The 72,089-nt window shown below is 40.8% G+C and overlaps 1 protein-coding gene and 1 pseudogene across 1 annotated transcript; both read left to right on the top strand.

Annotated features, from left to right (window-relative positions):
• The first annotated feature begins 16,294 nt into the window (after window positions 1–16,294).
• Window positions 16,295–38,020, top strand: LOC120524131 (annotated as a pseudogene).
• Window positions 38,021–47,436: 9,416 nt separating this feature from the next.
• Window positions 47,437–70,104, top strand: LOC120521665 (tripartite motif-containing protein 16-like). Its single transcript, XM_039743126.1, has 3 exons — window positions 47,437–47,625; window positions 52,973–53,038; window positions 68,247–70,104. Exons 1-3 carry the CDS (start codon window positions 47,607–47,609, stop codon window positions 68,786–68,788), a joined length of 627 nt encoding a protein of 208 aa, XP_039599060.1. The 5' UTR covers window positions 47,437–47,606; the 3' UTR covers window positions 68,789–70,104.
• Window positions 70,105–72,089: the final 1,985 nt, after the last annotated feature.

Below are 72,089 nucleotides of genomic sequence, written 5' to 3'. Positions count from 1 at the left end.
ACATAAACTCTTGTAAATACAAATATATAATGTACTTTGTAATGAAAATCTTTGCTTCATTGCAAAACCATAAACACATTAAAAACTGGGTGTTATAGAAAACCCACACAAAGTTAGTGTCCACACCCACTCAGATAAAAAAATGAAAATTCAATAAATACTCAGTTGTGACTATTTACAACATATATACTCTGAAATCTGCAGGATTAAAACAATGCAAAAACAAGTAAAAGGTTTCTCCTTAATACACCGCAAGAAGATCTTCTTCCATAAGTCTAAAAAATACTATTTACAAATTTCCTCATAGAACTTGCCAGCACAAACTCTAAGGTATCACCCTATCTTGTTTCATGTAGCACACTAGCTGCATCTATGTATCACTGACCTTCCCAAAAACTACTATAAAATTAGTTTTATTAATTACGAACTCACATCACTTGGAGATACTGACCACTGACCTCAGAGCCTGTTTGACTTTCAGAATAACCTTCTGACAATGGAGACAAGCCAACTAATGGTTGCTTTCAAAGCAAGGGGAAGAAGTGCTAAGACTAAGCCACAGTACACCATGGTCAGGTCATCTAGGACAGGGTAAGACATCTGATAGGCTTGCTAGATATTTCTCTTGGTCAAGACAGTCCAAAGACATGGCAAAATGTTAAGGGATGTCAGTATACAGAAGTAGGACCAGAAAAGGTGGAGATACATTCATTCCATTACCAGTAATGATGAGCCTCTCAGAAATTCAGTCAAAGTTATAAACAAAGTCAAAAATAGGCAGAGGTCAAAAACCTCTGACAAATGACACTCTAAAACCCAAAATGTTAACCAAAAAACAAAGTCAGAAAGGTTTCTGTGAGTTCCTTTTATCTCGTACCAGGGAGGACTTCCGGAACCAGGGGATAACTCAATGGAAGTACTTCTGGGTGAGGCAGAAGTCTCTAGAAGGCAGTTATAATTCCTACCTGCAGTTCCCGGTGAAAGGTATAGTGTACTACCGGACTGTAGCACAGGACTACATTTCCCATCATGCCTGTGGGTTAAAAGGCGGAGGAAACAAGACAAGAATGCTGCCCTCCAGTGTATTGAAACATGGTTTTGATAAGGCCAACTCCTCCAATCTCTGCATACATCTGGCCTCCATTCCTGACAAGAGTATGGTCAGTATGTGACCTGGTTGGGATGCCAGATGATCCCCGACGACACAACAGTTTGAGCTACGCTCGCCAACCACCAGGCCAGCGCTGTGCCTCTTTGCGGTTCTGCTGCTCGCATATGTGGATGTGGATGTACAATTTAAACAGATTTTAATTTTCATGTGAATTGTGACATTTGCATCAATGTAACGATAACTGCCCATGATTGAAATTTTGTTTCTTTCTCTATTAAATCAAAGACTTTTCGAAAGTTTTGGCCCTGAGATTTGTTAATGCTTTGCAAAAGCTATTCTGGGAACTGTTAATGTTTTAATACAAATGGCATATCAAGATCTCCTTTGGTGTCTGATGTTATCTGTGGAAGATGTACATATTACATTACCTTTCTTGGATACATCCTTCTTTCTACAGTAATTCATGTGGAGGAAGACCAGACAGTGTTAACAGTTGTAGATATTCTTCGTGATATTGTAAGTTGTAGTTTTCATCTTCTGCACCATCACCACCAACTATTTCAGCAGAGTCTATCGATACGCATTTAACCATTTTGCCGTGTTACCGTTTGACTTTATAATTTTTCTGTGCTAGGATTGCCCGTGTACTCATTGTTTCTGTTGATAACCCTTCGGGATGAAATTCTTCAATAAGATTTGGACATCTCTTTAATTGGGAACTTAAAGTGAGGAAAATGTTAAAATTTATAAGAGCTGAGAGAGCAGGAAGTGTTTCCGACAAAAAGCATTCACAAGACTGAGAGTAACGTGGTTTGAAAATGGTTGAGATGAGAGCATGACTTGAAAAAATCTCATGGAAATATTCTCATCTTGTGGGACTTTAAAAAATATTTTTCAAAAAGAGAGATTATTATTATTGTTTTGGACAACTTGGCATTAATGAAGCTATACATGCAACTGTAAAGTGTGTTAGTTAGGGGCGTAGATGAGTGTGCCATTTGTTTACTCCTTCCACACTTTCATGTTGCACTTCAAGTCCAATGTTGACCTGATGAGTTCCATGCACATTGGAGGTCTGTGGTGGGTCAGTTTTGGTAGGTCAGAATTGCTTTTGCAGATCTCTTCTTTACTTTCATTAGGTTTTGGTCCCCATGAGGTTGTTAGAAAGTAAAATATCTAGCTTGGTTTTTAAGGCCATTAACATCCCTGCTTTTCATGATTTAGTATCTTGACCTATTAGGAACATCTTTAGCTAGAGCTATAAAGATTTCATTCTCATTTAAAAGAAAAAAAACAAAGATGTTAAATCAGAATGGAGCTAAAAATATGCATTGTAGTGTAATATACCAAACATATAGAAGGTTTAACATTCTCAATTCATGTATTCAGAGACACATTGAAGCAAATGGCAAAATGAAAATTAAATTTGGTCGCTATCCTGTTGAAGAAGACTGCAGAGACAGGTGAAGAGAAATAATAATAATAATAATAATAATAATAATAATAATAATAATAATAATAATAATAATACATTTTATTTATATAGCGCCTTTCCCATACTCAAGGCACTTTACAGAATATAAGAAAGAACGGCAAGGTATACAGTATATAGCATTGTACAAAGCAAATAAATAATAAAGAAGATTAAGACAGTAAATTCAGAGAAAGTCTACCATACAACAGAATTGATGGTCTAGCACACACACAGGTTACATGAACATCTTGACATGGAGGTAAACTGAGAGAAGGGTAATAAAGTCAAGTAGAGTTAAAAGCCTTCCTGAACAGATGAGTTTTAATTTGTTTTTTAAAAGAATTCATGGAGTCAGCTGACCTGATTATTTTCGGTAGGTCATTCCAGAGTCTGGGCACTCGCTATACAGCTGAAGGCCCTGCTGTCACCCATGGAGTGTAGATTAGTGTGGGGCACAACAAGATTACCAGAATCAGAGGACCTTAGTGGGCAGACAGGCACATAGTGATGGAGAAGGTCACTGATGTAGTTTGGCTTGAGGTTATTTAAGGCTTTGTAGGTTATTAGTAGGATTTTATATTTGATTCTGTAAGACAAAGGGAGCCAGTGAAGATGGAGCAGGATGGGTGTGATGTGCTCGCTGCTGCTGGTTTGAGTAAGGACTCTTGCAGCTGAGTTTTGAATAAGCTGGAGCTGTGATATAAGATTAGAAGGGGCACCGCAGCCGAGTTACAATAATCTATGCGGGATGTGATAAAAGCAGGGCCAAGTTTCTCAGCATTAGAAAAGGAGAGGAAGGAGCGAACACGGGGTATGTTATGGAGGTGAAAGTAAGAAAGTTTCTTAATATGATTTATTTGGGCGGAATAAGAAAGGGAGGAATTAGAAATGACACCAAGAATCTTTGCAGTAGAGGCAGGTCTGATGAGATCACCACCAAGATTGACTGGGAAGGAGCTCATTTTATTAAGTTGCATTTTAGTCCCAATTTGCAGGATTTCAGTTTTGTTGCAATTTAATTTTATCCAGATTTTAATTTCACTGAGGCAAGTTGTGAGCTGAGAAAGCTCTGATGAAGTTGAACTTTTAACATTGAAGTAGAGTTGAGTATCATCTGCATAATGATAACCCAGTCCATAGCTACGAATATGGCCAAAGGGAAGCATATAAATAAAGAAGAGAAGAACGATGAAGAAGAGACCAAGGTGGAGGAAGAGGAAAAGTCAGAAGGCAGAGCAGAGGTTACTGAAGAGGCAAAAGGTGAGTAACTTTAAAACATTGACAAGTCCCCTCAACCTCTTTCTTAAGCCTTACTAAGAAGTTTTCCGCAGGTGTTTTAAACTTATGAAGATGGCATTTTCTTTTTTCTGTTAGAACTGTAGCTTGTGTTGTGTTATTTTTCAGTTCTAGCTATAAAGACTTATTTACAGTATACAATGAGTGATAAAAGTCAGTGTTTTGGTTTTTTTGATCTTCCCCTTCATCTTCTCTATTGGCAGCTTTTCTCACCTCCTCTCACTTTTTATCCTTTCATAAACCTTCCAAAGATGCACAACAGAGCAATGGAAAAAAATACAACAAAAGGCTTTAGCAGGTGTCCTAATTTGTAACAACAGCAGAAGTGGGTGAGACAAAGCAAGAAAGGTGGCAACCACCTCATGTCTACTTGAAAAAGAGCAGAACTATGTGTTGATCAGTTCACAAATGGGAGTATCAAGAACAGCAGGAAAAAGAGAAAGACAGCAGCTGCCATCAAGCCATTCAGCTCGAATTAACACTAGAATTCCAGAGCTTCAGAAAACTTGTAATCCCACCTTAAATCCATTGACTCTCATCAGCGTTTTTTCCCAAATGTCGATTAAGACAGCAGCAGAGCCTGCTATTCCATCCGACAAATTGAGAACGTGACAGTTCTCCCAGCTCATGCCTGATTATATGGGAGGTAGTGCTGGAGTTTTAGAGTGGAAATAATAGATGTTATTTGAACACATGATTTCATGTGTTCGTTTCTACATAATCTGTGTAAACACATTGTTAAAACAGAAACTTTTTCATATTTTAGTAGTAAATTGGACTTCAGACTTCACACATTCTATGGTTTATGCTTACATTTTGTAACATGCATTACTAGAATATGAAAAAGTTTCTGTTTTAACAATGTGTTTCCACATATATTGTAGAAACGGAACACACATGAAATGAATGTGTTCCAAATAATGATCTATTATTTCCACTCTGAAACCCCAGCAGTTCACTCCCAGATAATCAAACAATGCATGAGCAGGAGAACAGTGAACGCCTGTGATGAGTGGGGATGGAATAGAGCTGCTTACTGTCTTATCGGTACATTTAGGACAAAAGACGGATGGAGAGGTGCGAATGGATTCAAGGTGGGCCAGATTTACCAGTTTTCTTGTATGCTCTGGTAATTCTAGTGTTAAACTGTCATGAATGCAAGTCAAAGTCCATCAGTGCTGAAAGGCAGTTCAAAGAGTGAGCGACACTCACGCCTCTCACTCCACAAACCAAACAGACACAAATGGAAAAGAGCAGAGGAACAGGGGTTGAAAGATATCATCAGTCATCTACATGTCATCTACCTGTTGAATTGTTCTTTAGATAGATAGATAGATAGATAGATAGATAGATAGATAGATAGATAGATAGATAGATAGATAGATAGATAGTATAGATAGATAGATAGATAGATAGATAGATGATACTTAAATCCTAAGGGGAAATTCACATACTCCCGCAGAAGCATACTGATAAAAAACAATATTAATTTAAATAGTGATAAAAATGCAGGTACAACAGACAATAACTTTGTATAATGTTAACGTTTACCCCCCCGGTTAGAATTGAAGAGTCGCATAATGTGGGGTCTCCTTAGTCTGTCAGTGGAGCAGGACAGTGACAGTATTCTGTCGCATGAAGCTGCCCCTCTGTCTGGAGATGATCCTGTTCAGTGGATGCAGTGGATTCTCCATGATTGACAGGAGTCTGCCTCAGCGCCCAGCTCTGCCACGGATGTCAAACTGTGCAGCTCCGTGCCTACAATAGAGTCTGCCTTCCTCACCAGTTTGTCCAGGCGTGAGGTGTCCCTCATCTTTATGCTGCCTCCCCAGCTCACCACTGCGTAGAAGAGGGCACTCGCCACAACCATCTCATACATCATCTGCAGCATCTTATTGCAGATGTTGAAGGACGCCAGCCTTCTAAGGAAGTATAGTCATCTCTGTCCTCTTGCACGAGCATCAGTATTGGCAGTCAGTCCAATTTATCATCCAGCTGCACTCCCAGGTATTTATAGATCTGTACCCTCTGCACAGTCACCTCTGATGATCTCTGGGTTCATGAGGGGCCTGGGCCTCCTAAAATTCACAACCAGCTCCTTGGTTTTGCTAGTGTTCAGTTGTAAGTGGTTTGAGTGGCACCTGATGGAAGTCCGATGTATGTTGGCTGAACAGGACCAGAGAAAGTACAGTCCCCTGCGGCGCTCCTGTGTTACTGACCACAATGTCAGACCTGCAGTTCCCGATATGCACATACTGAGGTCTGTCTGTAAGATAGTCCACGATCCATGCTACCAGGTATGAATTTACTCCAATCTCTGTCAGCTTGTCCCTAAGGAGCAGCGGTTGGATGGTGTTGAAGGCACTAGAGAAGTGCAGAAACATAATTCTTACAGCACCACTCGCCTCTGTCCAAGTGGAGAGGATCGTGTAGCATGCAGATGATGGTATCCTCTGCTGCCACCTTCTCCTGGTATGCAAACTGTAGAGGTCAGGCATGGACCTGTGGCCTCAGGTGGTGAAGCAGCAGCGCCCATGATCTTCATCAGATGTGACATCAGAGCAACAGGCCGGAAGTCATTCAGCTCACTAGGACATGATACCTTTGGGACTGGGGTGATGCAAGATGTTTTCAAGCCCGGACTCCCCTGTTCCAGGCTCAGGTTGAAGATGCGCTGTAGAGGACTCCTCAGCTCCAATGCACAGGCTTTCAACAGTCGGGCGATACTCCATCTGACCTGCTGCTTTGCTGAGCCAAGTCTTCTCAGTTCTCTGCTCACCTGCGCTGCTGTAATTGTGGGTGGGGTGTCTCTCCATGCTATTATCAGCAGAAGGATGGGTAGAGGGTGCAGTACTCAGAGTACCCTGAGGTGAGGGGAGGGTGGTCAAACCTATTAAAGAAGTTGTTCATCTGGTTTGCTCTCCACGTCTCTCCTCGAGCTGCCACCAGTGATGATCTTCATTCTATCCCACACTTCCTTCATGCTGTTATTCTGCAACTTCTGCCCCAGCTTTCTCCTTTTGCCTTTCGCCACCCTGAGCGGGACTGGTTCCTTCAGCGGGTTTGAACTCATCTGATCACCCCCTTTTAAAACCCCTTTTTCTGGTTAAAGGCCATTGATGTCCTTTTAATCCGGGTTTTGTTGTTAGCAAAAAGTAATTTTCTTACGGGAAACTAAATGCCCTCAGAAGTTGATGTGTGGTGATTCAACCTCCTAAATTTCCACTAGGGACCCCTCAGGATTCCATCGGTTCCAGTCTCTCAGAGCCTCTCTCCTGGGAAAACTTCCGAATGGCGGGGTTGTAGGTAGCTCCTTCCCCTTTTGGTTTGTGGCGAGGCTGAAGGAAAACCGGGATGATCGTTTTCCCCAAACCCAAGGCAGCGGGTGGGCTGTTCGTTTCGTTCATACAGTATTTCAATAGTCCTATTCTCGGGTGTTACAACCCATACTGGGAAAAGTCAGGTAATGTTTTGTCCAAGCTCACATGGTAAAGTCTCCAGTTTTAGCAAAAAGGCCCAGGGACTTGGTTTCATCCCACCAGCGGAATGGAGGGTCCCCGCTATCTCCCGCCCATGAGGGGATGTAACAATTCAACAATTATGTGTCTAAACTCTTTGGGCAAATAATAGGGATGTAGACTTATAATCAACAGTTCGATGTACCTGCAGCAAGTGGAGATTTTGATGTTTACATGTCCAGAGTTACACCATCTTGTATTGACATAGAGGGCACACCCTTCCTTTCCCAGGTATTGCATTTCTGTATTAATTTGGAAGTAATAGGAAACTAAAAAACTCGATGGATTAATAAAGATTTAAAAAGAAGTTGCAAATCAAAACTGCTGTATAAGGCATATAAGACTAATGACTCCCAAAAAGAACCGTAGCGTAGAGAAAATGAGGAACCATTAAAAAAGGATATCAAAAGGCTAAAAAGACAGTTGAGAGGAATAGAGCAGATAAGGCAAAGAAGACCCAAGGATTCTTTCAGTATTTTTGGTTAAAAAGAACAGTTAGGAGAGGTCAAGTTCATCAGGAATAGTAAAGGGGAAATTTAAAAAGATACAGACAATGAAATAGCAGATGCCCTAAACGTACATTTTTCTGAGGTGTTTACAAGTGAGCAAGTGGATAACCTCCCAGAGGTAAGCGCATACTAAGGAGGTACTGAGGTTTGGAAATTAAAGAGGAGAAGTGCTGCTCAGATTAAATAAGATGAAATCAAACAAATCCCCAGGCCCAGATAATATTTATCCTCGTGTTCTTAAGGAGCTAGTGAGTACAAATATAAACCCTTGACACATATTTTGGGAAGTCACTGTGCACTGAGAGATTCCAAAGGACTGAAAATGGCAAATATCATCCCATTATATAAAAAGGGTGACAGGGCAGATCCAAGCAACTATAGGCCAGTAAACTTAACAAGCATCACAGGAAAAATTAATGGAAGAATTATTAAGGATAAGATTGAGCAACACATGACAAGGACAGGAGTTATTCTGAACAGTCAGCATGGGTTCAGAAGAGGAGGTCAGTGTTTACTAACATTTGGAATTCTATGAGGAGGCAACAAAAGCTACGATCAAAGTGGAGCTTATGATATTATTTATCGGGACTTTAAAAAGCATTTGATAAGGTGCCACATGATAGGTTGGGCATCAAGTTAAAAGAAGTGGGAGTTCAGGGTGATGTTTTAGATGGGCGAGAATTGGCTCAGACACGGGGAAGCAGAGGGTGATGGTGTGAGGAACCTCATCAGAACTGGCTCGATGTTAAGAGTGGTGACCAGCAGGAGGCAGTGCTAGGGCCGCTGCTATTTTAATATATATAAATGATTTAGATAGGAATATAAGTAACAAGCTGGTTAAGTTTGCAGATGATACCAAGATAGGTGGATTAGAGATAATTTGGAATCCGTTATATCATTACAGAAGGACTTGGATAGCAGACAGGCTTGGGCAGATTTGTGGCAGATGAAATTTAATGTCAGTAAATGAAAAGTATTACACATAGGAAGTAAAAATATTAGGTTTGAATACACAATGGGTGGTGGGAAAATCGAGAGTACACCTTATGAGAAGGATTTAGGAGTCATAGTGGACTGCAAGCTATCAACTTCCCAACAGTGTTCAGAACCCATTAAGAAGGCTAACAGAATGTCAGGTTATATAAGCGCCTTGATGTGTGCAGTACAAGTCACAGGAGGTTCTCTCAACCCTTTTATAATGCACTGGTGAGGCCTCATCTGAGTACTGTGTGCAGTTTGGTCTCCAGGCTACAAAAGGACATTAGCAGCACAGAAAAGGCCCAGAGAAGGCGACTAGGCTGATTCCCAGGTCTACAGGGGTTGAATTATGAGGAAAGATTAAAAGAGCTGAGCCTTTACAGTTTAAGCAAAAGAAGATTAAGAGGTGACCTGAGTGAAGTGTTTAATATTATGAAGGGAATTAGTACAGTGGATCGAGACTTGTATTTTCAAATAAATTCATCAAGAACACGGGGACACAGTTGGAAACTTGTTAAGGGTAAATTTCACAAACATTAGGAAGTTTTTCTTTACACAAGACGATAGACACTTGGAATAAGCTACCAAGTAGTGTGAGACGTAAGACGTTAGGGACTTTCAAAACTCGACTTGATGTTTTCTTGAGGAAATAAGTGGATAGGACTGGAGAGTTTTGTTGGGCTGAATGGCCTGTTCATTCTAGATTGTTCTAATTCTAATTCTAATTCTAACCACCTTGCGACTGTTTGTACTGTCTGCTCTAACTTTGCTAAACCCGGGTAGCTCCATGTTAGCATCTGGAATGTTAGTTGTTAGCCACGTTTCATAAAAACACAACAAACTGCATTCTCTGTAGGTCCTGACATTTTCCACCAGTGCAACCAGTTCGTAGATCTTATTTGGTAGTGGGTTCACATTTCCCAGGATCCAGAAGGCACCAAGGTTTGAAACACCACTTTCTTGCTAGCCGCTGGCTTTGTCTTAAGCGCGGCTGTGCCCGATCAGCTTTTTACCTCGTCAGGTAAATAGGGAACCACACTGGCGCGGGCATTTGTTCTGAGCGCTTGAAGTTGACTACCTGATTAGATGAGATGTCCAAGTAGTAAAAGTAGTAAAAGTGTCCAGGAAACGAGTCCCCATAAAAAGTGGTACAAGTGATCAGAGAAACATTGAAAAATGTAGAAATATAAAGTTTTACACGGAGTTGCTGGAAAGGCTGCCACTCACAGCGGCCAAACTGTAGACTAATGACTAATGACTAATTTGCTTGGCTGGTCCACAAACATGTTAATACGTCCTAATCTTACCTTTGTAATTGTGGCTGTAACTTGAAACCAAAGTTTTGAATCCTTTCTCCTTGTTAGCTCCTGATATTTGGCACAATGTTTGAATAATGCAACTTACTGTATGTCATTTATGGTAAGTCTCAGCATCTTGAGCATCCTGAATGTGAAAAAGCTAGTCTGTTTGATATCGGTGCTGGAAGTGAAGCTGCTGACTGACGCAGAATCTGAAAGAGAGTCATATTGCCTGTTGAAGCAATTCTTGAAAATGGCCTGTGGTTTGATAATTTACAAATACATGCATTACAAACAAGACTTTTATTTTACATTACTTTTTGTGCTGTGGATTGAATTTTATTTTAACACAGATCTGGTTGGGCTTTGGTGAGTCAAGGCCACTGTTAGAAAGTTCTCCTGCTGAATGTAACTTTGTTAGAATACCTTCAGGGTAGTGGGGTGGTCATTTTTTAAAATGTACACACTTCCCATTGAAATCTATCAACTCTGAGATACAATTATTTAAAATTGAATTAATAAGTCCACAAGCTTGTCTCTTTTCTATATGGAACTGCTAAATTATGTAAGATTGCATATGGCAATTTTCAGATTTTTTGTTGCTGACTATGACTATTCACCTCAATGAAAGATTAAACATCTGTGTGTCTGTCTTTGTGTCCTTCCAGTTGCTATGTCATTCAAAAATATGGCGCATCACAAACATTTTTAGTAATAAAATTCTTTGCATTTGTTATTCCAACAGGTGGCACATCTCAAACATTAACACTCTTTTTACAAATCACATTCCAAATGCCAAACAGCAGAGACATATGCATTACATGGTGCACTTTAATAGATGACTTTTTAGAATCTGATGGGAGTTCTCATGAATTAATAGAAAGTGAGGAGAGTGAAGGCTTTGAGCAAAGTCTAATCAAACAGCTAGTGGAGGATTCAAATACAGTTTTCAAGTGTTCAAGTTGATGCTAACAGGTAGAAGTCATTAAAATGCCTCAGAGACACCAAGTTGAGCATGAACAAGTGTGACCTCACATCAGGGAAGATGAGTTATCAAATGCTGATGACCGTTGGTGTCTTCTTGGTTGTGTCTCAGCTGAATGCCAGGTGTGAATGGTGAAAGTCAGAGTGAGCTCTGAGATCTTACAGAAAGATAACAGAAGATAATATTTTCAGGAAGTTTTATTGGATTTATAATGATTGGAAACAAAAAATATGGACAACCTTTCATGAATGAGACATTGTCTCCACTAAACCACTGAACTTGATGTAGTTGTAGGATCCACAGACATTTTTATGATCATCCCTTGAGGGCCAAAGCGTTTATGTCTGATATCTTTGCATCTTTGTGATATTGCAGAGTCCCAAGCTCAAGACACATCTACACAGCCAACTGTTCCAGATTTGAATAAAGTATGCACTTTTCACATGCCCATTTCACATTCCACAATCAGAATTCTCTTCTTTTCTTTTTTTTCTTTTCTTTTACCCCTATACTAATCCCCAGTTGAGAGTTGTCCTTCCTTCTTTTCTCCTGACTCCAACGCCCAGAAGCTAACCAGAGACATTTTAAAAAACAGAGAAAGAGAGACTGGAAGTGTACTCAACAAGGGTAAGCATGGAACTCTTTCACCAAAGTATCCTAACAATATTCAGAATAATTGGGAGAGCAGTGACGTGGTGCTATGCCAGTATAGAGAGGGGCAGGAAGTCAGATCACAGAACTGATACATTTCTGGCCAGGTAAACATTAATTTCATTAGTGTAATAAAGCATGGGATATGAAAACAAAGACCAGGGACCATAAGCACTAAGCGTGTGTAGAATTACACTAAAACATGATGCAGACAAAGCGCAAATGTTAACACACAAAAAATCCAGATGCATAAATCTGTGCAAGCCAACTTCCACGTTCTTCAGCCATAAATCCCGGTCCAGCGTGAAAATTTACTGATAGGCAGCTCTGCTGTCCCGCCCCAACTCCTCCCAGAATTACACCTCTTTGAATATGCAAATCAATATAAATAGCCCTTAAGCTCAGTGTTCTATAAAAAGGCAATGGCAAAAGCATGGGGGAAATAGAAGATTTCTGTAGAATACCAAGTGGAGGCAAGGAAAAACCTACTATTTGTTGGTTTAAACAGTGGTATAAATAACAAAAGAAAGTTGATCGAGTGACATAGCATGTTGGAGAAACTTGAAAGCTCAAGTTAACAAAGTCACACAAGTGCCAGGAATAAAAAGAAGTTGTCAGATATTAAAGTAGAAAAGGCGAGTTGTAACCGTCTGAGTGTCATATAAAGCTTATTAGGTACAGAGAAAAGAAAAAAAATAGGCACACAGTGGGAAAAAGCTTGAAATTTCCACTTTAATCACGTAGTTTATTTTGTCATTAAAGTAGAACATCATAAACTTCATCTTAAAATTGTTTAACACTAGAATTACCAGAGTCTACGAAAAACTCATAGATCCGGCCCACCTTAAAACCGTTCTCACTTCTCTGCCACCGTCTTTTGTTTTCTAAATGTGCCAATTAAGACGAGCAGCAGCAGCTGGCTATTCCATCCCTCACCATCCCAGAACGTTCATTAAGTTTTCCCAGTTCATGCCTTGTTTGATTATCTGGGAGTGAACTGCTGGAGTTTTAGAGTGGAAATAATAGATCGTTATTTGGAACACATGCATTTCATGTGTGTTCCATTTCTACAGTAATCTTTGTAAAAACACATTGTTAAAACAGAAACATTTTCATATTTTAATAATAAATGTTACAAAATGTAGGCATAAACTATAGAATATGTAAAGCCTGATTTCCAAAAACCAAATAAACACTATCACAAAATGTTCAAGAATGCTACAATAGCTGCCTTGGCGTAGCGCTAAGATTTGTTTCTTGTATCAGAGACCTTAGTTCGATTCCCCACTGGGGAGGAAGTGTTATTTTTTTTTTCTTTTTAACCTTCGCCACTCTGCCTGCCTGCAAGTGTCTGCTTTCTGCGTGCTGGGGCGTTTTTCTTTTCTCTTAAGTAAATCGTTAAGTTTAAAATGTCGATCGCGGTTATTTCTGTTGATTAATTCATGCTTTCATTCATTATAGCTAATACTGTTATCAAGTGGCCGCTGTTTTTGCCTGTTGTATACAATCTATCTAGCGTCTTTATCTCCACTCTCACTGCCCGCTTGCCTGCAATATGAAAAAGTTTCTGTTTTAAAAATGTGTTTACACGGATTACTGTAGAAACGGAACACACATGAAATGCGTGTGTTCCAAACAACGATCTATTATTTCCTCTAAAACTCCACTTCACTCCCAGATAATCAAACAAGGCATGAGCTGGGAAAACCTAATGAACGTTCTGCAACAGTGGGGAATGAAATAGCCGGCTGTTTGCTGCTCTTTTTAATCGGCACATTTAGATGACAAAAGACGGTGGCGGAGAAGTGAGAATGGTTTTAAGGTGGGCCGGATCTACGCGTTTTTTTGTAGACTGGTAATTCTAGTGTTAATTTGCTAGTTTCTCAAATCCCATCGTAACTAAAGTAGCACATTAAATGCTTTATTTTATATTTGATCTTCTATTTGCTCTATGTGTGTGAATCACTATGTGCTTCTTAAACGGGCTTTCTCTTCCTCCGACAGGACACAGAATCCATTACATTCATGATATTATAGCTCTCTGAATAATTAAAATACTGAGATGTATACTTGGTATCACTTTTCATGATAATGGGAGTTAAAGCATGCTATTAAACAAGGGAACATGGTGGCGCAGTGATAGTGCGAGCTGGCGCCCAGTCCAGTGATTGTTCCTGCCTCATGCAAGATGCTTGCTGCGCCATGCGCGACCTTCGATGAAATAGTTTATTGTCTCTTAGAAAACATACTAACCTCCAATTCCTGTCCTTAGTTTTCTTTCTCCCAAAAACCCAATGCAACACAATCAGCTCTGTAATGACGTTAAGTCATCTGTAAGCTTAGAACGCCGATTCTTCAAAACTTTTAAGGAACATTGAAATATCTTCGTAGTACATGTTTAATTATTCTATCCATCCAGTGTTGCACCAGACCCAGCATGAATACAGCACGAGGCAGGAACAATCTGTGAGTGGGGCGCCAGATCCTTGCTAACGCTGTGACACCGTGTCCTCACATGTTTAATTATTAACAATATAGATTATTTAAATATATCCACCCATTATCCAACCTGCTATATCCTAACTACAGGGTCACAGGGGTCTGCTGGAGCCAATTCCAGCCAACACAGGGTGCAAGGCAGGAAACAAACCCTGGGCAGGGCGCCAGTCCACCGCAGGGCACACACACACACACACCAAGCACAATTTAGGATGGCCAATGCACCTAACCTGCATGTCTTTGGAAGGAAACCGGAGTACCCAGAGAAAACCCACGCAGACATGGGGAGAACATACAATTTCCACGCAAGGAGGACCCAGGAAGCGAACCCGGGTCTCCTAACTACAAGGCAGCAGCACCACCATGCCGCCCCTATTTAAATATACATATAAAACATATTTTGCTGCATTTTATCTTAAAAATGATATCGTCATCATATGTAAATATGCACTTTATAAAGTGGCTCAGGTTGTACAATATTATAACTGTATCGCAAGTTTACAGTGAGGTAATTGTACTTATAAGTACAGACAGTTCTACAAGGAGCACTTGATGGACTGATTGAGTACATTTAGAGGTCTTGGGATGAAACTGTTTCTGAACCGCGAGGTCCGTACAGGAAAGGCTCTGAAGCGTTTGTCATATAAGAGCAGTTCAACAGACAGTATGGCTGAGGCAGTGTGTGCTTGATGCTCTATACTGATAATTCTCTTTCTGCTGTACAGCTGTGATTCCACACTCAGATACAGTGATATAAATACTCCGAGTGGAGCAGTGAGAGTAATATGGAAAAAGATGATCCTCTGTGGCAACCCCTAATGGGAGCAGCTAAAAGAAGAAGAAGAAGGTGCAGTGAGAGTAACAACGCTAAAGCAGCTATGGTATTTGGAATAGTTTGGCCATTCTGTGGACCATTATATTGTTACTGGTTCATTACAATCAGATGCATTAAACTAATAAACAGTATGTGGTTAATTTCAGTGTATTTATAAAGCTGCATCAGGGATGTGGATCTAAACAAGAAAGGGTAACCACACAGGAACAGTAGCACTGCTTTGACGCTGGGTGGAAAACCGAGCGAAGAACTTGTGTACATCAGGGTTTCAGCTACCATGAAAATGTGTGTGGATTTACGCCAAGTTTAGGTTTTATACATCACAATTTGAATGTGGAAATGTTCTTACGCAACATTTTTGTGCATATGCACCGTTTATACATGAGGCCCCAGGAGTATAGAAAAGTTTTAGAGAAAATTAGAGAATTAGAGAAAACATCAAGGAAACAAATCCTTCACCAGTTATTTAAAGTGGACACACGCAGAGACAAAGAGTGCACTACACTGTAGGCAGACCTCCTGTTTGAACCCTGAGCAAGAACACAACACTTGACACGGCATTGGACATCCTCATTAAAGGCCTGGTACTGTAAAACTGTTTATCTGTGCTAAGACAAATCAGAACTCTAAGTAGCAAGTAAACGGCTAGCTGTAGTCTACCATTGTCATGTTTGATTAATCGTATAACAAGCTTATGATGGGGTCAGGGAAAATTGACATTTTACAAGCTCATGGAAGCAACAGTCTGGAACTGCATCACAATATATATTTTAGCCCTTTGTCACCAACAGCTGTGGACTGAGGGGTGAGCTGACAGTGATATCAGGCTAATATTCAAAAGTGATCTGCCAAACGGAAAAGCATGGAAAACCAAGAAGAGCTGGGACGAAGCAGAGAACATCCAGTGCCTCTCCTGTGTTTAACAGACACCCTGGCTCAGTTCATCTCTTCTGTTTATGTACCTCATATTGTCACTCGTGATCTTCACTCTTTGAGTTCATGTCTCACATTAACTGTTCACCCTCAGTATCTCTTCTGATGTTCTCTCTGTTGCTCTCAGGTTTCTCTTTAAATCTCCTCCTCCTCACTGAGCACATACTTTCACTTTTTCACAATTCAGTTTCTAGTTTGTCTGACTGATTCTCTCTGCCTGTCCTTCCTCAAAGTGACAATGGCTGAAGCCCAGCTATGTGGATTACAGGACGAGTTCACCTGCTCGGTATGTGTGGACACCCTGACTGACCCCGTGTCACTGCATTGTGGTCACAGTTTCTGTCTGAAATGCTTAACCAACTACTGGGATCAGTGCGAAGTTTGCAGCTGTCCACAGTGCAGACACACCTTCATCCCGAGGCCTGAACTGCACAGAAACACTCTGCTGAATGAAGTCATTAAAATTCAAGAAGACAGAACTCAGTCCTCCTCCATCTCAGAATTATGCCGGTACTGGAGATGTGGAGTGTGATGCCTGTACTGGGAAGAAGTTCAGAGCAGTAAAGTCCTGTCTGACCTGCTTGGCCTCCTTCTGTCAGACTCACCTGCAGCCTCACTTTCTAGTAGCTTCATGGAAAGACCACAAGCTGACTGATCCAGATAGGAATCTAAAGGAGAAACTCTGTGCAAAACATCTGAAAAGTCTGGAAATATTTTGCAAAACTGATCAGACGTGCATCTGTATGATGTGTGTGGTGACTGGACATGAAGGCCATGAAAAGGTTGAGCTGGAGACAGAAAGAAAAGAAAAACAGGTGAGTGGAGTTTACTGTTTAATGTTTAATAGAAGCAAACTAAAAAATGAGTTAAGAGATTTGTAAATAAAGTGCACAGAGATATCAATTCATTCATCTTAGTGACCTGATTTTTGAAGTCTAGACAATATGGAGTTGGAGCCTGTCGTGTTGACACGTCTGCAAAATATGAAGCATCTCAGGATGAGATACTCAGTTTTAACGATGGACAACCAAGTGAGCTGAGTGCTCTTATTAAACTGAGTTTCTTTGTGCTCTCATCACTTGTGTATTGAGTGTTGTGAATTATAAGAAGAGACAGAGACAACTGTTAAGAGTTGGGGAACCATCCCTGTATGGTGTGTAGTACTAAGGCAAAGAAGTCAGCATTGCAGTACTGGTTACAAGCATAACAGAGTCACACTGGAGAAAGAGAACAGTTGCCAGGGGGAGAATTTATGTGATTGAACCAGAAGGGGAACATCTGTAGGGGAAATGAGACTGATGGACTGGGAGTCGGATAGCGGTGACATCATCAGATGGAGACGGAAGTGAGAACATTAGCGGGGAGTCGGAAATGCAGTCATTGTGAATGGACGGTAGGTTGATGCAGAAGTGTGAGGTTGTTGTTGTCTTCAGCGAGTCGTGTTGTTGTGCCTTGGGTCTTCTTGTTTCCTGGCGAGGACAAGAGAAAGGCATGAATACGCTATCCCATAAGCCCATCTTGTGTTTTTTCGTGCTCCGTCGATCTCGTAGGCTGCCCAATACTCACTCGTGTGTGGCAGTGTCTGAAGGCAGTGGTGGGCAAACTACAACCAGCAGACTGGAAATGGCTGCTGGTATCAGTACTCATAGAAAAATCTAACACGCCAGCCCACCAGAGGTCTTATGAAGATGAAACTGCAAGTGGCTGGTGTAAGAGTGGTAAGATACCATGCTGTATCATACGAAAATAATTCAGAAAAAGCCCTCAGTAATAATTGCACCCCCAGATGCCAAATACTTTTTTTTCTGCAATTTTTAAGGAAATTTCACAATTTTAACGGAACACACACTTTTTTCATGCAAAGAGCATCACAATTACTGCAACACTGATCATTTTATACACTGCCAATGAACTGTAAAAACAATAAAAAACTACTGCAACAATATTTAATTATATGTAAGTTCAATATTCCGGTCATTCAATTTACTAGTCTTCTTACTAGAAAAGGTTGTACATGAACTGAAATTTTTTAAAACAAAATAAAACAAAGCACAAAAGCATGAAAAAAGTACAAAAATATAGCAATTATTTCACCATAATGCAAGTGAGTTTGTAATTTGCTGGATAACTACAGTTCAGTTCATTGATCTTCAGTTCAGAAGTCTCAGAGAGTGTGGTACTGTCCAAAATATGATGCTGTACACAAAGCTGGACCACCAGCGCCTATGTATCTTGTTTCCATCCACTTTGGTGACTCTCCTTTTATCCATCGCTTGCCTGGTTCTTTGTGATATTTACAGACAACCATTCACGCTTTTGGGTGCCTCTGCGCCAATTGCGGTATAGGGGTGGCCAGTGCTTTGAGGTACTTGAACCCAGGTTAAGCAGGTTAAGCTATCAGAACTGAAATGTCCTGGTTGAATTGGTCTTGTGATGTCACCTTCCTCAATGTTGCTGGAGACCAGGGCCTCATGTATAACGCCGTGCGTAGAACTCGCACTATAACATGGCGAAGCACAAAGCAAATGTGCTTACGCACAGAAAAATCCAGATGCAGGAACCAGGCGTATCCAACTTCCACGCTCTTCCGCTATATAAATCCGATCAGCGTGAAAACTAACGCCGGCACGCCAGCATTATGTAACGCTTCAACTCCTCCCAGAATTACGTCTCTTTGAATATGCAAATCAATATAAATCACCCTTAAGCTCAGCCTTCTGTGAACAGACAATGGGAAAGCACGGGGAAAATATAAGAATTTCAGGGAATACTCAAGTGAGGCAAAGGAAAACATACTATTTGTTCAAATAAACCGGGTATAATCAACAAAAGGAAGTTGATCGAGTGACATAGCGTGTTGGAGAAACTTGAAAGCTCACGTTCACAAAATCGCACAGTGCCGGAAATAAAAGAAGTCACATATCAAAGTCACCGAAAAGGCGAGTTGTAGCCCACGTCTGAGTGTCATATGAAAATTTATTAGGTACAGAGAAAAAGGCACGGTGGGGAAAAAACGACATGTCAACTTCAATCTCGACATTTCCACTTTAATCACGTAGTTTATTTTGTCATTTAGTAGAATATCATAAACTTCATCTTAAAATCGCTTAATTAACCAGTTTCTCAAATTACATTGTAATTTAAAGTAACACGTTAAATGCTTTGTTTTGTATTTGATCTTCTATGTGCCTATGTGTGTGAATCACTACTTGCTTCTTAAACTGGCTCTCTCCTCCAACTGACACAGACCATTACATTCTGTGATATTACAGCCTCTGAATAACTAAAATACTGAGATGTATAGGATATCATTTTCATGATGATAGGAGTTAAAGCACGTTATTAAACATGAGTTTCACTTCATGAAATAATTTATTGCAGCAGTACTCAGGGCGGCTCTAGGCTTGTGGTGGCACTGGGCAGAGGAAGAATCAGTGGCTCCTTTGCCCCGCCAGTAAGGTAGCTTATGCATCTGCGGATGACCAGCCGTGCAGACACTGCATAGCCGCCTGTCTCATGACACAAGATTTAACTTTGCTCGAAATTTGCCACTGCATTTTTAGTTGTGTCATTATTTTATCTTTCTGTTTTATATTCATATGTATTACAGTGGCCCCATGCAGTTCTTGCTTTTCTTTCCCAAGTAACCGATCGCCATACAATCAGGTCTGTAAAGTTAAGCCATCTGTAAGCTTAGCTACCGATTCTTCAAAACGCTTAAAGAACATTGAAATATCTTCATAGTACATGTTTAATTATTCTATCCTTCACCCAGTCCAGGAAGAATATAGATTATTTAAATGAAGTTTTACCTAAATATAATAAATATATTTTGCTGCATTTCACTAAATGATATTTATATATGTAATACACACTTTATAAAGTGGCTCAGGTTGTGTGATATTATAACTGTAGACAAGTTTACAGGAGTGATTGACTTATAAGTACAAACAGTTCTAAAGGAGCAATTGATTGAGTGATTTATAGTTTTGGGGTGAAACTTTTTGAACCCAAACCGGGACAGGAAAGGCTTTAAAAAGTTTTTCCGGGGTGAGAAGGCCTTAAGCGTACTGATAATTTTTTCTGATCAGCTGTGCTGGTTTACACTAGTCGTGATATAAATTTCCAGTGGCAGGAGAGAAAATGGAAAAAAATGATCCCCGGGAACTTTAAAAGAGGGTGAAAGAAGAAGAAGAAGAAGAAGAAGAAGAAGAAGAAGTAAAACCCAAAACAGTTATGGATTTAATACTATGGCTATTCTCTGACCATTATATTGTTAAAAAAAAATAAACCGAACTTAAACAATATGTGGTTAGTTTCAGTGTATTTATAAACCGCGAAAAAAAGAACCAAAGGAACAGTAATGCTTTTACGCTTTGGGGGCCGCCATTGCAAAACGCCGAGAACTTGTGAAAAAGGCATAGGGACGGGGAAAAAGGGGTGGTTTTTTCCATGTGGGGTTTTTACATCCATTTGAACGGGGGAAAATTCTTTCGAACGTTTTTTGGGACGCACCATTTAAATGAGGGGCCCAGGGTTTGATAAGTTGTTCCAACCCATATGTTTTTTTTTTTCACCTTCGGACAGTTAATATGAATTTGTTGGCAGATCCATAAGTGAAATAATAATTTTTTTGTCCATTTGAGAGTTTTTGGAGGGAACTGTTGACAAGGACCATCTAATCTGACTTGTACGCAGAGCCCATGTGCTTATTGTAGTCCAGAATTGCTGTTGGTTTTCTGATTGGCTGCCCAGTTTTGCAGTTTGCTTTGCCTGGCACCACTTCTTTTGATGCATCGTGGAACATTGTTATACCGTTTACATCACGTTTGTCGTGCCTGACAAATATTGTTATGGGGAGCACGTATGGTACTTTACTTCACCAGGTTTCAATATGAGTTTGGTCAAGTCCATAGGAACACCAACACAATTCATTCTCAGTGTACCAAGAAGGTGAGTTTTCTGCCCATACACATTTGTCAGTTTGGACTGTTGTAGTAGTTGTCCATACAGAATAGCCTTCATTGAGCAAAGCCATCCATCAGGTCTAGGACAACAACTCCAACGAGATTATGCTCGTCTGATGTTGTGTGTGACTTTCTGGTGTATAACTGGAATTGATGTGTATAACCGGAGTCTTCACATAGCTTGTACACTTTCATGCTATACTTTGCATGTTTACTGGGATGTCATCAAGTCATAGACGTCTCGAATTTTAACAGACGATTGGAATCTGCACTATCTTTGTCTGGCATAGTATCATTGTTATTGAAATGAAGAAGATCAGACAATACCTGTTTCTTGGCAGTAGAGCAGCAAATGCTGGAGTAGCTAACAGCATTGACTTTGACCAATAAATCTTAATAGGCGGTTTGAGTACGATACCCATCAGCATTGACATTCCAAGGGAAAGACTAATTTCTGAAGCAGTTGTTGCTTTCCTCTAATGTACATGTGATTCTGGACCAAGTGTGGCACGTGCAATACATTGCTCTGCATAACGGTTTATTTCACGCACAAGTGTTTGGATAAGTTAATCATGCACAAAAAATGAAAAGAAAACAGGTGGTTTCAGTTGTTCTGGCAGTGCTTTAAGCAAATCAGGTTTACCTCAGATGGTCCAGTAAATGGTCAACAATTGAATTCAATCACATCCCCAAGAAAACTCTGGTCTCTGCCTTTCCTTTTTTTTGCCTTAACCTAACCCCTGTTCAATGCACCTCTGTTTTGTCATCTTGATTTTTAATTCTCAGCTCACTAACATCACTCCCAAAAAAATCACTGTCACTTTGCAGCCACTGTCAGGATCATGAAAATTTCTTTCAAGCCCTTTCCTGTAAGGCATCTCCAGCCTGCTGGTTGCTGTGGTATAGCGGTCCACAGCCCTCCCAAGGGCTAATTTTATTTAAATAAATAATCACGCTCGCTGCAGCTTAGCGAGGGACTTGATGGCTGTACAAGCGCAGGGCGATCATGGGTGGGGGTTTTTCACCTAGTGCACAGATGAAGGACTGCCCACATCCGTAATTGTTTCTGTGGCTAATGTCTGCACTGCGTTTCTGCATATATAGAAGCGCAGTCAGTTAGGGAGAATAAGATCAGAGAAAAAAAAGGAAAAGAGAAAGAAAAGGGGGTGGCTGGAGAAACATGACAGTGGGAGAGGGTGAGGGGCAAGCGGGCGAACAAAGCTAGAGTGTGTGGAAGCCTGGGTGTTAGGCCCACACCGGGGTCGAAATAGAATCGCTCCCGCTGAGGATCAAGAAGGGAGCAACCAATGGGAAAACTGTCCGCATAAGGCCCGGATGGCAGCAAGAGTTGGGAGGGTTGAGTGAAGTCCGAGTGGGCGTCCTGGATGCCAGGTTTCCCAAGTCTCGGGCCTGGGATGAGGTCAGACGAGCCAGGATGGGGGGGACTCCCGACCGTGTGTGTGTGTGTGAGAGAAAGGGCATCTTGGAGGCGCCTGCCTGCTGTAAAACCCAATGGGGGAAAACAGGTGAGCGCTAGTCCCGAAAGAGGCACCGGGCTGTTTATTTTGAAGACTGATTCAGCGACATTTTAACCTCAGGTTTTAAAGGATTGTTATTCTATTTATTCCTTGATTTTTAACCTCCATGTTTTTCTTTTATGGATTATTTTTATTAAAACTCTTTTGCCCCACTTTGTGGACACTTTGTTATTTTTAAAAAAAAGCACTTTTGATTTTTTTCATCATCCCTTGCTATGTTGTTGCCTCACTGTCTAGTTTCCCCTGGGTTATATCTAGGGGGTGTTGGGTTAAAGGGCCCCCTAACGTGGAGGGGAGCATGGAGCAGAACCGCATCATCACAGATGCCTTACTACTACAAGGTGCAACTGATGCCATTGATGAAATTTATAAATCACCAAGCCAACTGTGCTTGAACTGGAAAACACAAGAGGTCAATGCTGATGTTCCCATCTACTGGGTGAATCCCAAAACAGTGATGCTGATTCGCTAGGCGGCAGTGTCATTCACTGGATTGTTTACCGACTATAGCTGGTTCTGTCATTCAATGAATGTGCAGCACTGACTATACTTGGCTCGCGTGCCAATTTTACTGGTGACTGCATGAAATTTAATTTGAAAAAAGACATTTCAGTCCAGGAAATTTCCTCATGTATGCCAAACTAAACCAGATCACATTTCATTGAATGTCTCAGAAGATTAACACTAGAATTACTAAAGCCTACGAAAAAAACTTGTAGATCGTCCCACCCTAAATCACTTTGCACCTTTCTGTCACTTTTGTCCTGTAAATGTGTGCGACAGCAAGCGTTCTTCACCCCCCCACCTAGATTTTCAACTCAGTCTGTTTACCTGTTTTCAGTTGCTTAGAGTTGAAAGAGGAGAAGTCAAGCAAATTACATTTTATAAATACAAACCATTATATGGAACACATGCATTTCACGTGTGTTCGTGTCAACAATTTAAACATCGTTTAAAACAGAAACGTTTTCCATGTTTTAGTAATAACTGACAAAATGTGGACATGAAGTACATAATGTGTGAAGCCTGAAGTCCAAATAGCAAATAAACACTTTCACAAAAGGTACAAATATAACACAACAAGTGCGCTTTATTCAAGAATATAACTGCAGAAAAATAACCCGCGTTAGGGTGTGACATTGACACTCCTTTGATAAAACTGCTTCGGTCATGCAATGCTATCAACTGTTGGCTGGAAATCAAAACTTCACGGGTTCAACCTCAGACGAATTTTATTCTATTTTAGTATAAACACATACATTTGATTCCAGTCTGTAACAGCCAGTGTAATTTATGATACTTGGAAAGGTTTGCTTTTTTTTTTTTTATTGAGTTTTATTCTCTCAGTCGCGTTCATAATCCCACCCCCCATCTGACACTGCTGCGTTCACATAAATACACGCTATAACAGAGGTGAACTCAGATGATGACGATGGTTCTACATCGGAGAAAGAATGCACGTTGCACTACGTCGCTGTACTTTGTATATGTACATGTGAAGTTCTGCAGTCTACTTGTGACTTTACACTGTAGGAAGTAAGTAAATAAATAAAGGTAAATAAGTAAATAACATTCGATCTGTCTCTTATATACAAAGTACAGCAATGGCAACTTCTACCTGCAGCTATTGACTCTTCAGTACGCGAGCGATTCTCCATGTTAGTGTTTAGATCTGGACAGTGCATGTGCCCAAAACATTAACATTTATATGTTACTTACATAAAAGCCAGATCGAATGTTATTTACCGTAGTGAAGTGACTTCAGCTACAGATGGAAGATCCTGTCTCACCCTACACAACTGTGTTTGGTGTTATTCAGGAAAAAATCCCAGTCGTCCAATGGGACAAAGACTTTCAGAGACTCTTCAGTACGTGAGTGACTCTCCACGCTAGTGTTTAGATCTGGACGGTGCATGTGCTCAAAAAAAAAAGTCTAACTGCATTCTCGTACCACTGCTCGCGTACTAAAGTGTCAGCAGGCATTTTTCGTGAAATCACATGTGTAATTTGTGAGCATGCCCTTGTCGATTAACCACAGGAAGCTTTCAGTTTACTTGTGACTTTATGCTGTAGGAAGATAAGTAAATACATTGAAGTAGATAATGTTCGACCTGGCTTTTAAATAAGTAACATATAAATGTTTCTTATGTAAAGACCATCACAAAACATAATCACAAACAGGAGTTTGCACGATACGTTGGCGAGCTCTGTAAACCGTGCTGTTTCTTTGAAGGATATGTGATTGGCAGGATGACACCGGACTTTGTCCTGTATTCAAACGGTGCCATCATTCACCTTTACGCCTGGTGCAGCTGCGTTGCTCTTATATGTGAGAGTCGGGTTTCTTTTGGGAGGACTTGTGATCTCTTTCTCCGATCTGTGTTCACCTCTGTTTTAGCGCGTCTTTATTTGAAAACAGCAGTGTCAGATCAGGGCGAGTGTGAACGCGACTGAGAGCATAAAACTGAATAAAAAAATGCTAACCTTTCCAAGTATCATAAATTTACACTGGCTGTTACAGACTGAAATGAAATGTATGTTTTTATTCTAAAATAGTAAGAATAAGGGTAGCTCACTTCTCAAAATGGACTCATCCGGGGTCGAACGCGTGAAGTTTTGATTATCAGTCAACAGTTGATACTGTTGCACCACCAAAGGGGTTGTATCAAAGGAGTGTGTCGATGTCACACCCTAATGCAGGTTCTTTTGCTGCAGTTATATTCTTGAATAACAGCGCACTTCTTTTGTTACACTTGTACCTTTTGTGAAAGTGCCTATTTGATATTTGGACTTCAGTCTTCACACATTATACACTTCATGTCTACATTTTGTCATTAGTACTAAAACATGGGCAAAGGTTGTCTGTTAGTAATGTGTTCAACATTTCCTGTCATCCTACACTTACATAGATCTTTGTAGACACGGAACATACATGAAATGCGTGTTCTGAATAGCGATATATTTTTTTAGCCTATGCAGCTCTACCTGACTCCCTGATAAACAAGGGACAAACAGTTGGGAGAGGTTTTTGCAGTTTCTCCAGTGGTATGGTGGGATGGTGTAGCAGGCTGCTTGCTGCTTGGGATTATAGACACATTTACAAGACAAAAGACGCTGAATGGAGAGGTGGGCCGGAAAAATGAGTTTTCTTGTATGCTTTGGTAATTGTAGTGTTTATGTTACCACTCAAAGGTATCAAAACATTCTAAAAGGCAGCAGAAGCTCAGGCTGCTTAATTAGTTAAAGACGACATGAATAAATGTCTGCTAAATTCTGAAGACATTCTGGACAGCTTCTTTTAGGGTCTGCTTAATTTGACTAATTTTAGTTCAACAGAATGTCCTTGACTCATTCTATCATGATAGGCAGATCCGCCTCCCCCACTCATTCATTGGTCAAGAGTCCAGTCTTCACTTTAAAATCTCAATATTATGTGAATGCGTCTTCCTATTTATGATGCCTGCTGATATTTCTGAAAGTATCTAATAATATTTTTGCAAAAAATATCTGTCTTGTATGTTGTAAGCAAACAATTGAATAACTGATGTGGATTGTATGACACAAGTGATGTGTGGTTTTTCTTTTCTTTTTTTTTTTACCATTGAACAGCGTAGATCACCATAGTCTTGTATTATATGAGGAACGTTCAAAAAGTTTCTACACTTTTTTTAACTATTTGTTAAAAATTTCTAAAACAAATTACATCACTTTTCTACATAGTCACATTCCTTTAGCATGCAATTTTCCCAGTCATATGACCCTCTCAGACGTTGATCTTCACCATTATAAAAGTGCAGAAACTTTTTGAAAGTCCTTTGTAATATATATACTTTAATTTTTTGTTTTATCTTTTGTTATCAATAAAAACATGATATGAAAATTTTTTTCTTTGTCATCACTACACAACACATGGGGTAAGCAATATAAAATACAAATTTCACTTTCTAGTGGAGTTTCCATTAACTTGGCCTTCTTACTGAACTCCACAGAATCTCTTGTGTCTTAAAGGCCTAATAAATTAAGACTTTATTTTAATTCTTTGTTGTCATTCTTACCGTTGAACAAATCTCTGTGTGTCACCTACTGTGTAAAGTTAAAGCCTAGTGTGACTGAAAAAAACAACCTGTGTCATAAAATTTAAAACAAATGTGTTGTAAAAATGTTAGGACTCAGAAAGAGAACAAAAAATGAAAAGTGAAAGCGAATACTGATGGGACCACCCGTGTCCTTCTGTGTTTAAAAACAGAAACATCTGGGGGTGACACAGAGTGAAATCAGGAGGAGACTTGAGGAGAGAGAGAAGAAACTGAAGGAGACGAAGAGGACAGTGGAGAAGATGAAGGTGAGTGGAATTAAGATGACAATTTATATTAGGGAGAGGAGAAATAAATTAAAACTAGAAGAGCCAGCAGAACCTGGAAGACATTTTATTTTGTCCTTCATGGTATTTCAGAGTGGACAGTGTTTTTTGTTTTATTCATTACCAATTCAAACACCATGACCCTAATGACCTCTGTATTGGCAACACCACAGCCTAAACATGCCCCAGACACCCCCCCCCCCCAACATTAGCTTGGACTGTAGGTTGTGTGGACGAAATCTCAGACCCGACAGCAGGTGCGTTATAAAGCAGCTTTATTTTCAGAGTCACGGTGAGAAGAGTTTCAGAAAAGCAGACAATCAAATATACATGACAGCGTCAGGGCTCTTCTGAACCCCGTCTGTTGGGTAGGGTCCAGTTTTATACCCCTAGAATGCGTAATTTAATATCATTATAAAATGTAACAGTCAACACATTTATTATACACAAACCTTTAGCCCCTTCAACGCCCTTGTGCAACTTGATTTCTTGGCTCCTTTTGTTATGGCGTTCAGATGTAAGCTAAGGGAAAACGTGATAAGGCAGACTCATGTGTGGAATGCTCAGACCTTGAGTCCTTTGCACAAACATTTTTCTGTTTGCTAAAACAAAGCATGCTATTACATGGTTTTGTAAAGCTTACTTCTCAGACATGAATTAGTACAAGGGAACAAAGAGAACATTCGTCTTCCACATTCCCCCCTTTTTTAGCAAACAAAAAATATTTGATCAGGGAGAGTTGAGTAGGAAAGGGTAGGATAGGAGGATGGAGTGGAGTGGGAGGAGTGTGGGGTGGATGTGCTGATCTGAAGCATTTTTCTTTGTGTAAAAAATAAGCCTTTGCCATCGAGGCAGTAAAATACTTGGATACAATGTATCTTATCAAGGGAACAATACAGCAAGCTACAAGCAGGAGAACAATTAAAGCAACCGTAAGAGAGATGAAAACTGATTTAAGCCATTGGCCCCAGGACCCAAAAGTGGACATAAACCATTTGTCCCAAGGATTAGAAATGCCAGAATTAGTAGCTAGTTCATGTCAAATCAGCTAAAGCACGGGTGATTGATCCATCAGGAGCTGTATTATTAGGGATATAGGTACAGCATGCATCACCAAACATAGCACAAACGCCTCCTTTCTCAGCCAAGAGCATATCTAAAGCCAATCGATTTTGCCAGGTCATGAGGGATGTTTTATCAAGTTGCTCATGGATACCTTCAACAGCTTCTTAGTAAAATTTAAGAATCTTTGTTGATTATAATAGAGGTAATTAATCCAATCTACATTTTTGTTTATAGTAACCTGAGGAAAAATAGACTCAAATTCGGCAACAACTTGGTCCCTTGCCTTGAACTTATCAGGGACTCCACGAGGGACTCGAATGGAATCAAAATACACCCCAGGGCCATGTAGGGAAAACTGGGAAGGGTCCACAGAATGGGGTTGACGATGTCGGCCAAACATGGTCGACACATGGAAGGCAGTTAAAGGGAAAAGTCGGAAAGGCATAACAAATTGTATTAAAGCAGAAGTGCCAGTCCAGTCAGGTGGAAGGATGTCAAGCAATTTAGACCTATGGCACATCCACCAAATATCAGTATTCTGAGTAATCAGAAAATTGATAATTTGGAAGCTAAAGAGGAAGAATTAATCGGAAAAGTTTGGAAACAAAAAGGATGGGATATTACCAACATTTGTGCCACGAGAGGAAGTGAGGTTTCTAAAAACAGGTATAAATACCTTCATCAGGCTGGAACATCGGGGAGTCATGGGAAGAGTAGGGGAAAAGAAGGGAAAGTGTAATGTAATTAGAGTCGATTGGAATAGAGGAAGAGATAAAAAGGGCAAGTAGGCAAGGAAGGCCAGTAGGATCAGATATGTTAGAAAGAGGAAAAGGGACAGTGGCCAAATGTGGCCTAGCTATAGCACATGCATAGCAATCAGATTGATTCACTTGTCTAGCGAATATAATACCCATTGCAGCCAACGGTTCTGATCCCCATACCCAATTTCAATAGAAAAGTGGAAGAAGAGGTGGAAATATTCATGACCTTGACAAGGGGCGGGTTTGGACCAGGGGTAGGAGAGAGGTGTGTGTGTGGGGAAATGGGAGGTGTTAGTAACAGGGTTCTCAACCTTAATTTGAAATCTCCCTAGAGGATCTATTCCAGATACACATGCCCCTAAAATACAGGTTCCTGAATCATGTAAAGAAGGGTTCTTCAGAGTAATGATCAAAGGGTTACAATGGTATTCGGCACATTCATGAGGGGCATGTCCTTTTATAATAGAAAACGATATTTCAGACCATACTTCTGGGCCTTATAGGGTTGATAAACCCCAGTCATCAGTTCCAGTATTAGCCAAAACCCAGTCCCACATGTCACAGTTACTTCGAATCCAGAGTTTGTAACAGTTACACACACATATTTGTCAGACCAGTTCCACTGGATTTGTCGATCAGTCCCACAGTCAATAATAGAACAGAAATCCACCTGAACTGATGTGGTGATTCCGAAAGGAAAAGTCAAGGTGACCAGAGCAGTCGACAAGGGGATGGAAAGACATAGTAGGACCACAATCAAGGGTGCCATCTTTTGCAATGTGAGATGTGAATCCAAGCAGGCAGTCCCTCAACTTTAACAGCATGTGGTGTCTACAGCAGAACTTGAAACGGTCCTCTCCACCGAGGGTGATGCCAATGTTTCCTTCGAGTATCTCTAGCCAGAATCCAGGTTCCTAATGGAATCGGGAGTCCTTTGATGGAGGACTAGTTCTCCAGGCCTGATTCACCTGCTCGTGGACTTCCTTCAGAGAAGCTCGGAGACCTGTAAGACTGGAAAGAAGATCATTGTCCACAGTATGCAGTGTAACATTACCTATGACCATGCCGACTGGCATGGTCCATCCGGTCAGAATTTCGAATGGCGACAGCCCTAACTGCCAATGTGTTCTTCCCTTAATCCCATCAAGGCCAGAGGCAGAGCATCAGGCCAAGTTAAATTTGTTTGCTCACAGATTTTAGCCAATTTAGATTGCAAGGTACCATTGCATCGTTCCACAATACCTCCACTCTGGGGGTGGTATTTGCAATAATGATGCACATTTATCTGGAGCCAGGTGGTTAATTCATTTATAATGGAATTTAGTGGGTGCCATTATCAGTTTGTAATTTCTGTGGTATTCCCCATCTAGGAATGATTTCCTTTATCAAAGCTTTTGCCACAGGTTTGGCATCTGCATGTTTGGAAGGAAAGCTTCCACCCATCGGAGAACACATCAACAATTACTTAACAGTATCGGTACCCTTTGATGGTGTTAATTCAATGAAGTCCATTTGAAGGTGTTGAATGGACCCATTAGGTTAGGTGTAATGGCGGACTTACCTGGGTGCCCTTTCCTACATTAAACTTTTGACATAATGCACAGCACCTGCAGAACTGCTCTGCATATGTAGAGAAACCTACAGCTTCCCAATATTTTTCAACATCTTGAACCATGGCGTCTTTTCCAGCATGGTCTAGGCCATGGGCGATTTTTTCCATACCTGGGAAAGAAGCTTTTGGGAGGAAAGGTTTGTTAGTTTGCTTATGGGTCCAGACTCCATCAGAGAGGTCCTTTCTTTGGACCATTTTCTCTTCTCTGTGTCCGTGGCTGCATTCTGTAAAGAAATAATTTGATTATCAGTGTCCTGGTCATTTCTCTGTTGGAATAAAAAGATTGGTGTGTTATTATACGCAGCCCGTTTAGCAAAATGATCAGCTAATTTGTTTCCTTTGCTGACAGGATCCTGTTTCCTGTGTGAGCTTGACATTTAATGATCGCTAGCTTTGATGGTTTCGTTATGGCCTCTAAGAGGGATTCTTTTAGTTTTTTATGTTGAATGGGCTTGCCAGTACTGGTCTTGAATCCCTGAGTTTCCATAATGCCCCATGATCATGGCAGACTCCAAAAGCATATCTAGAATCAGTATAGATAGTTACAATTTTTCCCTCTGACAACTGACAAGCTCGGTGAGAGCTATCAACTCAGCTGCCTGCGCTTAAACTTGAAGAAATTCGGTTTGCTTCCAGCAGGTGGTCACCTTTGACCACTGCATAGCTGGTTGAAGGTGTTCCATTTTCCAATCATAAAGAACATCCATCCACAAAAATTATCTCTCCTGTTCCTAAGGGTGTTTCCTGTAGGTCTGGTCTAGGTTTTATAACCTTAGTTATTTTATCATGACAGTTGTGTCCCCTTGATTTTCAGTTGGAAGCAATGTAGCTGGATTTAAGGTGGAGCACCTTTCTATGGTAACGTTTGACAATGTACAGAGTATATTTTGGTAGTGTATTTCCCTAGCAGTAGTGAGATGTGAGGTTTTAGCCTGTACTAAAATGGAGTATGCGTGAGGCACTTTTACCACTAGGGGGCTCATGAGCACTATATCTGTACTGGCTAGCACGGCCTCTGTTGTGGCTGGTACAGCTCTGAGACAGGTTGGATGTCCCACAGCCACTGGATCCAATTTTTCAAAAATAGGCTAAGCCTTTGTTTTTTCTCCATGGAGTTGTGTAAAAAATGCATTCATATATCCCCCCTTTTCGTCCACAAACAGAGTGAATGGACGAGATAGTCAACAGTCCCAACGCATGCACAAACAGTAGGGCATTTTTTTTTTTTAAGTCACATAGAGCCTTCCCAGCTTGATCATTCCATGCCACCTGACCAGAAAGGGGGAGATCAGGGGTGACCGCTAAAGTTTGCAAAAGCTGTGCTCTTTCATTGAAGTTTAAAATCCATTGCCGGCAGTATCCTATAATGCCTAATACAGACACAACCTGTTGCTTTGTAACATGTCTTGGTCTAGGAAGATTTTGAATGGTGTTTATACGGTCGCTAGAGAGAGAGAGAGCTCTTGTTTCACAAGAAATGTCATGACCTGAATATTTCACAGTTGTTTGAATTAACTGCAGTTTTGTTTTAGAAACTTTGTGGCCATTTTCTGCTAAATAATAACAATTGCTGAGTATCCCGTGCACAATCTGCTTCCGTAGTACTACACAACATTCCACATACTGTATCAATACACTGTCTTTTTCCGGCCAAAAGCCTTTTAAATTTTGAGCAAGAGCTTATCCAATACACAAGGGCTACAATATATCCCTGAGGCATAACGGTCCATGTCCAACGGCGGTTTTGGAAAGTAAAGGCAAACCAGAATTGAGAGTCGGGTGCAAAGGAATACAAAAATAAGCATTAGCAAAGTCAATAACAGAGAAATAACAGGGGAGCGAGGGTATCGTAGAAAGAATAGTGGAAGGATTAGTAACAATAGGTGCCCTAGGAAAAACTGCAGAATTAACGTGTCGAAGATCTTAAACAAAAACGCCATGAACCGTCAGCCTTTTAAACAGGTAAAACGGGGGAGTTGACTGGAGAGTGTTTAATTTGAATGATTGCTCCACGTTTCACGAGATCGGAATGTACGGCGGAGATGCCAGCCTCTGCTGCTGGAGACAGAGGATACTGGGAGCGATCGGCGGAAGGATGACTTTTGGGTAAATCACCAGTGGCTCACAGTGTGCTATCCTTCCATAATCATTTTTCCCCTGGGACCAAAGTGCATCGGGAAGTGAGGAAAGCCAAGAGGGAGAGGGTTTGCAATGAAAAAGCAGAAAGGGAAGGCGGCACAATGCACGATGTACTAAAAAATCATTTTGAAGCACAAACTTTAGTTATCAAATGATCTGAGGTATCAAAGATACCGAAGCAACATTTAGCCAGTCCGTCCTATTGAAACATTGTTCCACCCAATCCCCAATTTCAACTCAGTGAACGGTGCTATAATTGGCTAAAGAAAACATGGGGAACCGAACCTCCTAAATAGAAAACGCTTTGGAATATGTGAAGTGCACTGACAGCAGCAGCTGTGTGCATGAGAAAAAAATGCAAGGGATATGGAGGGTCTCTGGGCTATACCTGAAGAGAGAAAAGATTCTAACCAAGGTGTGTCCACTTCAAAGGGAAGTACTGGGCAGTGCAGTGGAGGGTGTTGGGGACTTGCAAGTGGGGAAAAGAATATAAGAGTGTAGGGCTTTAAGGAGAATGGTGTGTGAGGAGATGTTCAGGGTCCAGGCTGCAAAAGAGGGCTTAGTGTGGGGAGGTTTGGCACAGGAATTTAGGAATAGAACAGTGAAACCCTCGTTTGGTTAGAGAAATAGAGAGGGAGAGCTTAGTCATCATCCCTTCCTAAAACAGATTAACAGGGCAGAGCTGATTTAACAAAAACGGTGCATCAAAGTGGAACCACTGAATGAAGCTGAACCGAAGAGGTTTAGACACCAGTAAAAATGTGGTTGTCCAGAAGCAGTAAGACAGTCAGTGTATCGTTCGAGGCAGACTAGAAAAGCAGTTTCAGTGCCATTCAGCAAAGTCAATAAAGGATCTGTGTCCGCATGGCAAGTGAGCAAAGGCAACTGAAAAGAGTGGCTGGGGGTCCCTGTGAAAGGAATATCCTCAGGTTCAGGTAAGGAAGGCGGGGAGGAAGCTGATGTGGGCAATTGCGCAGAAGTGTCCCATCGTAACAGGCAAGATGTGTAGGTGCTTGATCTGAGGGAGAGGCGGCTGAGCAGATGAAGAATTCATTAGGAAGTAAAATCCACGACCTCTCCCCCGGCTTCGCCCCTGTTCTCGGAAAAATCCACGTCTTTCACGTCCTCGCCCCCTGCCTGAGGCAGCTCCACCTGCATAATAATTCATTTGTGCCGCGATTAACTTGGTCTGAGTGTCTGACTCTTTTTGTTTAGTCTGTCGTTCAGCATGCTCCGTGTCTTTTTTTTAACTTCATCAAAAGTGGCACTTTCCCATCCAAATACAGGATGTGCGTACTTTATTTTGAATATCACTTCTGAGTCCTGACAGAAAAGGAGGAACTGCTGCCTTGGTCGCTGGGCTGTCTAAGCCAGAATGGTTTGTCATCAAATCCTGAATGCGGTGTGCCCATTCATCTACTGTCTCATCTTTCTTTTGTTTGGCAGCTGAAAAGGTATCAGTCGGTGCCCTTTTTATATTTTGCAGCTATTGCAGTTTTCACGGGTTCCCATTTGGCAAGGAAAGGACCCTCATTATTTTGTCCACGAGGCAATGCCTCATTCCACTGCCACTGTACTCCATTATGCTGCCCATGATTGACAGTAGCCCAAGTAGTGCCCATCTTTCTGCGTAGCACTTGGGTCCACTCGGCTGCACTGGGTTTGTATATTATCTAGTTGCTGCACCTGTTCCACAAACTTCAACCCACCGATTACCTTACGATCAGGCAATTCGGACACTACGTCTTTCAGCTCTTGAATATCCAGTTACGGTGTATCATTACAGTAGTGGGGTTAGCATTTCCTGGGGGCAGTGTGGGATTGTGTCGGGGGTTAGGGACCTCAATTAAAGGGCATGAAAATGTGGGTGCTAAAGGTTTAGGGGACTTAAACGGGTAAGGTTTTCAGGGGACTTATCTCTGAGGGTTTTGCTTCTAGTACGTTGTGAAATGGAGGGCTTTTTGTGTAAGTTAGAAAGCCTCTCATAGCCCCTAACAAGTGGCCGTCAGTCTCATCATCAGGATCTGTAAGTGAGGAGGGGTCACATTGATATTGTTCATCAAAGAAATCATCAGTAACTGGGGCATCGGTAACCACAGGAGCCGTTGGGGCAATGAGTGAATGTGGCAGTGGAAGGGTTGTGGGTAAAGTGTTGGGAAGGAGCACTGGATATAAAAGTTTTTTTTTTTATCACTCCTTCTCCTCCTTCAGACTGGGGTCCCGTATCAGCCTACACTTTCTGTAAAGCTATAAGCAGCTCTTCTTTTCCTTTCTATTCTTAAGTTCAGCAACTAAAAGCTCATTCCGTTTTGTGCCGCTTCCAGCGTACGGTCTTTAATAACCAATTCCCATCTGTGATAAATATCCATCCGATAAGGACCTCCATTACAACAACCCTGTGTATTTCTGCACAGTATTTTTCTAATTCATATCATCTCAGTTCCTTCCACTGGCCATCTACCTCCACTGTCCTTATTCCACCTCCTACATGCTTTTTAATCTAATCCTGTCTTCTTTTCAATGAGCTTTCTAGGGACCCGCCTTTCGATCCCGACAGGCACTAGGAGCCTGGCGATCCCCGAAAATAATCCTTCTAACGTTAGGTTTTAGGACTCTTGGGGACTGTTTGACTGGCTACTGATTGTTTTTCCCATAGTGAGTGGCAGGATCTCAGCAGAAAGTGACTCAGCCCTCGATAAACCCGTTCCACCCGCCCCGCTCCTATTCCCGGATTACAGCTTCAGGTGACTTGTGTCCGTTATTTGCATCAGCAGAATCCTACATCAATACGCCCCGTGGAGTCCAGGATATGGAGGTTTTTAACCCGATCCCTTCATCAGACGGTTTGTATGCGTCAATCTGCAGGGTATTGTCTCCGTCACCTTAGCAACCCGTTGAAACAAGAGTATGACCAGACAGCAGATGAAAAACTCGACCTCCCGTTTATTTAGACACACATTCTCTAAATACGCCCTTTCACCCCCGTTCCTCAAATTATTATAGGAGCGTGCCACTCGCCCCTTTTCTAATCCTTTCCACAGGGGTGACTAGCTAACATTCACACTGTGCCGTTTTCCGTAGGGTCCCAAGTCACTTTCTGTGAGCCCTTAGAACCCTCCTATGTATTTTCCATACAGTATGCTTTCTTATTCTTTATTTTGCATATGCTTTTTATTCCTTTTCCTTCTATATTCATATTACTTCCAGCACACCAGTCAAACTAACAGGAATCCCCCGATCTACTCACCGTGACTCCATCCACCTGCATGGAAATGCCCGTCAAGTCGTGCCTCGTATCGGCTAGGAGGAGGTCAGGGACTCCCCACAGGAAACGCCCAAGGCAGGCCAATCCTACATTTACCGAAGCTGGACCCGATCCGGCCAGAATCGGCTCCACCACAGTCCTCTGGACGATCCTGCACGAGGAGCCGTCTGCCGTCTCCTGCCCCACGTCTTCCACAGTTGGCACTGATGTTCTGAATTATGTCAGTGGAGACAACATTCCTTAATGGTTTCTTCACAGCTTTATTGGAGTCAATGGTTTTAACATAACAAAGGACAATATGGAGGTGCAGTGGTCACTTCTGCTGACTCACAGATCCACTGTCCTCCATGCATTGTCCGTATGAAGTTCACCTCTTTTTCCAAGATCTCTATTAACTTCATTCTGCTACCCTGGTTTTCATCCTCATACTCACTTGTCAGTTTAATTAATTGACAGCAACTCTACGTTGGATCCTTATAATTGTCAGCGTGTGTTTCTTCTGGATGTGGGCCTGAAATAAAGTGGTACACTGTCCGGGTTTTCTTCTTGCCTCATTTCCAGTGCTGCTAGGATCCATTTTTGAAAAAAGTTATACACTATACTGTTTCTGGACAATCCTTGATTTTCAAACGACCCATTCTTTAAACTCACACTAGCATCTTCTAGTACACTAAAGTTCTAAATGCAGCACGTCCAGACCACTGGGGTGTGTCGTCAGTTCAAAGTAAATGAGCGGGCATAACTCTGAGTGGTCCAATCAAGACTCTGGTGAAGTGAGTAGAGGTCAACTGTCAGTTGAGAAAGGACAAGTGACTAAAGGAAAGCCATCCTGACAGGCCGACCTCCACAACGGGTTATATGTTTATGCTCAAAAGCATTTGTAGGGTACTCAGAATAAATATGAAATCCCCCATGTAAAACCATGCTGCCTGCTCACTAACACTCTTTTTTGTGCTCCTCAATCTTTTATCAATAATTGCTTTTATTAATGTGCCTTTGATACATGTTAGGTTTACATTAGTGACCGTCAAGTTAAAATTTAGCCCGTCCTGACCCATTTTATCCTAACCCAAGATTTAAGGGATGCGTTAAGCCTTCTGATCTCCTCAGTTCTTCTCCTTATGTTTGCTCCTGATGTTTTAAGTTTGACCTGTAGGTCTGGCACTCTGTCCTTACCTACTGTACATCATTGTTCAATTACAAATAGATAAAATTGACAATGACAATTAAATCCTCATCTTCTGTGGTCAGATGCCTACCCACTTGTCCAAGGAGGTCTTCTACCTGTGTAGCAAGAAGGTAAACACACAGTAGGAAAAGTTTTTCCTGGAGCATAAGTCTCAGTTCCCCTAATAATTGAGTCCCCAACTATAACTGCTTCCCTCTTTCTGGGGACTGGTTTGGAAGTGACCTTTTAAGGCTTCTCATCCCTGACCATTAGTACTATTACTTTAATAATTACTGTTTTCACAATTAGCTCCACAATTATGCTTTTCTTCAAAAAATTCTTCTTCTTTTTTGTCCTGTCACTCCACTGATCCCAACTCCAGCTCACCCAGATAAGCATGAGAAATGTAGAGTCCTCATAGGATAATGGAGCAGCCCCCCAAGTAGATCCTTCTAATAGCTCCAAAGGACCTAAAAAGAGCTGATTGTTCAGACATCATATCCCATTTACACTTACAAATAGGAGCACTGGCAGAGGGAAGCTGCAACCCAGTATACCGGAAAATCATACTGTCCATGCAAACAGTCTGTCAATGCCTTTCCATGGTTCTAGTCTCCTGTTTGGCCAGGATGACAGCCAATCCAAACCATCTTTTACAACATCAAATACCAACAATGGTGTCTCCTGACCGGTGTTTCTTATTAGGTGACTCAATGCAATGTCTCTCTTTATTCAATCAGATATCTGTGGAAAGAGAGATAAAGGAATATGAGAAAAGCTTCACTGATCTGATCCACTGCATTGAAGAAGTCCAAAGAAAAATGACTGAGAAGATCAGAAAGCAAGAAAACAGAGAAATGGAGAAGGCAGAAAAAGTCATGAAACAACTAGAGAAGGAGATTGAGGAGCTGAAGAAGAGAGATGCTGAGCTGAAGGAGCTTTCAGAGACCAAGGACAATGTCCATTTCCTACAGGTGAGAGCAACACTTACAGGGAATCTGATCAGACTGGGTTGTGTAGACCTGAGAAAATATAGAGTGAAATTCAAAAAGATCTGAGGAGTATTTACAACATGGCAAGGACAGGCCATTTAACCCAATACAGAATGTCTTTTCATATTCCTCTAATGTTGTCAAAATGTATAAAAGTCTCTGAGTTTCTGCTTCCATCTGCACTTTTTACAAGTATCTACACTTGTGTATGTGAGGAACTAAATTTGTATGAAATTTATGCACAACTAACTTCATTCTAAATGATGCCACCTGACAAAAGAGATATATAGATAGAGAAGGAGGAATTGAAGAGTCGCATAGTGTGATAGTGTGGGGTCTCCCCAGTCTGTCAGTGGAGCAGGACAGTGACATCAGTCTGTCACTGAAGCTGCTCCTCTGTCTGGAGATGACACTGTTCAGTGGATGCAGTGGATTCTCCATGATTGACAGGAGCCTGCTCAGGCGCCCGTCACTCTGCCACAGATGTCACTGTCCAGCTCCATGCCTACAATAGGGCCAGCCTTCTTAACAAGTTTGTCCAGGCGTGAGGCGTCCTTCTTCTTTATGCTGCCTCCCCAGCACACCACCCCAGTAGAAGAGGGCACTCGCCACAACTGTCTGATAGAACATCTGCAGCATCTTATTGCAGATGTTGAAGGATGCCAGTCTTCTAAGGAAGTATAGTCGGCTCTGTCCTTTCTTACACAGAGCATCAGTATTGGCAGTCCAGTCCAATTTATCATCCAGCTGCACTCCCAGGTATTTATAGGTCTGCACCCTCTGCACAGTCACCTCTGATGATCACGGGGTCCATGAGGGGCCTAAGCCTCCTAAAATCCACCACCAGTTCCTTGGTTTTGCTGGTGTTTAGTTGTAGGTGGTTTGAGTTGCACCATTTAACAAAGTCTTTGATTAGCCTCCTATACTCCTCCTCCTGCCCACTCCTGATGCAGCCCACAATAGCAGTGTCATCAGCGAACTTTTGCACGTGACAGGACTCTGAGTTGTATTGGAAGTCTGATGTATATAGATTGAACAGGACCGGAGAAAGTACAATCCCCTGTGGTGCTCCTGTGTTGCTGTAAGATAGTCCACGATCCATGCCACCAAGTGTGAATCGACTCCCATCTCTGTCAGCTTGTCTCTAAGGAGCAGAGGTTGGATGGTGTTGAAGGTGCTAGAGAAGTCCAGAAACATAATTCTTACAGCACCACTGCCTCTGTCCAGGTGGGGGAGGGATTGGTGTAGCATATAGATGATGGCATCCTCCGCTCCCACCTTCTCTTGGTATGCGAACTGCAGAGGGTCGAAGGTGTGGCAGACCTGTGGCCTCAGGTGGTGAAGCAGCTGCCGCCCCATGGTCTTCATCACATGTGACGTCAGAGCGACAGGCCGGAAGTCATTCAGCTCACTAGGACGTGATACCTTTGGGACTGGGGTGACACAAGATGTTTTCCAAAGCCTCGGGACACTCCGCTGTTCCAGGCTCAGGTTGAAGATGCGCTGTAGAGGACTCCCCAGCTCCAATGCACAGGCCTTCAGCAGTCGTGGCGACATCTGGACACGCTGCTTTGCTGGCACAAAGTCTCCTCAGCTCTCTGCTCACCTGCGCTATTGCAATTGTGGGTAGGGATGTCTCACCTATGCTGGTATCAGCAGAAGAATGGGTGGAGGGTGCAGTACTCCGAGGTGAGAGTGGGTTAGGGTGGTCAAACCTGTTAAAGAAATTGTTCATCTGGTTTGCTCTCTCCATGTCTCTCTTGATGGTGGCAACCCGAGCTGCAGCCAGTGATGATCGTAATTCCATCCCACACTTCCTTCATGCTGTTATTCTGCAACTTCTGCTCCAGCTTTCTCCTGTACTGCTCTTTCGCCACCCTGAGCTGGACTCGGAGTTCCTTCTGCACGCACTTGAGCTCATGCTGATCACCACCTTTAAAAGCCCTTTTCTTCTGGTTCAAAAGGCCCTTGATGTCACTTGTAATCCATGGCTTGTTGTTAGCACAGCAGCATACTGTTCTTACTGGAACTAGAATGTCCATACAGAAGTTGATGTAGTCAGTAGTGCAGTCACCAACCTCCTCAATATTCTCACTATGTGATCCCAGCAGGATATCCCAGTCCATAGATCCAGTCTTTTAGAGACTGCTCTGCCTCAGGGGACCACTTCCTGAATGAGCGTGTGGTTGTAGGTAGCGCCTTCACTCATGGTTTTTGTGAGGTTGAAGCAGAACCAGGTTATGATCTGCTTTCCCAAGCGCAGGCAGTGGGGTGGCGCTGTATGCGTCTTTAACGTTTGCATACAGTAGGTCGATAGTCCTATTTCCCCGGGTGTTACAATCCACATACTGGGAGAAGGCAGGTAATGTTTTGTCCAGCGTCACATGGTTAAAGTCTCCAGCGATTAGCACAAGTGCCTTGGGGTGCTTTGTTTTGTAACATAGCTACCGCAGAATGGATGATGTCACCCGCTATCTCCGCGTTCGCCCAAGGAGGGATGTAAACAATAACAACAATGACGTGTCCAAACTCTCTGGGCAAGTAATAGGGACGCAAAATTACGGCCAACAGTTCGATGTCCCTGCAGCAAGAGGAAATTTTAACGTTTACATGTCCTGAGTTGCACCATCTTGTATTAAAATAGAGAGCGAGTCCTCCTCCTTTCTGCTTCCCGCAGGTACTTGCATCTCTGTCCGCTCTAACTGTGCTAAACCCGGGTAGCTCCACGTTAGCATCTGGGATGGTAGACATTAGCCATGTTTCACTAAAACACAGCAAGCTGCATTCTTTATAGGTTCTGATATTTTTCACCAGTACAGCCAGTTCATCGATCTTATTTTGTAGTGAGTTCACATTTCCCAGGATCACAGAAGGCACCAAAGGTTTGTAGCGCCACTTTCTCGCAAGCCACTTGGCTTTTATCTTAGCACCGGCTCTGCTGCCCCGATACGACCTTCTTACCTCATCAGGTACATAGGGAACCACACCAGTGTGAGCATTACTTCTCAGCACTTGAAGTTGACTACTTGAATAGACGAGTCTCGGTGTGTGAAAATCCATGTCAAGTAGTAAAAGTAGTAAAAAGTGTCCAGGGAGCGATTCCACATAATAGAAAGTGGTAGAAGTGATCAGTGAAAAAAAAAAAACAGAGAAAAAAAGTTAAAAAGATAAAGTCATACACGGAGCTTCTGGAATGACTGCCACTCGCGGTGGTGCCGGATGCTGATCCGGCTCATGATGACATAAACTCCCTTTATATTTTAAACAACTCTGTCAGGTCACCTCCTAATGTCTCGATGGTAAAACACATCAGATTCAAATCCTTCAAACTCTACAGTCCAGTCCCGTCTCTTCTCATAAAGTTCTATTGTATTTTGCTGTTAGGTCATTTCTCTTATATGGAGACCAACAGTCCTGGGGCCTCATGTATAACGCCGTGCGTAGAACTCGCACTATAACATGGCGTAAGCACAAAAGCTGAAATGTGCTTACGCACAGAAAAATCCAGATGCAGGAATCTGTGCGTACTCAAACTTCCACGTTTTCCGCTACATAAATCCCGATCAGCCTGAAAACTAACGCTCGTGCATGCGCTTTATGTAACGCCCCAACTCCTACCAGAATTACGCCTCTTTTAATATGCAAATGAATATAAATCACCTTTAAGCTCAGCCTTCTGTGAACAGACAATGGGAAAAGCACAGGGGAAATATAAGAATTTCAGCGAATACCAAGTGGAGGCAAAGGAAAAACATACTATTTGTTCAAATAAACCATGGTATAATCAACAATCTAATATAATCAATATAATCAAAGCCGTCACAGCAGTCAGTGCTTTTCTTTCCCCAAGTAACCGATCGCCACACAATCAGCTCTGTAATAGAAGTTAAGCCATCTGTAAGCTTAGCGCCGATTCTTCAAAACGTTTAAAGAACATTGAAATATCTTCGTAGTACATGTTTAATTATTCTATCCTTAAAGACACTCCCAGTGAAGAATATAGATTATTTAAATGAAGTTGAAGTTTTATCTGTATAATTTAATAAACATATTTTGCTGCATTTCACCTTAAAAATGATATCGTCATCATATGTAAATACGCGCTTTATAAAGTGGCTCAGGTTGTGAGATATTATAACTATAGTGCAAGTTTACAGTGAGGTGATTGTACTTATTGTACTTAGTGCAATTGATTGAGTGCATTTAAAGTTCTTGGGATGAAACTGTTTCTGAACCGCGAGGTCCGTACAGAAAAGGCTTTGAAACGTTTTGCCGTGGCTGAGACAGCGTGTCCTTGAAGCTGTATACCGATAATTCTCTTTCCGATCAGCTGCTGCTGTGATTCACACTCAGATACAGTGATATAAATACTCTGAGTGGTGCAGTGAGAGAAATATGGAAACAGATGATCCGCTGTGGCAACTCCTAATGGGAGAAGCTGAAAGAAGAAGGAGAAGAAGGAGAAGTGAGAGTAACAACGCTAAAGCAGTTATGGTATTTGGAATACTATGGCTGTTCCCTGGACATTATATTGTTACAAGTTAATTACAATCAGATGCATTACACTAATAAACAATATGCGGTTAGTTTCAGTGTATATATAAAGCCGCGTCATGAAAATAATGAGTAATCACACAAGAACAGTACCATTGCTTTAATGCTGGGTGCCGGCAGTTTGCAAAACCGAGCGGAGAACTTGCGTACGACAAGGTATGAGGTACCGTGGAAAAGTGCGTGGCTTTACAGCAAGTGTAGGTTTTATACATCGCGATTTGAACGTGGAGAAGTTCTTACACAACATTTCTGTGCGTACGCACCGTTTATACATGAGGCCCCTGATGTGGACTCCCAAGTGTGTTCTTCAGGATATGGAGATTCTCTTCTTGATTCATACTTTCCACATCACAGATGCTATATAACTCAGCTTCTCACTAGCCTTTTCTACTCTGTCTATTTGAGTTGGTGGTTAGCACACAGTGGTGCACACGTCTTCATCACAAGTTACACTTTCTATTGCAGACCTTCCATTGTGTAATTATTTTGAAGGGCTTTCTTACTACATGTATACTTGTTTAATTTTATAATTAATTTCATCTCTGAACTTTGAAAAGCCCAATGTCTTTCTTTCTGTGTCATGTCAGTTCTACACCTGTCTGCCTACTGTACTCTCAGTCCCCTTATCTACACTCTGATGACTTGTTTCTCATGGAGTCCTGCACGAAAAGTTTATTGAAAGTCATGTTGTTTATCTCTTAATGTCCCATTACACTGAAATACTCTGTCGTTAATAATCAATAAATGAATGGATGAGAGGTAATCTCCACATTTCAATCCAAGTTGACTCTCCATCACATGTGTGGCACTGACAGATAAGTATTTTATTGGTTTATCATTTGTCTCTGTATCGTCCTACATGTGAACCCTGTCTCCATCTGGGGCACATATAAGAAATTAGAACAAATAAAACAGATATTATGATAAGACTGCAATAGTGAGGACCTTTCTGCTGTATGGTCAGTTGTGTTTCAGGGAGGTTGCCATGGTGATAGATGCCAACCTACAATTAAATAAGGAATATGGAAAGGAAAGAGAGAAGGAGCAAAACAAAACACAAACTTTACAGGGAATGAACCAGGCATCGACTATCAGAGACCAGAGAGAAGACTGTCTCACTTTGGTATTGAATTACCCTTCATTTTAGAGGTGGCCGCCTTAAAGAAGTTTCCAACATGGCTACTCCTGAGCTGACATGGTACATCAAGAAATTAACAGGAAAGTTTGGAGTATTGAGATTGGGTGAGCTGAAGATAATATTTGAACTTCGGAATAGCACATCTGGAGACTGGGAAAAAGACCACTACTTCATGTCAAAAGTGACAAAACTTTGTGGACATTGTGTGTTGTCTATTGTGTGACATTTTTTCTTACATGGTATTTATTTACTGTATGTGTTGGGCGTGTAGGGTTACAGATGCAATTGTCATTTACTTTTGTGTATATATTTTTTTTATTGCATTTTGTTTGCCACTCTGTCTGTTTGACTTGGTGTTTTTCTTTATATTCATTCTTCTTCTTCTTATTTCGGTTGCTCTTCCTGTCCTTATCATCTTGCTCCGTCACACCCATAGCCTGCATGTCCTGTCTCACCACATCCATAAACCTTCTATAGGCCTTCCTCTTCTCCTTTTACCTGGCAGCTCAATCCTTAGCATCCTTCTCCCAATATACTCAGCATCTCTCCTCTGCACATGTGCAAACCAACCCAATCTCGCCTCTCTGACTTTGTCTCCAAACCTTCCAACTTGAGCTGATCCTCTAATGTCCTCATTTCTAATCTTATCCATCCTTGTCACACCCAATGCAAATCTTAACATCTTTAACTCTTCTACCTCCAGCTCTGTCTTCTGCTTTCTGGTCAGTGTCACCGTCTCCAACCCATATAACATAGCTGGTCTCACTACCGTCCTGTAGACCTTCCCTTTCACTCTTGCTGATACCCGTCTGTCACAAGTCACTCCTGACACTCTTCTCCACCCATTCCACCCCACCTGCACTCTCTTTTTCACCTCTCTGCCACAATCCCCATTCCTCTGTATTTTTTATCCTAAGTATTTAAACTCGTCCACCTTCACCAGCTCTACTCCCTACATCCACACCATTCTACTGACCTCCCTCTCATTCACACACATGTATTCTGTCTTGGTGGTCCTACTGACCTTCACTCCTCTCCTCTCTAGAGCATATCTCCAACTCTCCATGGACTCCTCAACCTGCTCCCTACTCCCAATACAGATCACAATGTCATCAGCAAACATCATAGTCCATGGGGACTCCTGTCTAATCTTGTTTGTCAACCTGTCCATCACCATTGCAAATAAGAAAGGGATCAGAGCCATCCTTGATGTAATCCCACCTCCGTCACTCCTATTGCAGATCTCACCGCGGTCACACCTCTCGTACATATCCTGTACAACTCTCTGCCACTCCCGACTTCCTCATACAATACCACAACTTCTCTTGCGGCGCCCTGTCATATGCTTTCTCCAGATCCACAAAGACACAATGCAACTCCTTCTCTATACTTCTCTATCAACACCCTCAGAAAAAACATTGCATCTGTGGTGCTCTTTCTTGGCATGAAACCATACTGCTGCTCACTAATCATCAAAATATTCGCAGACGACACAACAGTAGTGGACCTCATCAGTAATGATGATGACTCCGCATACAGAGAGGAAGTCAACTCATTGCCTGGTGTGGAAAAAACAACCTGGCACTGAATGTCAACAAAACAAAAGAGATCATTGTTGACTTCAGGAGAAAGCACATGTCACACTGGCCACTTACAATCCATGGAAACAGTGTGGAGTCAGTGAGAAGCACCAAGTTTCTGTGAGTGCACATTACAGATGACCTGACATGGACCACAAATACCACTTCTCTTGTTAAGAAGGCAAAACAGCGACTTCATTTTCTGTGAAGGCTGAAAAGAGCAGACCTCCGCTCTCCTGTCCTCACAACTTTCTACAGAGGCACTATAGCAAGTATATTGACCAGCAGCATCTCAGTTTGCTGTTGCTGAACAGAAGATACTTTGAAGAGTGGTGAGGACAGCAGAGAAAATCATCGGGTCCTCACTCCCATCTGTTGAAGAATTACACTACTCACGTTGCCAGAGCAGATCCATTAAGATCATAAAAGATCCCACACACCCGGCACATGGGTTGTTTGAATTTCTGCCCTCTGGAAAACGTTACCGCAGTATGCACTGCAGAACGTCCAGATTTAACAGGAGCTTCTTCCCCCAGGCCATCAGAATACTAAACTCTGTTAAATAGCCTTTGTCCTTTTGCTCTCTTGTGCTGCCTTGTGCTGTCTTACGCTGTCTTACCTACTTTCTGTGTAAGAAGTGAAATGTTTGTAATGTCTGTATGTTGTCTTGCATGCACTTGTCTTTTATGTCTGCACATTGAGCCTGGAGAAACACAATTTCGTTCAGCTATGCATCCGTTATAGTACTGTTGTATGGTATGAATGACAATAAAGTTCACTTACTTACTTACTTACCTCACTTTTTAACTGAGCTTCCACTACTCTTTCCCATAACTTCATGCTGTGGCTCATCAGTTTTATCCCCCTGTAGTTACTACAGTCCTGCACATCCCCCTTATTCTTAAATATCGGCAACAGTACACTTCTTCTATACTCCTCAGGTATCCTCTCACTTTCCAAGATTCCATTAAACAATCTGGTTAAAAAATCCACTGCCATCTCTCCTAAACACCTCCATGCTTCCATAGGTATGTCAGCTGGACCAACGGCCTTTCCATTCTTCATCTTCTTCATAGCTGTCCTTACTTCCTCCTTGCTAATCCGTTGCACTTCCCAATTCACTATCTCCAACCTCTTCTCTCTCTTGTTCCCTTCATTCATCAGCCTCTCAAAGTACTCTTTCCATCTGCTCAACACACTCTCATCACTTGTGAGTACGTTTCCATCTTTATCCTTTATCACCCTAACCTGCTGCACGTCTTTCCCAGCTCGGTCCCTCTGTTGCCCACCGTTCCTTTTCTCCCTCCTTAGTGTCCAACCTCTCATACAACTCATCGTACGCCTTTTCTTTAGCCTTCACCTCCTCTCTCTTCACCTTGCGCCTTATCTCCTTGTACTCTTGTGTACTTTCTGCATCTCTCTGACTATCCCACTTCTTCTTCACCATCCTCTTCCTCTGTATACTCTCCTGTATTTCCTCATTCCACCACCAGGTTTCCTTTTCCTCCTTCCTCTGTTCAGATGTCACGCCAAGCACCCTTCTTGCTGTCACCCTTACTACATCTGCTGTAGTTTCCCAGCTGTCTGGTAACTCTTCATTACCACCCAGTGCCTGTCATATTGGCTAATTCTCTCCCCTTACCAGTCATACTGCTAACATTTAAAGTTCCTACCCTCAGGCCCACTCTCTTTACCTTCCTCCTCTCCTCTTCTTCCAGACATGTCTCCCCCATCTTCTTCTCCTTCTTCTTTTTCGTCCAACAGTAGCCCAGTTTCTGCCAGCACCTTGTTGGCTAGCAGTACTTGTGGCAGTCGTTGTTAACCCAGGACTCAACCGATCTGGTATGGAAATCTGTATTGTTGTCTGCATGTTGATCTGACAAAATTTTACACCGGATGCCCTTCCTGATGTAACCCTACGCATTTATCTGGGCTTGGGACCGGCATGAAGTAACACACTGATTTGTCCATCCCTAGTGGCTGTTTTTTTCTTTAATTCATTCATCATATTTAATATGTTAACATCACAGGAAGGGGTCTGAGGTCATTTTGTGCTTGAGTTGTGTTCTGAATCAAATACATTACTTTAAGCATAGTGAATTATAGTGTTATCATCTGGAACAGTGCAAAGCTTTATAAACTGATCCACTTAATCCATTTAATATCCATTTAAAGATCTTCTAACAAATGTTTCTTTTTGTTGGTCCTCTTTGAAATTTCATCCCCTCATCTGATTTAGACTTTCTTATCTTGCTGTGTCCTCCCTGCTGGTGGAGACTCACTCAGCTTCACTGTCACTGCCAACTTCTCTTCTGAGGACCTGAGAAAGGAGCTGTCATGTCTGAAAAAGAGTCTGGATAACATCAACCAGAGAGACACCATGACACTGAGTCCATCAGGTACAAAGTTTGGCCGTGTTGTTGTGAAGGGCACTCAATGTCATTTTTTTTTCCTCTATGGAAGGACCAGAGTGAGGATAAAAGAACTTTGAGTGGTGAGATGCGTGAAGAAGGCCTTCTCTTTAACATTTATTTATCAGTATTAGTACTCATAAGAAACAGTTGCTGCTAATCAGGGCTTTTGAAATTTTAAGTGAAATATTACACTTTTTTTTCTTTATACTCCCACTAAAAGTGCTCTTTAATTTGATATTGTGATTAATTCTATTTGCTTTTTTATTAAATTATATAATGAATGCAAATTTGTAATAAAAAAACTGGCCAAGCCTGCTCAGAGTTTAAATATAGTCCACTACATTCTGTCAGTTGGATTCCACATCCCACCATATTAGACCCCTGACAGCTTCATGACATACTGAACACTGGACTGCCTCATGGCTGCTTCTGATTTGACTTCAGACCCTAATGTCACCCCTCCAATCATTGAATACATCAGGACATTAATATATTAAAAGAAAAATACTCTCCACTGTAACTGGAGGGGATATTTCATTTCATGAGAAAAATACATTAATAAAATATTGCAACTGACCATTTAGTGCTCCATCCAGGCCCCAGCTCTTCAGTCAATAATTGCAGATATTTTGTTACATTAGCCTTTATTTCACTCCAACTTAAACACATAATCACAGTAAAGGAGCAACTCCATAATTACATTTACCTAACATTGAAAATTTATTATTAAAAAATTGTAGGGAGTCCTCCATTTAGGGTAATGTCCTCTGGTGAAATCAGCACAATTATGATGGCAGATCCCTCAAGCCCTTTGTCTTTTATAACTCACTATAAGGTGTGACTCTCTCCAGCAGAGCTTTATAATGGAACTCCTAGTGAAACCTGGTGAATTTAATCTTCATAATAATTTGTAGCTAAACATTGTTAGCATACATTTCTAACCTTAATCTTATACATTCACTTAATCACAGTTTAGATTCAGTTTAGATTCTTTCTCCTGTTAACAAAACTGTTACAGAGCATTTGGATTTGTTGATAAATACTCAGTTTGGAAACAGAAGTATGAGTTGTCAAGATGGCAGTCATACGTCTGGATTTAATGGCATTCTTAGAACCTCAAATCTGACTCTGAACTACAAATGGTATGTGATAAAGATGTTAGGGAAAGCTGCTCCTCTCAAAACTAAGGGAACGAATATGAGGAGGGATTAGTCAGGTTTAATGGAAATAAAGGATATCTTAAATTAGAAAGCTGGAAAGAGAGCTTCCATGGACATCAACAAAGTTTAATATTTATATGTTTTCCTGAACTGAAAGTATCAACAAATATAAGAAAGATTTGTACATGATACTGTCAAATTACTACTACAATTACTACAGATTAAAATATAAATATCACTTATTTTTTTAGAACTGCTTGCCACAATTCAACAAAGAAATTGCAGCTGTAACCTTAGAAATGTTATTAATAATGAACTTGATAACAAGTGACACTGGATCAGATCAGATCACCCCTTGCACTTACCAACTTAATACATTTAAAATGAAATGTTATATTTCATTTGTAAAATGAAACTCATTAACTGTTGCCTAGGCCCAACTCTTTCTTCAATTGTTAAAAAGCTCACTTGCAAATAAAATCTTTGTGACACTTCAATGTGACTTTTTACCCAGTCACAGTACAGAAGCTGTGGTAACTCATTGTTTTAGAATATTAGAGAAAATAATGAGAAAATATCACTCAACCCACCAAAATTCACCAGTACTATCATGAGAACATAATAACATTAGAAATTTCGATAAATGAGAGGAGACTATTCAGACCATTTGGCTTGTTTGTTGAGCTAATAGCTAAGTTGTCACCGTATCTCATCCTGATCCTTCTTAAAGGTTTTTAAGGTTTTTGCTTCAATTCCATACCTTGGTAGCGATATATAAAAACTAAACTTGGTGTAAAAGCCACGCATATTCTAACAATAGGTCAAACCATTGCATATGCAAGTTCTCCGCTCGGTTTTGCATACTGCCGGCACCCAGCATCAAAGCAGTGCTACTGGTCACGTGTGGTTTCACTTCAAGACGAGGTGTTAGCAAATACACTGAAATTAACCGTATACTGTTTATAAATTTGAGGCACCTGATTGCAATCAACCTGTAACAAAATAATGGTGCATGGAATGGTCAAAGTTTTCCAAATACAACAGCTGGTTTAGCGTTGTTATTCTAAGTGCACCACTCAGAGTATCTATCTATCTATCTATCTATCTATCCACAGACAAACACACATACACACAGTGGATTCCAAAAGTATTTGGATCACTTCACTTTCTGCATACCTAATTAATGTGTAAATTTAATTTTAAACTGTAAAATATAGCATAGGGTGGCACGGTGGTGCAGTGGGTAGTGCTGCTGCCTCACAGTTAGGAGACCTGGATTCACTTCCCAGGTCCTCCCTGCGTGGTGTTTTCATGTTCTCCCCATGTCTGCATAGGTTTCCTCCCACAGTCCAAAGACATGCAGGTTAGGTGCATTGGCCATTCTAAATTTTCCCTAGAGTGTGCTTGGTGTGTGTGCGTGTGTGTGTGTGTGTGTGTGAGCACCCTGCGGTGGGCTGGCGCCCTTCCTGGGGTTTGTTTCCTGCCTTGCACCCTGTATTGGCTCCAGCAGACCCCTGTGACCCTGTAGTTAGGATACAGCAGGTTCGATAATGGACGGGTGGAAATATGGCATATTTACACATCAATCTGCACTCAAAAATCCATAATAACATAATAAATTTATTACAAATCATAAACTAAAATCTCTTACTCATATAAGTATTCAGACCATTAACTCAGTACTTTAAAGAAGATAAGAGGGTCTTTGAGTCTTCCTAATATGTCTCTATAAGCTTGGTACACTTGGATTTGAGCAGTTTCCTGGCAGATCTTCTCAAGTTCCATCAGATTGGATGCCATCTTCATGTCTCTCCACACATATTCTGTGAAGTTAAAGTCTAGGCCAGGGGTCCTCAGTCACGGTCCTGGAGAGCCGCAGTGGCTGCAGGTTTTTGCTCCAACCCAGTTGCTTAACAAAAAGCACTTATTGCTAAAGTAACACTTCTGCTTCACTTTAGTGATTTTGAGCCCTTATTGCTTAATTTTGTCTTAAACAGCTATTTTAATTACTCCTTATTATCAATAACATGCAAATGACAAAAGAGAGCAGCATTTCTCCATTTAGCTTATTTCCATTTACACCTGTGTGTATTTATCTGCACTATTGAGTTTAATTAAATACTTGGAAGAAAAATGAAGAGAAAAAAGTGAAGGACTGAGAATTACTCGTCCATTTTAGCCTAGAAATCATTTGCATGATAGAAAGGGAAAGAAAATCTAGGATATGAGAATGACCTGACATAGCAGAGTTAATTTAATGTCATAGCTTGTTAGTGCTTTATTGGCAAGAATTGCTTTCTAATTAAGCAACCAGGTCAGAACAAAAACCTGCAGCCACTGTGGCTCTCCAGGACTGGGATTGAGGACCCCTGGTCTAGGCTATGGCTGATTCTCTCAAGGACGCTTGGAGACTTGTCCTCAAGCTATTCCAACATTGTCTTGGCAGTATGCTTCAAGTCATTGTCATGATGAAAGGTGAATCATCACCTCAGTCTGAGGTGGCGTACACTCTCTTTTCAAGGTCATCTCTGTATATGACTGCATTCATAGAGGTGAAGTTACACAGGTGATGAGTGGTGCCTGGTGCTTGGAGTTCTTCCAAAAGATGTCAGTTTTTTTTTTCTCGTTCCAGCAGAGAATCTTTTTTCCTTCTACTGTCAGGATTCTTCAAACAATTATTTTATTGTAGATGGTTATGCTAATTGATAGAGTGCTGCTGAAATGGTTTTCCTTCCCATAGGCTTTCTTATTTCAGCAGAGGCCATCTGAAAGTTTGTTAGGATATCCAATGGGGTCTTGATCACCTCCCTAGCCAAGGCCCTTCCTGACTGGTTACTCAGTTGCACAGGACTGCCAAGTCTTGGATGAGTCCTGGTGGTCCCAAATGGCTTCTGTGTTACAATCTGTGAGGCCACTGTGCTCCTTGTAACACTCAAAGGTTTAGAAATGGCTTGATATTCTCTCCTGATCTATGCCTGAACACCATTTGATTGTGGGGGTCTACAGACTTAATAACTTAGCTTTTGTCCTGACATGCAGTGTAAACTGTGGGAACCTCTATACACAGGTACACACATGCTTTCTAAATGGTGTTCAATCATTTTGTCAAAGATGGACTCTACTCAAGTTCTAGACACATCTCAAAGGAGAAGTAAAACAAACAAACAGGATGAACCTGAGTACAGTTTGGAGTGCCACAGAAATGGGTCTGTATACTTCTAGAAATGGGAGGTTTTAATGTTTTATTTTTAATATACTGCATTTGCAGACCTTTCTAGAAACATGTCCTCACTTTGTCATTATGGGTTATTGAGTGGAGGCTGATCATCAAAACTTTCATATTAATCCATGTAACCCCTGTCTACATACCTTTGGTCACTAGTGACTCATGATGTCGTGTATACACCTCTCATACGGTCAAATGATACACTGTGGATACTGTCCCTCAGGTTTGTCTCATTCATTTCATTTACACCAATTTACTACCAAAAGAAGGCTGATATAGTTTACAATTATTTTATTTAAGATCATCTGTTTGGCAAAACGTTTACTGTAGCTAACAACTATGAATGTTGTAAAGTCACTGTTGCATTTGCCAACAGCATTTAAACAAAACTTGATTTTTTCATGATTTATTTTGTAACTATGTGTGTTCATTTCAACTACACTTCTGCCCCGTTATGTTTAAGGTATAAAATGTATAAGAAAATAAATGTTCTTCTTATAGAAGGACAAAAACACAGAGGGTGCCACATATGTTCACTAACACTGGACCGCAAAACAGTTAACAGCTACAGTGTGCGCCAGGAGTCATGTAGCAATGATCATAAAAATTGAACTGTGGTCTGTGATGGTTGTGATGAGGAGCACAATGTGTTATTATTTAGCTTTTGTAGAACATAATCAGATTTTAAAAATTAGTTTAAAAAGATGTATAGTGTTCTGGTAAGAAGAATTTTATGAAAGTTTACAGTTATTTGTGGTTTGATTTTTATATCTAAAGCAAAGGTCAAAGATGAGCGAACAAGAGTACTGAGCGACAAGACCAAGGGCTAGATAAGAGTGAAATTAGTAAACAAAATCAAACATGAAATATTGCAGCAAAAAGACTTTTACAAAGTCAGACACTGAGTCCCATCTTAACAGTTTCCACTTCATTTCTTTTTTTTCAGGTTGTGAAGCTTCACTTTCCACCCTACAGCCTCCTGAACCTCAAGGCAGAAATGAGTTTTTACAATGTGAGTTTGTGTTGTGATGGAATGGATCATTAGAATAGAAATTGTTTATCTTCTAATATCACAAGGCAGGCTTATGCTATGAAAGTAAACCAGCTGTAACTGATTGTGTAACTGATCAGCTGAGGGTCCTGTGACTGGTGCGTCATGGAATAGAGAGATTCAGGCAATTCATGGAATTGAGTCTGTCAAGTGTCAAATGAACTAAAAACAAAAATCAAATTAAATCCTGTCACCTACCTCCTATCCTACCTTCATTGTTCTTTTTCCTGTTTCATTTGTCTTTTTTTTATTTCCTAATGTTTTCTCTTTCTGTTTTGTAATCTCTCTTTTCTGTTCCTTTTCTATATTATTTCACTCATCCACTTATAATATTGATAATAATAAATTAGTTATACAGCCCAAAGCATCCTATGAAAGCAGCCCAATCTTCTTCACAATACAAAAAAAAAAATACAATATAACAACCCTTAACTTGTACATATACAGTCATGTGAAAAAGTAAATATTCCCCATGCTCTTGTTTTTCTTTTTTAACATACTGTATATGGATATATCAAGATTTGCTCTTCATTTAAACAGTATTCTTTCGATAATGGTGTGGTTACTGAAATAAAACAATGATGATTTGATTTTGCAATAATAGTCAATGAAAAGTGAACAGATGTGTCATTTCAGTTTGTGGATAAAGTACGACCCGTCCCTAATAGCTAGTATTGCCCTGTCAAGCTGAAGTTTCCACTCACTGTCTACCGGTCTCTAACATTGACTGGGAGGTTTTTTTCCACTCTTCCATGCAGAATTCTTTCAGCTATGTGATGTCTGAGGAGTGCCTTGGGTGCACAGCTCGTTTCAAATCTCCCCACAGCATCTAAAAGGGATTCAGCTCTGGGCTTTGACTTGGCCATTATAGAACCATCCATTTCATTCTTTTATGCAATTACTTGGTGCATTTGCTTTGTATGTTTAGGGTCATTGTCATGTTGAGCTTCTATCCTCTCACATTATCTTCAAGCACCCTCTAGTGAAGAATTCATAAAGAACTCTATGATGGATTCTATGGTGGTGAGATGCCTGGGCCCTGATTCAGCAAAGCTGTCCCAAACCAGAACATTTACACCTCCATGCTATACAGTTAGTATTGGGTTCTTCTGGTCAAATGCTGTCTTTGGTTTTCGACAAGCATGTCTTCTGGTACTATGGTATCAGATATCTCTACCTTTGCCTTGTCTGTCCAAAACACATTGTTCTTAAACTCCTGGGACCTCGTGCATAACGCAGTGTGTAGAACTCACACTATAACATGGCGTAGGCACAAAAGCGGGAATGTGCGTACGCACAGAAAAATCCAGATGCAGTAATCTGTGCGTGCGCAAACTTCCTTGTTCTTCCACTACATAAATCCTGATTATCGTGAAAAGTAACGTTCGTGCACGTGCCTACTGTCCCGCCCCAACTGCTCCCAGAATTACACCTCTTTGAATATGTAAATCAATATAAATAGCCCTTAACATTAGCCTTCTGTGAAAAGACAATGGGAAAAGCACAGGCGAAAATATAAGAATTTCAGCGAATACCAAGTGGAGGCAAAGAAAAACATACTATTTATTGGTTTAAACTGTGGTATAATCAACAAAAGGAAGATGATCGAGTCACAGAGTGTCAGAGAAACTCGAAAGCTGAAGTTCACAAAGTCGCACAGTGCCCGAAATAAAAAAGAAATTATCACATATCAAAGTCACTGTGAAAAGCCGAGTCGTAGCCCACTGTCTGAGTGTCATATGAAAGTTTATTAGGGTACAGAGAAAAAAAAAGGCACACAGTGGGAAAAAAGCACGAAATGTCAACTTTAATGTCGAAATTTCCACTTTAATCACATAGCTTATTTTGTCATTAAAGCAGAACATCATAAACTTAATCTTAAAATTGTTTATTTTACTAGTTTCAAATCCCATCGTAACTAAAGTAGCACATTAAATTCTTTGTTTTGTATTTGATCTTCTATGTGTGTGAATCACTACGTGCTTCCGCTTTCTCTTTCTCTGATAGGACATAGAACCCATTACATTTGTGATATTACAGCTCTCTGAATAACTAAAATACTGAGATGTATACGTGATATCTTTTTCATGATGATTGAACTTAAAGCATGTTATTAAACAGGGGAACAAGGTGCGTGATTGTGTGCGACCTTCGATGAAATTATTGTAGTAGTACTGTCTCCTTCAAACGTACTAACCTCCAATTCCTGTCCTTCCTTTTCTTTCTCCAAATACCCAACCACCACACAATCAGCTCTGTAATAGACGTTAAGCCATCTGTAAGCTTACAACGACGATTCTTCAAAACTTTTAAGGAACATTGAAATATCTTCATAGTACGTGTTTAATTATTCTATCCATCTGTCCATCTAGGGTCACGCCAGTCCCAGTAAGAATACAGCGCGAGGCAGGAACAATCCGTTAACTAGCTAGCGCTGCGGCACCGTGTCCTCACGTGTTTAATTATTAACAATACAGATTATTTAAATGAAGTTAAAGTTTTATCTGTATAATATAATCAACATATTTTGCTGCATTTCATCTTAAAAATGATATTGTCATCATATGTAAATATGCACTTTATAAAGTGGCTCAGGTTGTACAATATTATAACTGTTTCACAAGTTTACGGTGAGGTGATTGTACTTATAAGTACAAACAGTTCTATAAGGAGCAATTGATGGACTGATTGAGTGTTTAGAGTTCTTGGGATGAAACTTTCTGAACCGCGAGGTCCATACAGGAAAGGCTTTGAAACGTTTTGCTGTGGCTGAGTCAGCGTTTGCTTGATGCTGCATACCGATAATTCTCTTTCCGATCAGCTGCTGCTGTGATTCCCCACTCAGATACAAATGATATAAATACTCCGAGTGGTGCAGTGAGAGTAAAAGGTGATCCGCTGTGGCAACCCTTAACGGGAGCAGCTGAAAGAAGAAAAAGAAGGTGCAGTGAGAGTAACAATGCTAAAGTAGTTATGGTATTTGGAATACTATGACTATTCCCTGGACTATTATATTGTTGCAGGTTAAGTACAATCAAATGCATTACACTAATAAACAATGTACAGTTAGTTTCAGTGTATTTATAAAGCCACGTCAGGAATGTGGATCTAAGAAATAAAGGGTAACCACACAGGAACAGTAGCGCTATTTGAGGTTGGGTGCCGCCAGTCTGCAAAACCGAGAGGGAATTTGCGTATGACAGGGTATGAGGTACTGTGGAAATGTGCATGGCTTTGCGCCAAGTTTAGGTTTTATACATCACGATTTAAACGTGGAAACGTTTGTACGCAACATTTCTGTGTGTACTCGCTGTTTATACATGAGGCCCCTGATCTTTACCTTGGTGTTCATGGGCAAACATTAGTCTTTCCTTGATGTTCTTTCTGGCTTCCTCCGGGTACTCCCCCATGTTGTTCTCATGTTTGAAGTTTCTTTCTAATGGTAGAAGCATGCATTTTGTCACCAACACTGGCAAGTGCTACTTGTAGGCCCTGTTATTAAATCTTGGCCTTCTCAGAGACTTCTTTCTTCATCTTTTCTTTGGAGATCTCTTTCCTTCTCAGACTCATTTACAGTCTTCTTTGTGAAGGCCTCAGAGAGTTCTTTTGATCTCAGCATAGTGATAACACACACTTCAACAACAAGAAGCATTCAAATGTGAGGTATTTGAGGTGATGATAAATGGAGGGGTGGACTTACTTTTTCCACATGTGAAATTTCCATTTCCAGTTATTTAAATGATACAATGGAATGTATCCGAATGTAAATGTGGCCTGATGTTTGTTCTGTTTTATCATATCTATCTAAAGATACCCTTTAAAAGAAGATCAAATCAGGATATGTCCACATACAGAGACTTCAGAAAGTCTTCAGACCCCTTAACTTTTCAAATGTTGTTATGCTGCAGCCTTGTGCTAAAATTATTTCAATGTACTTTTTACCTCATCAAGTAACAGTCAACTCCCCAGACTGACAAAGTGAAAACAGGATTTGAAACATTTTTGCAAATTAAATAAAAATAAAAACTGAAATATCCAACTGACACAAGTAATCAGACCCTTTAATTGAAGACCCTTTGGCAGCAATCACGGCCTTGAGTCTACTTGAGTGCACACCTGGATTTGTTGATTTTCTGCCATTCTTCCCCGTAGATCTACTAAATCTGTGTCAGGATGGATGGAGACCACCAGTGGACAGAAATTTTCAGTTTTCTCCAGAGATGTTCAAGACTGATCTGTGGCTGGGCCATTCACAAACATTCACAGTTATTCATAAGCCATTCCTGAGTTGTCTTTGCTTTGTGTTTGGGTCGTCGTCCTGTTGGAAGGTTAACCTTTGGCCCAGACTCTTTGAGCAGGTTTTCATTAAGGATGTTTCTGATCTTTACCCTGCTCATCTTTCCCTCTGTGTTGACTGGTCACCAATTCACTATCAACTCCAAGTATGATGCTTCCACCACCATGCTATTGTGCAGATGATGAGAGGTGACTGCTTTCCTAATAATGTAACAGCTAGAATTGAGGCCAAGCAGTTCAATGATGGTTTCATCAGACCAGAGAATCTGGTTTATCACAGTCTGAGAGTCCTTTAGTTGCCTTTTAGCAAACTCTAGGTGAGCTTTCATGTGTTGTCTGACCACAGTGCATTAAAGCCAAGATTAGTAGAGTGTTGTCACCCAACTCGACTCCAGTTTTCTGGAGCTCAGCCACAATGACCATCAGGTTTTTAGTCATCTCTCTTATGAAGGTTGTTTTCCATGCCGTTGGTGTTTTAAATATATTCCATTAAAGGGTTACAGAGGTCACTGTCAACTTGGGAACCTTCAATGATGCAGAATTTTTATACAACTTTCTTCAAATCTGTGCTTTGACACAATTTTTTTTCTAAGCTCTGCAAGTAATTCCTTCAACTTCATGGCTTGGTTTGTGCTCCACTGTGGACCTTCTATAGGCAGATGTGTATTTTTCCTAATTGTGTCCAATAAGTTGAATTGACTACAGGTGGACTATAAACAAGGTGTAGAGACATCTTAATGATGACTAATAGAATAGGATGCACCTGAACCAAATTTCAGCTGTCATAGCAAAGTGTCCAAATCCTTGTGTCAATGAGATTTTTTAATTAATTTTCAAAATTTTCAAAACATTTTTACAATTCTGCTTGTCATTTTGGAGTCTTGATTATTGTTTGATGCAGGAAAAAAAAATTAAATGATGGTACCACAAGGTAGGAGCATTAAAAATGTAAAAATATGAAGGAGTCTGAAGACTTTGTGATGACACTGTATATTAAAAAATATCTCATGGAGTGCATTTACTTTGTCACATATCTGTATATACAAACACATCAAAAAGTATTGTTTTAACACTGGAATCCCTCAAGCTTGCAAAAATATTTGTAATGCCAGGCCAACTTAATTTTACTCACAGCTGCTCATCACTGCGTTATTTGCGCACTGATAAAGTGTCTTTTGTGTTGCAAATGTGTTGATCAGCACAAAAGGCCATACAGATGAGTTTGTCGCAAATTGTCAGAGCTCAAGTCTCTTCATCTGGGTGTGAGGTGCCTGGAGTTGTATTGGGTTAATTGTAGCGACTTCCTCACAATGCAATATGAGGAGCCCAACAAACACAACAACCTCATACTCTTAGTAAGAGACTAATACAAACAGGTTGGGAAAATGGCCTGAACCTTAGCCCTAATTTGATCCCCTTTGATGGACAATAAATGAAACCACCAGACTAAGGTAAGCTAATTAGACAGAGTATATATTATGTAAAATCCCAATCAGAATTATATACATTCACCCCTTTAGCAAATCATACAGGACATTGAACTAAATGAATACTGATGTATATGACACTACCTGTGAATCACTCCTTTATAATTAACTGTGCAGAAAAACATTCAAGCAGAACAAGTAAATGAGACCAAAGAAACAGGACTACTTACAGACAGCACAAGAACTTACACAGCACATACAGTACATATATACATATATAAAAGTACAAGTTATATCCGCTCCCCGCCATACACATTCTCCTGTCCCTTTTTTGTCTTTGGATCCAACCGGCAAGGGTATTTCACTGTTAAAACCAGCACACTGGTAAAAATGTAACTGTCACGTTTCCACTCTACAAGAAAAAGGAGCGTTCTCACCATTTTGGAGATAAGTCCTTTCCTGGGGCCTCATGTATAACACTAGAATTACCAGAGCCTATGAGAAAACTCGTAAATCCAGCCCACCTGGGGGCAGGGAGTTTAGGACAGGCCAGATTTAGATCTATACATGGAAGAACAAACAATGGTGTAGAAATAAAAATGCATAGTAATGTAAATTCTAAGCAAACACGTAAATGTAGAAGGATTAACACATTAAAAATAGCTTGCCTTAATGCTAGAAGTATCAAAAATAAGGTAAGTGAGTTGGAGTTGTATGTAGCAGAGCATAATTATGATATTATAGCAATAACGGAAACCTGGCTAAATAACAAAGATGGGGATGAGTGTAACATAGAGGGATACATATTTTTTAGGTAGGATAGACAGAACAGAAAGGAGGTGGGGTTGCTGTTTATGCCAAACAGGATTTAAATGTAAGTCATCTTCAGTTGGATGATGAGCACCATCTTAGTGAGGACATGTGGCTTCATACTGGAAAATATTAGGGAAAAGGTCTTATTTTAGGAGTGTGTTATAGACCACCCAATTCAGACAGTAATTTCAACACACATCTTTTAGTAATATCAAAAGGCAAGTTTACAGGGGATATTATAGTCATGGGGGACTTTAATTATCCAAATATTAACTGGGATAACCTTACAGATGGAGGAGCACAAGAGTTTTTAGAAGTAATCAGCGACTGTTTTTTAACACAGCATGTTAAAGCACCAACAGGGGTGAAGCCTGTCTGGATTTAGTATTCTGTAATAATCAGGATAGAATTGAGGGTGTAGAGGTGATTGAACCACTAGGGTCAAGTGACCATAATGTAATACAATTCTCAGTATTTTGTAAGAGTACAGATGCAAAGACTAAAATTGTTAAGTTGAACTTTAAGTAGGGCTAATTTTGAGCAGATGCGACAAAGTCTAAGTAGGATAGACTGGGATAAGCTTTTAAATGTGGAGACAGTCGAGGAGCAGTGGAACAGGTTTAAAAATGTTTTACATGTAATGCAGGACAGATACATACCTAAATTTGGAATTAATAGGAAACTAAAAAACTCCACTCCATGGATTAATAAAGATTTAAAAAGAAGTTGCAAAGGAAAAACTGCTGTATAAGGCATATAAGACTAATGACTGCAAAGAGTGAATCGTATGAGACGTATGAGAACATGAGGGCAACCATTAAGAAGGATATCAGGGAGGCTAAAAGATTGGAAACAGTTGGAGAGGAATATAGCAGATAAGGCGAAAGAAGACCCCAAGAGATTCTTTCAGTATTTTAGTAGTAAAAGAACAGTTAAGGAGGAGGTCAAGTTCATCAGGAATAGTAAAGGGGAATTAAAAGATACAGACAATGAAATAGCAGATGCCCTAAACTTACATTTTTCTGAGGTGTTTACAAGTGAGCAAGTGGATAACCTGCCAGAGGTAAACGCGACTACTAAGGAGGTACTGAGGGATTTGGAAATTAAAGAGTTTGGGAGTTTGCCCGACCGGTCTACATGTGTTTTGTGGACTTGGAAAAGGCATTCGACCGTGTCCCTCGGGGAATCCTGTGTGGGGTGCTCCGGGAGTATGGTGCACCGGACTCCTGATAAGAGCTGTTCTGTCTCTGTACAACCGTGTCAGAGCTTGGTCCGCATTGCCGGCAGTAAGTCGAGCCCGCTTCCAGTGAGAGTTGGACTCCGCCAGGGCTGCCCTTTGTCACCGATTCTGTTCATAACTTTTATGGACAGAATTTCTAGGGCAGCCAGGGTGTTGAAGGGGTCCGGTTTGGTGGACTCAGGATTGGGTCACTGCTTTTTGCAGATGATGTTGTCCAGTTTGCTTCATCAGGCCGTGATCTTCAGCTCTCTCTGGATCGATTCGCAGCTGAGTGTGAAGCGGCTGGGATGAGAATCATCACCTCCAAATCCGAGAGCATGGTCCTCAGCCGGAAAAGGGTGGAGTGCCCTCTCAGGGTTGGGGGAGAGATCCTGCCCCAAGTGGAGGAGTTCAAGTATCTCGGGGTCTTGTTCACGAAAGTGAGGGAAGAATGGAGCGTGAGATCGACAGGCGGATCGGTGCGGCGTCCGCAGTGATGCGGGCTCTGCATCGGTCTGTGCGTGGTGAAAAAGGAGCTGAGCCGTAAGGCAAAGCTCTCAATTTACCAGTCGATCTACGCTCCTACCCTCACCTATGGTCATGAGCTATGGGTAGTGACCGAAAAGAACGAGATCGAATACAAGCGGCTGAAATGAGTTTCCTCCGCAGGGTGTCTGGGCTTTCCCTTAAAGATAGGGTGAGAAGCTCAGTCATCCGGGAGGGCTGAGTAGAGCCGCTGCTCTCTCCGCATCGAGAGGAGTCAGATGAGGTGGCTGGCATCTGATCAGGATGTCTCCTGGACGCCTCCCTGGTGAGGTGTTCGGCACGCCCAACCGGGAGGAGGCCCGGGGAAGACCCAGGACACGCTGGAGGGACTATGTCTCCTAGCTGGCCTGGGAACGCTTTGGGATTCTCCCGGAAGAGCTGGCAGAAGTGGCCGGGAGAGGGAAGTCTGGGCCTCTGCTTAAGCTGCTGCCCCCGCGACCCGACCTCGGATAAGCGGAAGAGGATGGATGGATGGATGGAAGAGAGAGAAGTGATGCTCAGATTAAATAAGATAAAATCAAACAAATCACCAGGCCCAGATAATATTTATCCTCGTGTTCTTAAGGAGGCTAGTGAGTACATATATAAACCCTTGACACATATTTTTAGGAAGTCACTGTGCACTGGAGAGATTCCAAAGGACTGGAAAATGGCAAATATCATCCCATTATATAAAAAGGGTGACAGGGCAGATCCAAGCAACTATAGGCCAGTAAGCTTAACATGCATCACAGGAAAATTAATGGAAGGAATTATTAAGGATAAGATTGAGCAACACATGACAAGGACAGGAGTTATTCTGAACAGTCAGCATGGGTTCAGAAGAGGGAGGTGTGTTTTACTAACATGTTGTAATTCTATGAGGGCAACAAAAGGATACGATCAAAGTGGAGCTTATGATATTATTTATCTGGACTTTCAGAAAGCATTTGATAAGGTGCCACATGAGAGGTTGGGCATCAAGTTAAAAGAAGTGGGAGTTCAGGGTGATGTTTTTAGATGGGTGCAGGAATTGGCTCAGACACAGGAAGCAGAGGGTGATGGTGCGAGGAACCTCATCAGAACTGGCCGATGTTAAGAGTGGTGTTCCACAGGGGTCAGTGCTAGGGCGCTGCTATTTTTAATATATATAAATGATTTAGATAGGAATATAAGTAACAAGCTGGTTAAGTTTGCAGATGATACCAAGATAGGTGGATTAGCAGATAATTTGGAATCCGTTATATCATTACAGAAGGACTTGGATAGCATACAGGCTTGGGCAGATTTGTGGCAGATGAAATTTAATGTCAGTAAATGTAAAGTATTACACATAGGAAGTAAAAATATTAGGTTTGAATACACAATGGGCGGTCGGAAAATCGAGAGTACACATTATGAGAAGGATTTAGGAGTCATAGTGGACTCTAAGCTATCAACTTCCCAACAGTGTTCAGAAGCCATTAAGAAGGCTAACAGAATGTTAGGATATATAACACGATCTGTGGAGTACAAGTCCAAGGAGGTTATGCTCAACCTTTATAATGCACTGGTGAGGCCTCATCTTGAGTACTGTGTGCAGTTTTGGTCTCCAGGCTACAAAAAGGACATAGCAGCACTTGAAAAGGTCCAGAGAAGAGCGACTAGGCTGATTCCAGGTCTACAGGGGTTGAATCATGAGGAAAGATTAAAAGAGCTGAGCCTTTACAGTTTAAGCAAAAAGAAGATTAAGAGGTGACATGATTGAAGTGTTTAAAATTATGAAGGGAATTAGTACAGTGGATCGAGACTTGTATTTTCAAATAAGTTCATCAAGAACACGGGGACACAGTTGGAAACTTGTTAAGGGTAAATTTCGCACAAACATTAGGAAGTTTTTCTTTACACAAAGAACGATAGACACTTGGAATAAGCTACCAAGTAGTGTGGTAGACAGTAAGACGTTAGGAACTTTCAAAACTCGACTTGATGTTTTCTTGGAGGAAACAAGTGGATAGGACTGGCGAGCTGTGTTGGGCTGAATGGCCTGTTCTCGTCTAGATTGTTCAAATAATATTCAAATAATATTCACCTTAAATCAGTTCGCACCACTCCGTCAGTGTCTTTTGTCCTGTAAATGTCCCGATTAAGACAAGCAGCAAGCAGCCTGCTATTCCATACCCTCACTGTCACAGAAAGTTCACATCATTCTCCCAGCTCATGCCTTGTTTGATTATCTGGGAGTGAGTGAACTGCTGGAGTTTTAGAGTGGAAATAATAGATCGTTATTTGGAAGACGCATTTCATGTGTGTTCTGTTTCTACAGTAATCTTTGTAAACACATTGTTAAAACAGAAACTTTTTCATATTTTAGTAATAAATGTTACAAAATGTAGGCATAAACTATAGAATGTGTGAAGCCTGAAGTCCAAAGATCAAATAAACACTTTCACAAAAGGTTCAAAAATGATACAACAGCTTCTGTAGCATAGCGGTAAGAATTGCTGACTTGTAATCAAGAGTCCCCAGTTCGATCCCCACTACCTCCTTTATTTACTGTTTTCAGTAGTGAGCTCTTATTGTTAATATCATACTGTACACACATACACTTGGTTTGCGTCTGTAACAGACCGTGTACATTTATAGTACTATACTTGTAAAAGTTACTATTTTTTTTCCACTTTTATTCTCTCACTCACGATCACCATACATACATCGCCCCAGGGATCTGACGCTGTTAGTTTTTATTTGAAACTGGGAATAACTGTGGATGTGAGGCAATAGAACTGGACATTCTCTGATCTGGAGGGATAAAAGCTGACACACAGACGCTGGTGAATCTGCCTTTATCGTATCTCACTGACACTTTTTTTTTTTTTTTAATTAGTTTTATTGAGTGTTCCTGCTGCACTGAATAAGCTCACACCTTCTGGTGCATGATGTCAATGCAGCACACAGAAAAAAAAGAAAGAGACAAATAAATGGGACATTGGGTATAAAATTAATCAGAAAACATCATTGCACTGAACAGCGTCAGATCGGGTGTTAATTTATGCTGGTGCTGTTACTTTGAGTCAGATCAGGATTGGGGTTGTTAGAGCATGATCCTGATTGAGAGAATAAAATTGGAGCATATTCAGTGCAGCCTTCTGGTGCACAATGTCAATGCAGTGCGGAGAAAAAAAAAGAAATAGACAAATATATGAGCAGCTGATCGGAAAGAGAATTATCGGTATACAGCATCAAGCACACGCTGCATCAGCCATGCTTCTTATTTGAACTGCTTCTCACACGGCAAACGCTTCAAAACCTTTCAGAAGGTTCAGAAACAGTTTCATAAATGCACTCAATCAGTCCATCAAGGGCTCTTTGTAGAACTGTTTGTACTTATAAGTACAATCATCCCACTGTAAACTTACACTACAGTTATAATATCGCACAACCTGAGCCACTTTATAAAGCGGCCAGATTTACATATGATGACGATATCATTTTTAAGATGAAATGCTGCAAAATATGTTTATTATATTATACAGATAAAACTCTAACTTCATTTAAATAATCTATATTGTTAATAATTAAAGGACACAGTGTCGCTACGCTAGCAAGGATCTGGCGCTCCGTTCACGGATTGTTCCTGCCTCATACTGTATGCTTCACTGGGACTGGTGTGAAGGATAGAATAATTAAACATGTACTTAGAAAATATTTCAATGTTCCTTAAAAGTTTTGAAGAATCGTTGTTATAAGCTTACAGATGGCTTAACGTCTATTACAGAGCTGATTGTGTGGCGATTGGGTATTTGGAGAAAGAAAAGTAAGGACAGGAATTGGAGGTTAGTAAGTTTGAAAGAGACAGTACTGCTGCAATAAACTATTTTTATCGAAGGTCGCGCACAATCACTGCGCCACCGTGTTCCCAACATTCTTTAACTCCTATCATCATGAAAATGATATCACGTATACATCTCAGTATTTTAATTATTCAGAGAGCTGTAATATCACGAATGTAATGGATTCTGTGTCCTGTCGGAGGAAGAGAAAGCCCGTTTAAGAATCATGTAGTGATTCACGCACATAGAGCACATAGAAGACCAAATACAAAACAAAGCATTTAATGTGCTACTTTAGTTACAATGGAATTTGAGAAGCAAGTAAATTAAACAATTTTAAGATTAAGTTAAAGATGTTCTACTTTAATGACAAAATAAACTATGTGATTAAAGTGGAAATTTCAAGATTAAAGTTGACATTTTGTGCTTTTTCCCCCACTGTGTGCCTTTTTTTTCTCTGTACCCAAATAAGCTTTCATATGACACTCAGATGGTGGGCTACGACTCACCTTTACACAGTGACTTTGATATCTGACAACTTCTTTTTTATTTCGGACACTGTGTGACTTTGTGAACTTGAGCTTTAGAGTTTCTATGACACGCTATGTTACTCGATTGACTTCATTTTGTTGTTTATACCACTGTTGACACCAACAAATAGTACGTTTTTCTTTGCCTCCACTTGGCATTCGCTGAAATTCTTCTATTTTCCCTCGTACTTTTGCTATTGTCTTTTCACAGAAGACTGATCTTAAGGGCTATTTATATTGATTTACATATTCAAAGAGGTGTAATTCTGGGAGGAGTTGGGGCAGGGCAGTAGGCACGTGCACGTGCGTTACTTTTCACGCTGATCGGGATTTATGTAGCGGAAGAACGTGGAAGTTTGCGTATGCACAGATTCCTGCATCTGGATTTTACTGTGTGTACGCACATTCCTGCTTTTGTGCTTATGTCATGTTATAGTGTGAGTTCTACACACGCCGTTATACATGAGTCCCCTGGTCACCAAAGTCCACCTCACCAAGGTGTAATGGCGTTAATGCACCCACAAGAGGAAGACGTAAGCGTCACAAATCACAGGCAGCACTGTGCACACCGATGTCCTCCACTGGTCAGCCAGGACATGTTTTTGTGTACGCCCAAACCAATCTACACATGCCTTCCAGATCGCTCCCTTTTTAATCCTCTCTCTGAGCTTCTTCTCCTCTCTTTTCTTTTTTTAACCTGCACGCCTCTTTTTTTTTTAAGCCAATCCATCCTCTTAGGACACACTCGAGCGCATTTATGCAAGGACCTACAGGTGTGGTCTGGTCTGGTCCTCTTCTCCCCTTAAAAATATATCCTTCAAATACTCCATAGTTAGGACATGTATTCCAAAGGGAACAAGGGGCAGAAACAGACACAGCACATATGATATATAGCAACCGTTACAAAATAATATATTGTTATTTGGAATACATGCATTTCATGTGTGTTCCATGTCTACAATGATCTGTATAATTGTAGTATGACAGGAAATGCAAAAAAAAAAATTATATTTATAATAACAGCAAAATGTTGATGTGGAGTGTATAATGTGGGAAGACTGAAGTTCAAACATCAAATAACAGCTCAAGCACGCTTTTACTCAAGAACAAAACCGAAGAAAAAGAAATTGTTCAATTTACATGTTACAGTGTGTGAAAATTGAAGCCCAAATATCAATCTTTATGAAATAAAGACTTTTCCAAATGTGTGTATTTGCACATTTCACAGTGGAAACACAGCTGTCTCACAGATACCAGCTTATCTGGTACAGCAGTAAGAACTGCTGCTTCATAATCAAGACGTCACTGCTTCATTCATCACTGCATTTAGCACTTTGAGTTTGAGCTGTTATGATTATGAACACACAGAATCTGTGTCACATTTTCAGAATGTCAGACATTTTCCTCACTGACTTGTCCTCAGGTTTACTAATCTGTGTCATTCAATAAAATTCAAAGATTGACTTGGTGATCGGTGAGCAGCGGCTGATTGTCTTCACAGACTGATTCACTCAGGTCAGCAGACCATCATGGCCATGGTGGGTTTACATTGAAGTGATTTATAACACAACATTATCAAGCTGCTTTAATCCGGTTCAGGCTACTCACAGAACAACAACCACACAAGGCTAATTCAGAGTCACCAATTTTCCCTAACATACACATGAGCGGGACGTGTGAAAAAAACCAGGAGTGACACGAGGAGAACATGCAGACCTGACAAAGACGACGACGGGGCACCGAAGTCAGAGTCATTAAGCTGAGTCTGTGAGGCTGCAGCTCCAACCCCTCAACCATCATGCTGTCCTGAATAGAGTTTTTCCAGTTCAGTTCCTCTTCTTTATATTTATTATCTTGAACCTGCATCTTTTGATTTTAAAGTTCATTTCAACTAAATGAATCATCTCATTTACTGACTGAGCAGCTTCATGCAGTGCACCTCTCTTAGCACTCAATGGCCATCTGGTTTGTTGGCCAGTAAATCATCGAGCTCTCAGTTAAGAGTTTTACGACAATGCAATACAAACATTTCATTCTCAGACAGTTCTTCTTTTATATATTTTTTTATATTCATATTCAGTGTATCCCTGACCTGTGGGGTGAGCCCTAAACATTTAGTAGACCACTGGAAATGGAAGAACAAAAGAATGGGAATGGAAGGAGCAAAACGAGGATCAGGGGTTTATTCTGAGGGAAAAAAAATCAGTTTGGTGCTGAAATGTGACAGTGGACAGATTTAAAATTAAAGAGGTGGACTGTGCCATTAAAAAGTGTCATTTAATAAAGCCAGTGGTCATTGTGGACAGTCCATTAGAACTCTGACCTTGACGGTGAACCTATGGCATTTATTGTAATTCCAAAATTTTTATTTTTAATTCCCACAGATTCTCCACAATCAGATAATCTTTTTACTGTCCACGGGATACAGTTGAGTCTCATCAGAGCAACTCCTGATTGGTTCTTGTTAATTGTCTGTGTTGAGCTCCGCCTCCAGTCCCATTACACTGTCACAGATTTCAACACTCGTTTTCTTTTCTCTTCTTTCAGATTTCTGTCCACTCACACTGGACGTCAACACGGCACACAGACAACTCAGATTGTACAAGTGGTACAGAAAGGTAACATGTGAGAGGACTGAAACTGAATTTCCTAATCATCCTGACAGATTTGAACGCTATGCGCAATTTCTGTGCAGTGAGGCAATGACTGGGACTCGCTATTACTGGGAAGTGGAGTGTACTGGAGACTTCATGGTGATAGGAGTCACATATAAAGGACTGAGCAGGAAAGGAGACGGCGGGGAGTGCAGCCTTGGAAATAATGACAAGTCCTGGAGTTTGCGATGGTCTCATTCTCAGTACTATGTGTGTCACAATAATAAGGAGATTGAAATCAGTGCCCCCTACAGCCCCAGAATAGGTGTGTATCTGGACTGGCCTGCTGGCTCTTTGTCATTTTATAGGGTCTCACACACAATGACCCTCCTGCACAGGTTCAGCACCTCCTTCACTGAGCCCCTCTATCCAGGGTTTGGGCTTGATACTGACTGCAGTGTAACAATCTGCCATCTGACACCAGGTGACCACTGACCAGTACCCTCTACCAGTCACTTAATGTCCCCACAAGCGTAGGTTCTCTTTGTGTTTTCAGTTTGGGGTCAAAATGAATTTTACAGGATGTGTGGATGGGAAACACCTCTTTGATTGAATTTTGAGATGAGAATGCAGGGTGAGTGCAGCTGTCAGGGTCAGGGTTTGAGCAGCCAGATTTGTCACTAATGTTACCCTGGAACTCCAACATAATCACAAAAAAAGTTCTTAGTTGACATAAACTTGCAAGTGTGTGGGCCTTCCAGTGGACTGGTACCCTGTCCAAGGTTGGGCCCTGTCTTGTCCACAAACTTGAAGTAAAAAAGTGGATAAGAAAGAGAACAATAGACAGAAGGGTCACTGATTGCTCAGTTGCCAAACTATTGCTTCTTGTGGCTACTGTAAATTTTACGGAGCAATTTATACAAATGGAAAATTAAAAACATCAAAGCAGAAAGCATCCAATGAAATCTTGAGCACTGAAACATGAAAGCAGAGAATGAGAAACAATCAGACAGTCAGATGAATGGAGACTTTAACAGGAGGACTGAGGGGTGGGAGTGAAGTGCAGCGGCTCCCACTAGTGGACACTTGCTGTATTACACACATGGGAAAGCTCAGCTGTGAAACTGGTTAAAAGTATACAGTACAATATAAAATCAATAAGAATAAAGTAAAAAGACAAGAATAAAATGTCTGAAACAAAGTACTTTAAAGATTATATCTGAAACTAATTAAGTTTAAACTAAATTAAGAGTGCAAAAGGGTGCAACAATCACGCAGTCACGTGACTTTCAGAGCTGACAGGTGAACTGATTCTTCTGTAGCCAAACTGCCCCCTCCAGTGGTCACTTTCAATATTACATACATGGAAAAGCTGAGGAGGAAAGAATGGTTTGAATAAATCAATATTTTGTGTAAATATATTATTATTGTTATTACCTTTAAGGGCGGTGCTGCTTTGTAATGGGTTATCTAAGATTTCATATCGGAAAAGTACATTAATTTTAATTAATCACATATTAATAATGGCTATGTAATAACAAAATACAAATCTCATAATTTTTTACAGTTTATAAAATAAACTATAAATGGTTTTCAGTTTGGAGTATAAACGATAAGGACGACTGATATTTGTCAGATCAGTTCATTTGTTAACTTCTGACTTGTAAACATTTTTGGTCTTGGTCATATCTCATGTGTTTTATGTTCTAAAGATATAAAACTCCTTATTGATGATCCATTTCCTAATTTTTGATTTCATTTGATATATCTTACTATCACTGGAAAAGTCAAAATATGCTTTTTTATGTTCAATAAAATGGGATGAGTAACAAATAATATGTTGATTTTATTGAATATTTTATCATTAAGTAGTTGACGATGCAGGTTCGCTCCAAGCTCCCATCTGACTTCTGGGAGCTCTTGAACCCAACACTGTCAGTAATGTCACTGTGATGAGCTGACAAATGAGGACAATTCTCAAATGAAGCCGGGGATAGTGTAAAAAGTGCCAAGGTACTTTTATCAAAAACAAGCAAACAAAAACAGTTAGTGCAGTGCTCCACAGTTCGAGTAAAAGAATAATCCATAAAAACAGTGCAAAGTGGCGATAAAAACAATAAATAAATTCTTTAAAATCCGAGGTTAAAAATGAAGTCTCACTCTTCAGGATTTCAGCACACCTCCATCTCTCATTCTCCCCGGCTCACCCATAATTCGTTTTTGGCTGATCTCCATTTTGGCTGCCTTAAAGACATCATGGCCAGACTGTCCGAGGTCGGCTCTCCTTCCTTTTTCCTTCGCACTCAGTCACTCCTCAGATCCATAAGGAGAACACCTGCCTTGCTCACCCAACTCCACCAGAACATTCAGTGGGATGGACTAGCCCCTAGAGCTCAACAGGTAAACGCTCCTTCGCAGGGCCCCAGCTCATGCTGTCTTCTCCTTCCAAGTGGCCAAATCATCCTGCTAAGACTGCTCTGTCACAATCTTTAACACTAGAATTACCAGAGCCTACGAGAAAACTCGTAAATCCAACCCAGCTTAAATCCGTTCGCACCTCTTGTCAGCGTCTTTTGTCCTGTAAATGTGCCAATTAAGACAAGCTGCAAGCAGCCGGCTATTCCATCCCCCCACCGTCGCAAAACGTTCACTAAGTTCTCCCAGCTCATGACTTGTTTGATTATCTGGGAGTGAAGTGCTGGAGTTTTAGAGTGGAAATAATAGATCGTTATTTGGAACACATGCATTTCATGTGTGTTCTGTTTCTACAGTAATCTGTGTAAACACATTGTTAAAACAGAAACTTTTCATATTTTTGTAATAAATGTTACAAAATGTAGGCATAAACTATAGAATGTGTGAAGTCTGAAGTCCAAAGATCAAAGAAACACTTTCACAAAAGGTTCAAGAACAATAAAACAGCTTCTGTGGCGCAGCAGTAAGAGTTGCTGACTTGTAATCAAGAGTCCACGGTTTGATCCCCACTGCCTCCTATATTTGCCATTTTCAGTAGTGAGCTGCTCTTATTGTTAATATTATACAGTACACGCATACAAAGTTGGTTTGCATCTGTAACAGACTGTGTACATTTATAGTACTGTAATTGTAAAAGTTGCCTTTTTTATCACTTTTATTCTCTCACTCACAATCAACATACATACTACCTCCCTAGGGATCTGATGCTGTTAGTTTTTATTTGAAACTGGGAGGATCTATAGATGTGAGTGGTGTTTTGAGGCAATGGAACACTTACTGTACATCCGATTGTGTTCCACCTGCACACTAAACTCACACCAACGACACCTGGGTGAGCCATACAAATATGAGCTATAGTTACAATGGCAGTTATTTGTAATAATGTATAATTAAATACTGTAAAGGAAATAGAAATACATCAACCTGGTTTAAACCTCTAAGGTTTATAATGGAATACAGATGGGTGAAGATTAATAAACAAAGAGTTCAAAAATTAAATGAAATCAGAAACCTCATGACAAACACCTAGACCCTCATGTTTATTATCTCTGTCTCCCAGGTTTGACATGGTGACACCTCACACGATTATTTTACATCAGACCAGCTTTTCTCCCTCATACCCATTCTTCTTCTTCCTATTATTATTATTATTCCTCTTGTCTGATTTTCCACTTCAGATAAATGTTTTCCATCTCCACTCTCAATCCCAGGATGACCAGGAAAGGCTCTTTTTAAAGCAGACCTGTGTAACACTCGGGTCAGGCAGAGTGCCCTAGTAGCTCATGCCAATGGCTCTCATAGATCCTACTGAGCTGCTTAT

This window comes from Polypterus senegalus, chromosome 2 (genome assembly GCF_016835505.1).
Source record: "Polypterus senegalus isolate Bchr_013 chromosome 2, ASM1683550v1, whole genome shotgun sequence".
In the NCBI taxonomy this organism is placed as follows: Eukaryota; Metazoa; Chordata; class Cladistia; order Polypteriformes; family Polypteridae; genus Polypterus; species Polypterus senegalus.
This window is presented reverse-complemented; position numbering and strand designations above follow the sequence as displayed.

What these genes read in the sequence shown, in the direction of transcription:
- LOC120521665 (XM_039743126.1), top strand. An exon ending in CAGAAATGAGTTTTTACAAT is followed by an intron (nt 53,039 to 68,246) that starts GTGAGTTTGTGT and finishes CTCTTCTTTCAG; the next exon opens with ATTTCTGTCCACTCACACTG.